Genomic DNA, 72,089 nt, shown 5'->3' with positions numbered 1-72,089 from the left:
CAGAGCCATACTCGTTAGTTGATGAGCGGTTTGATCTAAGTTCCATTGAGTCTTAATTTTAGTGAAATTTCGCTGTGTATCTATTTGATACATCTGAACCGAGAATTGTTGAAAGCAATTAATATGATAAGGCTGTTGTTAATTTAAAACCGCTTCGTCTCCGTTGCGTCCATCATGTTTTGCAAACCTCTTAACTAATGGGTTGTTTGCTTTTTCTTTTCATTTGGTTGGAAGAGATTAGATTGTTTGGGATTTCGGTAGATTATTCTTCCTTGTGATTTACATTCACTATAAATATAATGATTAATGACCATCAATTTTTGTTTTTTAACCATTTAATTAATTAATTAATTTTTTTTATACTGTTATAAAAGGGTTTCTCTAGCCCAAAATACAAGGCTTAACCATGGGACAAACCTTGAACCCGTTGTCTAGAATAGTGTATCAAAGGCTGTTGGTTGTCAATGGTACTTTTAGTATTGTAAGCATTCCATGCTTACTATTCCAATGGTTTTAAATTTGTACCCTTCGATCTCAGTGTTGTATATGGCCTTGAATTTGATTTTGTCAACCCCGTTCAACTAGACCTGACTACCTCTTTTTCCTTTATTGATTATCTGAATTCCTATGTGAACTCATATTGGTTTAAGTTGACAATTGTTTGTTGAGTGTTTTTCTTTTTTGAATTTGATGATGTTTTGTTCTTTTATAAATTTCCATGAGTATTTAAACCCAAAAATTGAAATACTATATGTTATATATTTTATTTATTTTGTTGGTTTTGAATTTTATTGCCTCCTTAAGTTTGAAATGAATTATTTGATGCATTTGTTCATATTGTATTTCTGTTTTATATGCTTAGAGGGAAGGTATACGTTTAGGCTGCATTATTGATTGAAACTTGGGGACATTTAGTAAATGGATGGTACCAAAGTGATTGAAGTTTATGACATGATAACCAAGCTTTCAATCCCTTATTTGTTATTTTAAGAACATTGAGATAGGTTGTGATTATCATTCTTTCTTTATTCTTGTTATGGTTAGCCCAAGGCAACACTTAACATTATGATAAAGATATAATGAGACAAGAGAGAAAAGTATATGGTGTGCAAGTGAACTTCTTAAGCTCAAAGAAGTAAGAGGATATCATATACATTCATATATGGAACTTGCTTTGTTTGAGCAATGTTTATTCATTGAAAATGATGATGTTGCTATTCATCTCAACCCAAAGGAGGGGTAGATAAGACATAAACATCTAGGTGATATACTGTCTCCATGTCAGTCATTAGACGTTCCCTGTTGTATGTGATTAGATGTGATGCATGATGTATGGACTTTAGATATAAATATACTCCCTTGACATCATGATTGCTTAGTTTTTTTTTTTTGAAATAATTGTTTGATGGTTTAAAATTGCAGTTGATATGAACACCTTTGTTGAACCTAATCAACCTTACCTTATTGAGCTTTTCACCAATAATAACTATAAGAGATGGAGAGGTCGATTGAAATCCTATTTAGGAATCCGAGAAATAGACTTTTGTCTCACCCAACTTGAGCCATATGAGCCTATTCCTAATGCTTTTGAGGCACTTAGAACCAGACACATCACTTGGCACAAAAGCAAGTAAGCTAGTACTCTTGATAGTTCAAAACACTATATCTGAACCTCTTAGACCCGGGATTCTCATTTTGAATACTGCTAATGATACACTTGACAACATAGAGGCACAATTTGTTGGATCAACCAAAGCCCTCACAATGAGTTTGTTCACACAATTCTTTACTATTAGTTTTCAGCCTGGATTGAATGTTAGAGAGTTCATCTCTAAGATGTCAGGAATTGTTTACCAATTTAGAAACTTGAAAATTAAATTAAGTGATGAATTTTTGGTATATGCTGTTATGGCAAAGTTACCAAAATCATCTGAGACCTTTGTGGTGAACTTTAATATCAGCGTAGGAAAATGGACTGTCAATGAGATGATAAATCAATGTGTTATAGAATAACAAAGGCAGAAAAAACAAAAAATAGAATCAGTTCATTTCACTTCCTTGGGTCCTAAAAGGAAACCCCTCAATAAAGGTCCAAAGAAGGACAATGAGGGAAATAATAAATATAAGAAGGGTAAAAAGGTGTCACCCACCAAACAACCTGAACCGAACCCGACTACCATTGAGCTAGCCACTAGTGTGGATAAGGTGATATGTTACTATTGCAAAATGCCTGGACATTTTATAAGCGATTGTCAAAATTTGAAACAGAAGAAAAAGAGACAATGTATTTCTTATGTAATATCTGAAGTAATTTTTTAGACACCCCATCTGATGTCTGGATTGTTGACTCTGGTTGTACGGTTCATGTTGCTAATTGTGTACAGGAGTTCCATAATCTAAGAATAATTGATGATGGAGAGGATATACTAATATATACAAGAGATGCACATAAAGTGAAAACAATTGGCATAGGAACCTTTAGATTAGTCTTGGATACTAGATATGTTCTAATTTATTGGATACTTTATTTGTACCTGCTATGAAGCACAATCTTCTTTCGATTTCTATATTGGATACAGTTGGATATTCCTTTCATTTTGCTTATGGTACTTTGTTAATCTTACATGATGCAAACATTATTGGTTCAGGTGTTCTTCATAATAGATTATATCTGTTAAATTTGAATAGGTCCAATGCATGTTTCCTTGCTATAAATGATGTTATATTGATAAATAAAAATGGTAGAAAAATGCAATGTAATAATTCTTCCCTATTATGCCATAGAAGGTTATGGCACATTTCTAATGAGAGATTGGAATGACTTGTCAAAGATAATATATTGCTTGTGCTAGATTTCAGTGACCTTAATGTTTGTATAGACTGCTTAAAAGGAAAAATGACAAGCAAACCCTTTCATAAGGGTACTAGGTCAAATTCTCTTTTATAACTTATTTACTCTGATGTATGTGCCCCTTTTAGGCATGTTGCACGAGGTGGACAAAAATATTTTGTGACTTTTATTGATGAATACTATAGATTTGAATACATATACTTGATGGAACACAAGTTTGATGCATTAGAAATGTTCAAAATTTATAATGTTGAAGTTGAAAAGCAACTAGGAAAGGAAATCAAAGCAATAAGATATGACAGGGGAGGAGAATATGATAGTTTTGATGCATTTCTTCAAGATCATGGGATTGTCCATCAAACCACAATATATGGGACTCTGCAACAAAATGGAGTTGCATAAAGGAGAAATAGGACATTGATGGACATGTTGCGTAGTATGATTGCTATATCAACCCTACCTGAATCCTTTTGGGCAGAAGCACTCAAAATGATTGCTTACATATTGAATCGAGTACCCACCAAAGCAACATTAAAAACTCCATTCGAACTTTGGACTGGCAGGAAACCTAGCTTAAATCATCTTCATGTTTGGGGCTATGAAGTAGTGGCTAAGATTAATAAATTTGGTCTACCTAAAACTGCTAGCAGGGCAATTAAATGTGTGTTCGTAGGGTACCCTAAAAGATCTAAGGGTTATCGATTGATTGAATCGTCTAACCTAAGCAGTACAATTTTTTAGTATAGAGATGTGGAATTTTTAGAAGAGACTTATACATCACAAGGGAGAGGGCAAGTAGAATTTGAAGAACTCTCAGAGTTCAAACCTTCATCTATTGAATTTATTAATCCTCTTGCGATTGCTAGAGAAGAACCTCAACGCTCCCAAAGAGTGAGAAGGTCATCCATATCAGATGATTTTCTTATGTATTTATCTAGCTCATCTATTGATGATGTCACAGATCCAAGTAATTTTTCTAAAGCCCTAACTCATAAAAACTCAAATGATTGGATGATGTCAATGCAAAAAGAAATGAGATCCATGGAACAAAATTTTGTATGGGAATTGGTTGACCTCCCTGTAGGTGCAAAGTCAATTGGTTGCAAATGGGTTTTTATGACTAAGCGAGGCTCAAGTGGTCAAATTGAGAAACATAAGCGAGACTCGTAGCCAATGGCTATATTCAAAAGGAGGGTATTGATTATGATAAGACTTTTTCTCCTGTTTGAAGAAATGACTCTCTTAGAATATTATTAGCTCTTATGGCACATTTTGATTATGAATTACATTAAATTGATGTAAAAACAACATTTTTAAATGGTGATTTAGATAAAATTATTTACATGGACCAACCTGAGGGATTCGTAGCCAAAGGACATGAAATGCAAGTTTGCAAATTGAACAAATCATTGTATAGACTCAAACAAGCTTCTAAACAATGGTATTGTAAATTTCATAGCATTATCACTGAGTTCGGATTTAAGGAGAACACTGCCAATAATTGCATTTACACCAAGACCAGTGGGAGTAACATTATATTTTTAATACTATACGTAGATGATATCCTCTTGGCTTCTAATGATATAGCATTGTTACTTGATACTAAAACCTTATTGTCTAAGTCTTTTGACATGAAGGATCTTGGAGAAGCCTCATATCATAAGAAGGGTATATAAAGAAAGTGCTATAGAGGTTTGGGCTGGCAAATTGTAAATCTGGTGAATCTCCTGTTGTAAAAGGAGACAGATTACATAAATGTCCGCATAATGATTTACAATGCAAATAAATGACAAACATTCCATATGCCTCTGTTGTTGATAGTATCATGTATATCATGAATTGCACCTGTCCGTATATTTGCTTTGCTACTGGTTTGGCTTTGTAGATTTCAACATAATCCTAGAGTGTGGAAGGCTGCTAAAAAGGTTTTAAGATACTTGCAAAGAACTAAACACTTCATGTTAGTTTCCAGCCAAGTAGACCAATTGGAGATTATGGGATATGCTGACTCAGATTTTAAAGGTGATATTGATACTCAAGTGTCCACTTTAGAGTACATTTTCGCTCTTGCCAGTGGTGCTATTTCTTGGAAAAGTCATAAGCAATAATCTACATCTCTCTCTACAATTGAAACTGGATATGTCTCATGTTGTGAAGCTGCAAGGCATTCTTATTGGCTTAAGACTTTCATAATTTCTTTGATTGTGGTGGATTCTATTCATAGAACTTTTCAAATTTATTATGATAAAACTACTGCCATACATTTAACTAAAGAAACACGTCATCATACAAGATCAAAGCACATAAAGGTCCAATATCATTATGTTAGAAAAAATGTTGCTGAAAATGAATTAATAGTCTCTTACATGACCACTAAACTCATGCAGGTTGACCCTTTGACTAAGGGTTTACCTATCAAACCCTTCCAACGTCATGTATCCAATATGGGTGTAATAAATGATAGTGAATCATTTTGATTAGTGGAAGTATCATGTTCATATTGTTTTGTTTTGACATTGATATCATTTAATATTCATTAATGATGATGACTCATTTGATATTTTATAATTTGTTCAGAAATATATATGTGCACATTTGATTTCCCACGTGGGAGTTTAACTATCCATGTAGATTTGATGGTTTGGGCATTCATAGTGACTGGACATCACCTTTTAAGCCCTCACCAGATGAAATGCTTGTTGAAAGTAGCATTTTTGACCACGTGGTTTGACATCCAAGTGACGTGTGTTTGATCAACTTATTGATAATGAAGTTTAGTGACCATATTTGGAGAATCCCTTGATGGCTTCCCAAACCACCATTCCCACATTTGTTTTGGCCTGTAGAAGGTATGCTTATAAATGCTTTGACCATGGAAATGAGTCACTATTGCATAATAGCGTAGGTCTCTCTTGCTTGGGCGTTTGCAAGGATATTGAAAATGATACTGATTTGATCTTGCACTCTCATAACACATATGTTGTTTTTTTTTTCTTAATGAGTGGCCACTCGATTTAAAAAAAAAATGTTTCAAATTTTTTTTTTAATTGTGACAAATAAAAGGAGATTGTTAGTATTTGTCAATTTTTAAAAAAATATATTTATTGGGTTGACAGTTGATACATATGGGTCTATGAGAATGTTTTGTAAGTTGGAGATAGACTCTTATTTGGAGTGGGATTTTAAGTGTGGTAGGACTTGTTAAAGTTCTACCATCAAACTAATCTCAATCAGTGATAAGAATTGTTAGAGTACTGGTCACCTCTGGATGGGGGTTATAAAAACTACATAATGGTTATGAAACCATCACTGTTGGCCTCAAAATCCAGAGAGACTGGTAACTCAAAGAGTTGATAAATAAATAAGCACAACACAAGCATTCAACAAAATGGTCGGAACATAGATCGAAATCCAAATGGGTACGAACTTTTGGAATTGATTTTTTATTTTGTTTCATTGTTCATCGATTGAATGAGTTTTAAAGCTTGCACCTATCATGTTTTGAAAAGTTGATGAAGAGAGCTAACGAGCTCAAAAGGTGAAAACCCAATGCTCGTCCGTTCACATTTGACAAGAAAAGTCTTATCGTCCCTCACAATCTCACAAAATCACTATTTCTCCTCATATTATTTCAATATTTCATCTTAAAGCTATCATCGGTAGATTGCCAATCAGCAAGTGTGGCAGATATGCCTATACATCTGCATCCATGCCAATTCACAAAATTCCACAAATACTAGTTCGTTTCTTACATGTGTCAATAACTCCCATAAAGGATAGAGCCGAGACATCATATGTTGGGTTTGATGAAGGAGACCAGATTTGCTCCTCACACCTGAGGCGCCTCACAGGCACATCCTATCATGCATTGGGAACATGCGTACTTATTTGTTATTATTTACAAGAGATGTTCCCAATGCACGGTGGATGTGCGTGTGAGGTGCCCATTTGTGAGGAGCAAATCCCGTCACTTGATGAAGGGGTTGGCTTTGTTTCTCAGGGAAACAAATACTGGTTTTGATGTTCGGTCTATCTATCGAATAACGGGTGAGCATTCGACTTATTCGGTTAAAATTAAGGTTATTAAAATCGACTTGGACAATGAATCGGTCAGGGGTCCGTTTTTTGGGCCGAATGGTTAGTTTTTTCTAACAAAAAAAAGGGTCAAAACCATTGAACAGTTCAAATGGTTCAACTGCCTAGGTCAACGATTTGTTGACCATATCATTTTTTTTGGCAAAAATCCGGTTATGGGGAAAACGAACCATTCACCTAACCGGTTTTTGGTTTTTCTGGTCTGACCGCCCAGTCTGATCAGATTTTGAAAACCACGGTTAAACCGAATTGAATAAATCAAATTTTTAAAACCCGGATTTATAAAACATAAAACCAAATTATTAGAAAACCAAAACCGAATTTTCTAGTTCGGTTTTCAATTTTTTGGTTAAAACCAATTTTTATTAATATTATACTACTACATATTATATATCATATATTAATATATTTATGTATATGTTAATGTATTTTATATATTTTAATATTTTATATAATATATATTATGTACATATTATAATATATTATGTTTTACATATTAATAATATATATTATATTATGTATATAATAAATTTCAGTTATTTCGTTTTTTTGGTTAAGCGAATTTCCAATCCTGAAATTTGAAACCAAAACCAAGATTTTTAAAACCGAATTAATCAAACCAAAACCGAAAATTTTGGTTCGGTTTTTTTGTTTTAACCAAACAATCCTTACCCCTAGTATTGATTATTGGCTTTGTTTCTCATGGCCACGAGAAACATAGCGTGTCTTGGTGCCTTGAATTTTCTATGACAAAAGGGGAGGGAGAGAGAATGAAGGAGAAGAAAGGAGGAAGAAGAAAATAAAGAAGGAGAGAGAGAGAGAGAGACCAGAGTCGGAGGTGGTTGCTGCCATCTGGAGGAAAGGGATGGGGTATTATTGGGTTCTAGAAGAAAAAAATTATACATCACATGGTGTCACATGTATACAAATTTTGATGAAATATTGAAGGATGCTAATGGTAGGGGTAAAGCTAGTGAATTGTTAGAAATAGCAGGGGTACTTTAAGACAATACTGAAATAATAGGGGTAGAGTTAGTCAATTTCCTATACATTAGGGGTAGTTTAAGAAATTTGCCCATATAATAATAACTAGTTTTATAATGATCAAATTGTTATGCATTAAATAAAAAATATTTTGTATGTGTATAATTTTTTTTATAAAACATTTGGCTCACGGTCAATCATGAAGTTGTGAGCTTTTCACTCAAATTGAATTTTAGCTCAATTCTCTAGTTCAAATTGAACTTGAGCTTATTGGCGATCCAATCTCGAATAGCTAGATATTTGAATTCACCTTTGAGGGTGATAAAAAAAATGAATTTTTTACCTACTTACTTTTTAATCAAGTATTTAATAGAAGTTATGTTAGTCTAATGATTATCAGTGGTTAATAGTCTAGTCAGATAACTTCTATTTACATGAGGGTATGTAAGTTTTAGATAACAACAATGGGGAGATATAGGGGTTTTGAAAATTCAAGGTAAGTTTAGAGAGAAATAAACTATTATAGAAAGATATTACAATGTTTGTAACCCTAGCTCTTATTAGCGTTTTGATGGTAAAATTCATGGCTAGTTGTAGCAAGGATTTGGCTGAATCTCCCAGTCACCCGGTTTAGGGATTGATAAGATATTGAAAGAACTAATTGGACAGTAAAGTGTTTATATGTATAGTAGAGAAATCGGAATTTCTATGTAGGAGTGAAACATGATGTTTGGTGGTTATAAATCATTATATTAAAGGACACGAATCTTTCATTTTCTCACCCCTTAAAGAATTCATGGTAGATAAGTCATGGATTCGAATCTCCACCTTCATTGTTTACCAAGAAAAAAAAAAGAAATGAATCTCCACCTTCATCATCAACAACACAATACCAAACAGTTGCAAAAACAACTACTAAGCACTGGTCTGATGTGAACCATGTGCTCAATATTCTTGTAACAATTCCAAAAGAGAACAACATAATTAAGCACCTATTTATGACTTTATTCATCTAAAGTTAAAAAAGGCTGATAGATGAATGTTGTTGAGTAGTTTTGGAGTTAAGAAAATTTATATAAATCATGTGACATAAAATGTAGATAATTTGTAACAATGTACTACCAACAAGGGGGGTTTTATCAATAAAAAAACTCAAGGGTACTTTAAGAGAATCTTCAAATAGTAGGGTATGTTTTAGTCAATTGTTAGATTTAATTATTTTACCCTTAAGAACTCTTCAACATTATATTCATCTCTTATTTTCTATCTAACCAAACTAATTTTATGTGTGTGTGTATGCATTATATGTATGTAGAGACACATATAATTTATTTATTTTTATTACATGCATATTTTCTAATATGAATCTTATGCTTTTTATTAATTATTTTTTTAATTTCCATGTTTATAACATTCTCTATTTACATTAAATAATGTATACACTGAAATTATTTGTGTTTAAATTACATTTTTTTTTATTTCATGTCAAATGTTTATATTTGTTTTAATATTAACCCTACATTTTTTATTTTTATCTTTATTTTACTTTGTTTCGTGCTTATAACATTATTCACACATACATACTATTAAGCGTGCATGTGCTTTACATGTGGCAATTCAAAATGATGATAATAATAGTAATAATGCATCAAATGTTTTATATAAAAATAATGTATTTATTTTTATATATTTGTTTATTATTATTATTTGAATGCGGATTGCAAAATCCAAATCCGATTACATAAACACCTCATATTGGGTTGTTTTTATCTTCTTAGTGTATATTTTTTTGTTCATCTATCAAAAAGAATGTAAGATTTAAAGATAGGGAATTGAAATGGGTGAAAAGTAGTGGCTCGTATTACATCTTAAACCTCACAATTAAATGTGGATTAAATTCTAAAGAAATGATATTTTAGTCAAAATAAAATTCCACAATATTATTCATATTTTTAGCAGTAGTATAAATATAGAATTATAGATGTGTTCAATTTATTCTATATATGTTGTGTGTGTATATATATATTATTTATATGTGTATAAGAATAATTCTATTATATACACTTACTTTTTTTAATATGATAGATATATAATATTATACATGTGTCCAAATGTTTTTTTTTTATAAATTTAGCGTATTTTTAATTTACGTGATATTCATTTTTATTAATTAATTATGACATTAAAAGTTGACACATTTGGCCCAAAAATTGAACTATTGATCTCCACTAAACAAGAAAATAATTTCATTTTATGATTAGTTTTGGATTATGTGTTTCATTTTCATCATTAATAAAAAATAATTATTGTTTATTACACTTATTTTTTATCTTTATTAATAAAAATATCATAAATGTGTAATTTTTTATACATTTTTGTAGTTTCATTTTTTATATAGGTTAACCAATTTGATTCAGATGGTTGATCTGCTTAGTCATCATTTAGATAAATAATGATTTTATTTTTTAGTAAGTTTTAAAGTATATGATTTTATATTGTTATAGTGTTGGATATAGACTTAATTAGTAGCATTTATTAGTTAAAAAATAACTTCAATATATGATTTAATAAGAGAGAGTGAGAGTTAATACCTTAAATATAAGACTTCATGAGAGAAGATTAAATGAGATGGAAAGCACTAATTAAAATTATATTTTTCAACCCCCGTTATTAGAGATGGACTAAATACACAAATATGGGCAATTTAGTCAATAAAAGTTCTACACCCTCATTCATACTTTTTTTATAATAGTGTCTATGTATGTATGTATGCGTTCTTTACAATTGTTTATTTTGTATTTAATTTATATATTCACTTTTATTAAATTAAAATCTTGTGTTTTTTAAATTTATTTTACATTTATACTTAAACAAAATAACATTTTTTACTTTATTTTAATATATTTTTCAATATAATCCAATTTATTTATTCTATCTATGCTATTAAAAATTAGATACTTGCACTAGCTTTTGTGCAAGTTATAATGTTATATAAGTGAAATCTTTAAGACCAAAGATACATTTACAGGCTTTGGTTTTTGCCCTTAGGTCAATAAATAGTTTTCCAAAAAAAGAATAAATAAGTGATATATTTCTTTCTTTCTTTAGGCAAAAAGGTTTGTGTCAAGTGGTGGTTTTTCTACCTTTAGTCATATTATGTCAAATTTCAAGCAAAAGAATGTTAAGTGTTTAGTTGTCTTCTAAAATCTAAATATGTATCTATTAATCAACATGTTATTGAGCTTTTTTTTTGTGAAAATATGATGAGCTGCACAATACGAGGGGTAGCTCGATCCCACAAATCATCATAGAAAAAATAAACTAATACCATTGAGAAATTATGTGTATGTTTGGTTCCGTGAGAGTTTCATGGGAGGTGTTTTTTTTAATAGATAAATGTTTATTTGAAAAGTGCTACTTTAAATGTTTTTTGCCTTTTCTATTTGGTTGGATGTTTTATGGGCATATAAATGGTGAAAACAAAAAGTGGTTTCATATGCAATGAACACCAATGTCTATGTGGCACTGATGTGATTGTGTTTTTTCAATAAACGCCCACAAAACCAAACATATACTAACATTACAAATTGAAAAATGATCATTCGAATGAGATAGAAACCCCTTGTCGTCCAATATGTAGCTTAATTGGCTTCCCTGAATACTTGAAAGTACTCCACTTCGCAATTCTTCTGCTTGCGAACCTTCTTGCATTCTTCCATAATTGTCCTTGGTTTCCATGGGGTATCAGTCTTCATATCGAGGAAATGAATGAATATAAGAGAGTATCCTTCAATTAAAATTGAATGGTTCCTATTGTTCAAAGCAAGTTATGGGCTTCCTAAGCAACCCAATCTTCCAACAACCTCTATACAAGCAATTGCACAAGACCCTTCAAGATGCATCAAAGTTAACTTCGATTTCATATTGTATTGGGCATAAAATATTATTCCAGCTCTTCCTACAATTCTTATCTATATCTATATCTAGATTGAGGCTATATTGACCATCTAGAAACATATTGAGAGCCAGATCAAGAATAATACATGGGTTTTCACTTTTATTATTGAAAATTTTATCATTTCAAAATTTCCATAAAAACAAGTGAATTAAGGCGCTTTTCTCCTTAATTTGACTACTATTTTTTGCACTCTTATCCAAAATTTCCCACCAAGTTTTAATATTGTTACTATCATCAATCAGTTCAGGTCCTAAAAATGTGATCCACATCCTCCACATTCCCGCAAAAAGATTGCAAGCAATATCAATTTGGAAGCCTCTGTCCCACATTTTTTTTTGTGAGGATCCTATAGTTAAGGAGAGAGTAATTTTTTTTTTTTTTGCGGGGATCATACTCATAAGCCTCCAAACATTATTGACCAAAGAACCAAACTTCACTTTTTTGTTGGTTTTCAAAAAAACAAAGCATTTGAATCACTTATAACTTTTATTTATATAAAAAGTATCACCTGTAACTCTTATTGTGTGCATTTTGCTACAAAGTTGCAATTTTTTGTTATTGGGAGTCATCTTACATGGTTGGATACACATAAATTACATGTGAGGAAGGCTATTTGGGGTTTTTGACTTGTATGGAATAAGAGAATAATTTAAGCAAAGATGAGTTGAGGAGGTGCTAAAGGGAATGGATTTGTTGACATGAAAGGGTTTTATGAAGACGATACCATTGATCATGGATCCCATTTAAAAGTGAAGTTTATATTATAGAACTCAAAGCTAAAGTATATTTGGGCTTTTAAAAGTTAAAATTGATAATACATTATTAATTTATATATTTAGTTTTACTTGTACACATGCATTCTTTATTTTCACATTGCATATTACTCGTAACCTTGTATTAATAAATGATAAATGAAAAAGAGTTAATACTAGGGTTATGTCTATTAGAGCAAGATTTATAATTCATCAATCCTCAGTAGCCCCGTTAGATGACTTTCATGTCCTTGGGGCAAGAAATCTTGCAATGTTGCATCAATTTAGGACCGTGGACCCGGATGTCACAATATTTCATATAGGAATCTTATTTTTGGGTTTGAGGTAATAAGAAATAGGTACCCTAAACTTTCAATTGCAACACCTATACCCTAAATTCTAAAAAAATAGCCACTTAAGTGTATCTATTAGTATTCCATCAATTAAACATTACATAATGAAAAAATATCCCTGTTATATATTTATGAGATCATTATCGTGCATAAACAACAAATAATATATTCAATTTTGATGAAGATGGCATTATTTGGTGATGATTTTGCTTTGTATAATAATATAAAAAATATACACAAGGGTGTGTAATGTTTAACTGTCAAAATATAAAGGGATAATAGCATATAAAAGCAACTCTTGGGGTTTAATATTAATAAAAATAATATTTAAAAAAAATAAAAATAGGTTAATTTTTTAAAAATAATATCAATAAAGAGCAAAATACTATTCATCTTCTTTTTGCCATTTGTTCACAAGTGTCGTCGCTCGTCGCCGTCTGTTGCTGCCTGCCACCACCTGCCACTGCCGCCCATCTCCGCCTTTGCCTTTGGCAACATTGTCAGAGGTGGGCGAAGGCAAAAGTGGGCGGAGGTGACGACATTGGGCAGAGAAATGACCATCAGCTCTGCTGCCGCTGCCACCCTTGCCTTTGGTCACATCCGACAATGTTGTCGAAGGCGGAAGCGAGAACAGACGGTAGTGGCGGGTGGTGGTGCTAGTGAACAAATGGTAAGCATAAGATGATGAACATTATTTTTGCCATTTATTGATATTATTTTTAAAAAGTTAATTTATTTTTATTTATTTTTAAATATTTTTATTGATATTAAACTTCAAAAATTGCCCTTATATGCTATTACCCCAAATATAAATGACCTAAAAGTTCTGATTACCCTTTCATATATATGTGGCTTGTGATGCACTTGTACTCGAGATAACTTTGACCATCAAGCATTCCAGTAATCCACTGTCGTTTTAATTTTGAGATTATCCGGCGATACGGCTATTGACTTGACTTACCTGATCCCCGGCAGCGTCGACGTCGTACGAACTATGGAATAAGGGATAACGTCTGATATGAATGATTAGCGGTATTGACGAAAATGCCCTTAAACAACATTTTCCATTATTGCTGACAGGGGATATTTATCGGTGGTATTATGGTCACCGTAAGAAGCCTAGCTCATCCCCTTCTTTTTCGTCCAAATTCAACAGCAACGGGAGGAAAACCCAGAGATAATCAAGGCAAATCAGATCATATAACTCAAACCAGCTACACCGGAATCTATTATCAAAACCCTAGTTATTGCATCATTCCTTCTCTTTCCATCTGATTGATCAAAGAGGGAGAGAAAAAAGAAAAAAAAAAAGAAAAAGGATAACGGAAAAAAAGAAGGAAAAGATCGTGGCCAACCGCCAAGAAACGACGATCCTACGGCCTCAACCCTGGGATGGAGAACGAGCCGCTAGAGAACCCACTTGATCATCACAGCAACAATGCATCTGCTGAAGAGCCGTTGCCGGAAAACCACCTCCCAGGCTCCTCCAAATTGCCGGAAAACCATGTTACTGACGCATACAGTGCACCGGAATACCACCTTCCAGATCCGCAAATCTCATCAGAAAACCATCTTCCTGCCCCGCGAACCTCATCAGAAGACCATCTTCCCGCCCCACAAATGACATCAGAAAAGCATCTTCCCACCCCGCAAATCTCATCGGAGAACCGCCTTCCTGCCCCGCAAATCACATCAGAAAACCATCTTCCTACCCCGCAAATTCCACCAGAAGCCAACCTAACGGATTCTCTGTTAGAAAAATGCAACAAAGATGCTTCGGAACCTCTTTCTGAAAATCATGCGGAGGCACCCCAAAAACATTCGCCGGTGGAAGAGGATGAAAATGCTCCTCCTGCGAAGAAACGTCGCCGCAGAAAGAAGCAGTTCCCAGAGATGATTCCCTCAGCTGCCGCCGTAAACGGCCTCCGTGTCCTCCGTCCTCATGCCAAGTCAAACGTATATAGTGAGAAGCTGATGGACGAGATCATTCAGATGCAGATCAACGACTACCCTTCCGCCTCCAAGAGTCGGCGCCGTAAAATTGCCGACCTTGCCAAGGAAGTTGACATCGAAGCCTTGATTGCTATCTCCGTTGGTTTCCCGGTGGATTCTCTTACCGAAGAGGAGATCGAGTGCAACGTCGTATCAACTCTCGGCGGAGTGGAGCAGGCCAACTACATCGTCGTTCGAAACCATATCCTTGCCCGGTGGCGGTCGAATGTCTCTGTTTGGATGACCAGAGACCATGCGCTCGAGTCCATTCGGTCGGAACATCGAGGGCTTGTTAATTCGGCCTACTCTTTTCTCCTTGAGCATGGCTACATTAATTTCGGACTCGCTCCAGCTATCAAAGAAGCCACCTTTAGACCTCCTGAAGGAGCCGAGAAGGCGAACGTTGTTATTGTTGGCGCAGGTTTGGCTGGACTTGCAGCGGCCCGTCATCTCCTCTCATTAGGTTTTAAAGTCGTGGTCTTGGAAGGTAGGAACCGACCAGGCGGACGCGTTCGGACTAGAAAGATGGAGGGTGATGGTGTAGTAGCTGCAGCGGACCTCGGGGGAAGCGTTCTCACTGGAATCAACGGGAATCCTCTAGGCGTCCTGGCCAGGCAGTTGGGATTTCCTCTTCACAAGGTACGCGATATATGCCCCCTCTATCTCCCAGATGGGAGGGCAGTAAATTCCGAAATGGATAAGAGGGTGGAGGTTTCTTTCAATCGGCTTTTAGATAAGGTATGCAAGCTTCGGCAAACAATGCTGGAGGATGTTCAATCTGTAGATGTTTCTTTAGGGACTGCACTTGAAGCTTTCAGGCATGTCTATAAGGTCGCTGAGGATCCACAAGAACGAATGCTCTTGGATTGGCATCTTGCAAACCTGGAATATGCAAATGCTTCGTTGTTATCTGACCTTTCAATGGCGTTCTGGGACCAAGATGATCCATATGAGATGGGCGGAGACCACTGCTTCATTCCTGGAGGAAATGGAAGGTTCATCCGTGCGCTTGCTGAGGATCTTCCTATCTTTTATGAACGAAATGTGGAAAGCATACGGTATGGAGTTGATGGGGTTATGGTATATGCAGGTGGGCAGGTGTTCCGAGGGGACATGGTTCTGTGTACAGTGCCACTTGGTGTATTGAAGAGAGGGTCTATTGAGTTCGTCCCTGAGCTTCCGCAGCCAAAGAAAGAAGCAATTCAAAGGTTAGGTTTTGGATTGCTAAATAAGGTTGCAATGTTGTTCCCTTACGATTTTTGGGGTGGTGGAATTGATACGTTCGGACATTTATCAGAAGACTCCAGTATGCGGGGTGAGTTCTTTTTGTTCTATAGCTATTCGTCTGTTGCTGGGGGTCCACTTCTGATAGCTTTGGTGGCAGGGGAATCTGCAATAAAGTTTGAAACAAGATCTCCTGTGGATGCTGTAGGAAGAGTAATGGATATATTGAAAAGAATTTTCACTCCAAAAGGGATTGTTGTTCCAAATCCAGTTCAGGTTGTTTGTACACGATGGGGAAAAGATCGGTTCACATATGGCTCTTATTCTTATGTTGCAGTTGGGGCTTCTGGGGATGATTACGATGTTCTTGCTGAGAGTGTAGGAGATGGTAAGGTCTTCTTTGCTGGTGAGGCAACTAACCGACGGTATCCTGCAACAATGCATGGAGCTTTTCTTAGTGGCTTGAGAGAGGCTGCTAACATATTAAGAGTAGCCAACAGAAGGTCATTGGCTCCACTGGAGGCTAATGCAAAGTCTTTGACCCCACTAGAGAAAACCAATAGTGTTATACAGAATGGTCAGGAACTGGATGAGCTGTTTGAAACTCCAGATCTGTCATTTGGAAGCTTTTCAGTTCTGTTTGATCCAAGATCAGTTGATATTGACTCAACTTCACTGTTGCGAGTGGGGTTTGGAGGGGAGAAGCTGGAATCTGGATCTCTATTCCTTTATGGCTTGATTTCAAGAAAGCAGGCCATGGAGTTGAGTAAAGTTGATGGAGATGGAAATAGGGTGAGGGTGCTGAATCGCAACTATGGGGTAAGGCTGGTTGGAAGAAGTGCTTTAGGTAGTGTCGGAGAATCTCTTATTTCCTACATAAAATCAGCTAGAATTAGTTGCAAAGGGGGTGAGATAATGGAAGACAAATAGGACATTTCTTTACCAGTTTCATGCAGTGGGTACTAATAGCTAACTTGTAGTTTTACGATTTTGAAGAGTTTCCCAAACTCAAATTGATCAGATGGAGGGAGCTTTTAATTATTGGACCATCATACTCATTTAATTCTCTGATGATATGATTCTTGTTTTCAACAGGAGCAGCTTTATTGTGTAGATTACTGACACATTCTAGCAACTGAATTCTTCAGACCCAATTTCAACATGTAATTGGTTTGATCTCATGATTTATAGAATTTATAGTTGAAAAAGCCTCAAGGTATGCCGAAGTTTTAATGGCAGCTTCTGAGAATGACTTTGTACTTCTTTTGTTATTGTTAGTCATCTTTCATCATTGCTGTTGTTAGCATGACAAATTGATCTTCTTAGTACTCTGTGCATATTGTTTCTTTCCAGGGCCACTGACTTTGCTATCTTGCTATGTTTATATTTATAAATATAGAAGAAAGTTTTCTTATATAGTTGAAGATGACTGCTAGTTTGTAATTTTTTTATAACAAAGGAAAATTCATTTAAAAAAAATACAAGGATTTGTGACAGGAAATCACCATGGAAATAACCTTCCTAAAAATTCCAATTTCACATGCTTACCTCTAAAAACAGCAAAAAGGGCCTAAACCCACAATCTACAATTAAAACCCAACGTAACTTCAGCAAGAAAAGTCACTCAACTCCATTTCAACCCTTGATCATCCCTTCAATAAACAGCCTGCCATCCTTAGTACTGCTGAAAATTTTAACTTCTTATTCATTGATTAAAACCAAGTTAGAAACACACTAGTGTATTGACCCACGTTTGCAATTTCATTGGCACTAGTTGTGTATTTTTTTCCAATCCCATGAATACTTTTCTGGAAAAGTCATCAACCCCAAAGAAGAACAAACCAAACTCCTTACTAATTTGAACTTGTTTGCAGTCACATTTTCTAAATCCACCATCTTCTGAACCTGAACTGTTTCATCAAAAGGGATAAAATCTTCACATCTTCTAATTCCACTTCTACCTCAGGTTTACTCCCAAAGCATCATTATTGTCCATCTTAGAACCTTCTTAGAACTCAATAGATGGATAAGTTCTGTACTTGTCATTCTGGAGAATCCCTTCCGCAGCCAAATTATGCGTATTATTATGATCTTGTCAGGCCCACTACAAACACAACCCCCGATTCAGATTATTATTGGCTAGCTAACTGACCCTTCTCTGATTATTTTTGAGAATGAAAATATTCTTCACAAGGCATTATCCTTGGTTTCTGTACTAAACCCCTTTTTCTTTATTGACCTGAAGATCTGCTAATGTGACCATTGATTTGCTTACCAGATGGGCTGAGGAGAAATTCTTTTGTATTGAGTTACTTTGGTAGCATGGGGCTTGTACTTTGTATATGTTGTCTAGTTGCCCTTCGTTTCTGGAATCTTTGGTTGGATTCTCCATTGCGAAGCTTTTTGGTTTGCATCTCTCTTCTATCTCATTAATATCTATCTATCCATCCATCTATCTTTTGAGTTGCTTGCAAGGATTAAAATATCAATACGATTCCACATTGGTGCATCCAGATATGCATGTAAACACTGAAACAAAAGTGCTTTAAAATATTTAAAAGTTTGGAGGTCTCTTTCCCAATCCTCTAAAAATAAAAAAGTAAAAAAAAAGGACAGTATTGCTCATATCAATACATGCCAATGCGCACCGTTGGCTTTGGGTATCGGGTGTGCTGATATTTTTGTAAGGGAAGACCAGCTCTACATACACTCTATGCAACTTATGTAGAATTTCTGTCTAGAATTTTGGTTTTGAGGTTTATTTTCAGACTCTTTGAAATGGCCTTACGCCATCACCAGTATTGCTACTACTCTGTATGTGTTGAGAAGAAACTTTACTGTACAAGATTGCGTGATTCAAATGTACTTTTAGTTCCTTGTGAGACTATTTTTGCATACCTAATAAGCAATATGATATTGGTTTCTAATGTAGGAGTTGGGTAGATAGGTGGCAAGGTCAATGGGTAGCCTTGCTTCGAAATTCAACAAAGTATGCACTGAATCTAGGGGAAAATCCAAGGAATAATTGCTGATTTTCTTCTAGGAGCAGAGAACTACTAGAAAACAACAAATAGAAAAGAAGAAATCATGTGTGTCTCCAGAACTGATTTCAAGAGGAGGAAAAAGAACAAGTATAGAGAAGAATAAAGATATTCTTATATGCAAGGTTTTTAAAACCGGCCTGGACAACAAACCGGTCAGGGGTCTGGTTCCCTGACCAAATCAACGTTTTTGGCAAAAATCTGGTTTTGGGGAAAAACGGCCTGACCGGTTCCTGGATTGTATGAGCTGTTTGTTGGCTGGATTGTATCTTGTGCTCCAAGCCTAGGAGCAAGCCTTGTACTATTTTTGTTGATGCTTCTGTTTTGAGAATGCTGGGCTTCTTAATGAATTTATGTTGACTATCAAAAGAAAAGAATAAAAAATAATTTATTCAATTCTGCTGTTCTGGATAGATATACAAGTAAACATAGACTCCTCAAAGCTTAGAAGTTTGCCAAACTGCTAAAACTGCAGCTGACTCCTAATTAGAATCGTACGAACTCCTAAAAATAGAAGTTCTGAAAATAAAAATACAGCAAATTAGTGGTTAAGTGAAACTAATAATTTCCTAAACAGAAAAAGGAAAATACTAATTGCATATCTTCTAAAAAGTATAGGACACCCCTTGGAGATACAAACAGATGGTTTAAAAAAACGCAGGAGCTATAAATTTAGAAATTGCTTTCAGCTTCTAAATCTTGGGTGCAGCCATTTGATTCCTTCTTCCATCATATGTTTTAGTAACTTTGAGATGCCCAAATCTCTCCAGAAGTTGATGTGCTGCATCTTCTATTGCTTTAAATGGCTGAACTACATTGGTTTCTGGTGTATCAAAGAAGTTAATTGTACCTTGGCAAGTAGGTGTCATAGTATGGAAAGAAGGTGATGCCATTGAAAAAGAGTGACTGATGCTAAAAATGAAAATAATGGGGTGAACCATGTTATTGATCCTAGTTATGTTGTTGGATTATTGTGAGATTCTTTATGACTGTAAGAGGCATAGAATTTGAACTAAAACTGTTCTTAGACGTAATTCTTTGGTGATGCTTGTTGTTCTGCTGTACTTTGGATGATCTTCATGTCCTTGCGTAAAGCATGAATTCTCTCTTGGCAATTTTCTGTATGCTTGAGATTCGAGAAATCTTATATATATACCTAAAAGGAAATGGGGGTACAGAGGGGCACTCTGTGCTCAACGTTTGGAATCTAGGATTAGGGATTCTGGGGTGCGGTTTTATGTGGGTTTGGTTGAACTGGCATTGCAGTATTTTATCCGCTTCATCTTTTAATTGGTGTCTCTTCTAACTTTTGTCTGGTCTTACCATCTAAACCCCTTGTCTCTGTCTTCTCACGAAAGTAAAACCAAAGGCCTATGTATTTCTCTCTCTTCCCCACTCACTTTTTTTTTTTTTGATCAATAACAATTTCATTAATTCACCAAAGAGGTTACATAAGGAAGACAAACACACTTATCTTCCAAGTACAAACACACTTATCTTCCCCACTCACTTTCATCACCACCACTTCTCTCTCTCTCTCTCTCTCTCTTCCACTTTCTTGCTCAATCTCTTTTTCTTCTTGAGAATTCTAAACTTTTTACGGATTAGATAATCTAGGTTGAGAGGCCTAACTTTTGAAGGAAAAGGGTTTGAGAATGTTGAAGAGAGGGTAAGATCACCCTCATCTGAATGCTGGCAATGCGTTTGAGAGAATGGGAGACTGAGAGAGAGGGTGCGATCTACCTCATCTGAACGTCAACAAGGGCTTTTGGGGTGGAAGGAGGCAGTCTCTTTTCAACTTCAAAGTTGTTCAAGTACATGAGGTAGAGAAAGGCATAACTGGATACATAAATATAGGATTTGGCTTGGTTTCTACTTCAACCACATGTGATGAAACTCTTAACCTGTTTCCCAAGGGGAAAACTTTGGCGTTTATAGAAGTAAAATGAGAGGCATCAATGGGTCTCATTTGTATCATTTTAATATAAATATTTCTTTTATCTTTACATCATAATTATTTTTGGTTATTAAATTAACAACAATTTCCGGTTATCATATTGAATATTGGATTTTCCCATGGACTGCATGGGCCCCACTAATATTATATTATTGGGAGATTGAGCAGTCATTTAGCTTCTTTTGAGAATTGATATATGTGTCAGGGAGGACCGGAGGAGGATGACAGATTGGAAGCAGGGAAGAATACTCAGCCAATTTTTTTTTCTATACCGATCTTTCTTCTCTTTTATTTCTATGTTCCTAGATGGGTTGGTTGGATTAATATGGTCCCATATAGGATGAACTTCTTTTGGTTGCTGGTTGATGGGGTTGAGACTTGCTAATAATTGTAACTACCTCTTGCTCCACTGCTCTTGAAAAAGGTGCATTTTAATTTTTCCTTTGAGTTGATAGTAGGTTGGACCTCCCATTTAATTGTCTTGACTTAATGAGCCCTTGGATCTTTGATGCTTTTGGCTCTAGGGAAGAATTTTATGGAAGATGTTTTATCTGCTTTCTCTCAAATCTTTTTGAAAGAAGGGATTAGTTGCATCTTTGAAGAGACCTACTTCTTGGTTGAAAATTTGGCATAGTCACTATTGTTTTGTTATTTTTGTTGTCTGTGTTGAAAGAATCTTGACAATATTTTTTTTGTTCTCATCTTGACTCAAAAGAGTTGTGCTTATATTTGGTATATTGATCTTCACTCTAAATAGCTTGTAATTTCAAGAAAGTATTCCTTTTCTTGAGGACTGAGGCTTGAGTATGGGTGTTGATGGTTTTTCGAGTTTGTTGTATATGTGCTGATCTTTGAATTGTCTAGCAGAGAACATGTGCTAGTAAGAGTTGTACATTCTGTGTATTTTTGTTTGGCAAACATCTCATTGTATTATGTATGGTTCATGCAGTGGGAGGAGAGTTAAATTCTGAGGAGACTTGTGGTGAGGGAAGTCCTCTCTATGAAAGATTCATTCGACTTAAACACTTTCTCAATTTAAGAATTCACCTATTTTTCATTTTGAATATCTAACCTGTTTTGTTCATATCCTGGTAATTTGTTGTTTTGGGAGGTTTGCAAGATTTGGAAAGCCTTGATTGGTGGTAGTGTTTACAATCAAGGGGCTGAGGACATAAAAGATTATAGGCAAATCAGTTTGACTGGTAGTGTATACAAAATTATTGAAAAGATGCTTGCAAAGAGGATGAAGCCAGTTATGGGGCTCATCATTTCAGAATGCCAAGGGGCATTTATGGAAGGAAGGGTAATGCTTTATGGGGTCTTAGTAGCAAATGAGCTGATTGACTCGAGGTTGAGAAGCGGAAGGGATGGTTTACTATGCAAGGTGGATTTGGAAAAAGCATATGATGATGTGAATTGGAGCTTCCTGGACTATGTGTTTAGGAGGATGAATTTTGGTTCTAAATGGAGAAATTGGATGAAGGTACGTGTTAATACTCTTTCCTTTTTGGTATAAAAAATATGGGGATGTAGAGTGAGAAAGTTGCCCTTGAAATATCTGGGAATGCCATTGGGTGCAAGATGCAACTTCAAAACAATTTGGGAGCCAATTGTAGAAAGACTTGAGAAAGGATTGGCTTCTTGAAAAGCCAAAGGCTATTCCTATGGAGGCAAAATTACCTTTGTGAAAAGTGTGTTATCTTCTCTCCCCATGTACCTTCTCTCTCTGTATCCAATTCTGGCAGGATTGGCAGCTATTATTGAAAAGAAAAGGAGGGACTTTCTTTGGAGAGGCTGGAAAGAGGAGAAGAAATACCATTTAGTGAACTGGAAGAAAATTTGCAGGCCCAAATTCCAAGGGGGGCTAGGTGTTAAAAGGGTGAAGAATGTTAATGTTACCATGCTAGGGAAATGGTTTTGGAGGTTTGGGAGAATTAAGGAGGGCTGTGGAAAAGAGTGGTACAGGCCAAATATGTGGAAAGAATTTTGGTGGGACCTAGGAGCTCCAAATCAACCCTATGGGTGCTCAGTTTTGAAAGGAATTGAAAAGGCATATGATAATTTGTAAAAGGAGTGAAATTCAAGATTGGAAATGGGGAGTGGGTCAAATTTTGGAAGGATGTTTGGTGTGGAGAGAGGCCCCTGCCTAAAAGATTTTTTGAGAAATTTCAGAAATTACAACAGAACCCCCATGGGGAAATCAGAACCCCCCCCCGGAAGAAGATTATTACTCAAATAAATTCCTTGCCCTCAACAAAAGCCCCTAAGCCTGAGGTATGGAGCCCTTTCGCAGCTGCAACCCAAGAAACCAGCTTGCCAAAGGTGAAAGAAATTAAAACATCCAAATCTTTGGAGATTCCCTGCCTTATTTCAAGTGGCAGAGGACAAAGAAGTCAAAGTTGACTGTAATGTGGTTTGGGCACCACAGTTCAGGAGGAACTTAAATGATTTGGGAAGTGGCTGAAATCTTTAGAGCTATTTACAGATTACACAGTGGATGACATGTTAAGGAAGTGGGGTGAAATTGCAAACTGTACACAGGCCAGATCAGTATTGAGTGTGCCCTGGACCCCATCACCTGCTGGATAAATAAAGCTAAACTTTGGTGGGAGTAGTAGGGGGAATCCCGGACAGTCAGGGATTGGGGGTGTATTTAGGGATGAGAATGGGGTCATTTCTGCCTTGTTCTCAGGCCCAATTGGAGTGGGTGACTCCCTTAGAGTTGAGATCTATGCAGTTGTGGAAGGAATCCAAAAAGCAAAGGACATGAATATCAGAAATTTGATATTGAAGGGGACTCGGAGGTGGTGATAGGGTGGCTGAATAAAGATAGCAGTGGCTTATGGAATTACAGCAATGAGAGGAGAAAATTTAAGTGGCTGGTGCGGGAGATGGAAGTAAAGATGATTTGGGTTAAAAAATCAGCTAATTCTTTAGCTGATGGACTAGCCAAACAAGGAGTAGAAAGGGATTCAATGTTTTGGGATAAATTGTAATTTTATTGTTTCTTCCTTTCCTTTTCTTTTCTTTTGAAGGCTTAAGTTGTATTTGGAAGATAAGAGTGTTTGTCTTCCTCTTTGTAATTATTTAATGATGATTTAATGAATTTGTTATTGATAAAAAAAAAAGTGGATGAGGTGCTGGAAATGCTACAGATTTTGTTTAACACAGGTGGAGATTGCCTGGCCTGACAGAAGAATTTGGAAATGGGAGAAGACTGGAAGATTCACAGTCAGAGGGACAACCAGTCCCAGTTCATATAATCTGGCCTAAAAATGTGCTGTAAAAAATCTCTTTCTTTATATGGACTGCTTACCTTAACAGAATACTCACAAGGGACAACCTCTTATGGAAAGGCATATTACTAGATTTAGCTAACTGTTCACTACTATGTGAAGGATAGTTGAAAGCAGCGAGTCATCTCTTGTTGCACTGTAGTTTCTCTTATGGGATTTGGAATAGAATTTTATGTTTATTTGAAGTGCAAAGTTGCTGCCCAGGATCAATAGAGGGTAAGAGGTTGGAGGGTGAAAGGGCTGAGTAAAAGAGGAAAACGGATCTGGAATATAACCCCCTGGTGGCCTTTTGGTGTCTGGCAAGAGAGTAACGGACAGGTCTTCAAAAACAAGAATAGCTCTGCTGATTCTATTTATCAGAAAATTTTGTGAAATATTCTCTCATGGTTGGCTGGTTATAGGCTGTTGTGTAGGTTTTGAATCTTTTTTTTTTGTACTTGACAATCTTTTTGTAAAGCAGGGTGGGGAGTCAAGGTCAGAGGGGCAGTTTTATTTGGTCCCTGAGTACATCATCTTTCTGTACACTTTTTGTTCATATTAATACAGTTATACTTTACCTTTTCTCAATTTTTTTCCTTGTGTATTTCTATATGATGTTCTTGACCATTTTAATGGGATGGTTATTTTTGCCCTTTTGACTTTATCTTGTTCTTCCCTTTTGGAGGCCCTAATCCTCCACTTTGGATATCCCAGCTAAAGCAATCTGGCTTGATCCTACACCTCCAAAAAATTGGATCCTTTTGCTGGGAAGTAATGCACAAAAGTCAACACTTGTGAAATGCTTTGGCACTTAAAGGAAAATTATCCTTTATCCCCTTACATTTGTTTTATTAATGAGACAAACTGTCATCCTTTTGTTAAATGGTCTTATGTTTTGGGGATTTGGAGATATTTCCTAGTCCTCATTTATGTGTTCTGCTGAATAGCAGGTTCTAACCCTAGATTGTGCAGCCGATTTTTCCCCTAGGGAAAGGGGGGAGATTATGTGGATACATGCAAGATAAGCTAGTCTTTGGTCAACATGGGAGAGTTTTCTCCAACAAGAAACAACTCTTTGATGTAGTGGTTGGTTATATCTCCATTACGGTGGCATACTAACTGCATACCAGAGGAGAGTTTAGAGCTTCTCCTTTGATGACATGATTTTTTTTATCAGCTTTTTGATGAAATGATTTGAGGATGGTCTCATATTGCTAGTTCCATTTCTATGAAATAAGATGGTTCCCCCTGTCAAGTCGCATAAAACAGAATAACAAATCAAGAAGAAAATAAGAAGAAATAGAGAAAACACCAAGATTTCACACGGTTCGCCTCAGTAGCCTACATCCACGGGAAGAGAGGGAAAAATATCCACTATGAGAACTAGAGTTACATGGCTGATCTCTCTATAATCTCACAACAAAATATCCACTCTCAACCCTAGTCTCATAACCCAATGGCTTAAATAAGCAAAAGGGCAAATTATATCAGAATTTTACATAAACCCCTCTCTTCCTCCTATCAATACATAGAAGTCTCCAAAATTTATCAGCATTACAAATATACCTTATAACCTCCAAAAACCCAAATACAACCAAATACAATATATCTCTCTACACCCTCTCTCAAACTCAAGATGGGGAAATCTACTTGAGTTTGCAAATAAGGATGTTAAAGCAACCTCCATGAAAATAGGTTTACTGTTGAAGCAACAACAATAAAACTTGAGATGTTGAAGGGGCCTCTTTGAAACCAAAGTTAGATGTTAGAAAAACCAAGTGAACTTGTGTCTGAAAGACAGAGTAGAGCCACTTCAGGATCTAGTAATCACCAAACTAAAGTTGGTCAATGGAAAGTCAACACATATCATTGTCAAAGAAACAAAATTTGCCATCAACAGGCCAATCACAATCTCCGAACTGAAAAACCGACCATGTCAAACAACTAGATCATCAGAAATGCCAATAGAATTACCAAAACAGAGTTGGTGAGCAGAAAGCCAACCATGCTGAACTCCATAAACTAAAGCAAGGATTTAGAGTTGATCAATGGAAAGCCAACTATGAACTCTATAAACCAAATTGAGGAATCAGAGTTGGCCAATTGTAAAGCCAACTAGATAAAGTGAATCAAAATCCCATGTTCCTAAAGGAGATCAAAACTCCAAGGATTTCTTCAACAATAACTTGGAACTGATGAGCATAATAAAGGATCGTTGCTGAAGCATTTTGTCGGACATCTTCAATGCAAAACATTTATGAAGTAGACAAACCAGATATTGACCAATGATAATAGATCCATCATTCACCAAAATAGTCTACATATCAAACCAAGCCACAAATAAGATCAGATCAGAAATTATCATAACAATCCATTGTAGAAATTTTGCACCATCAAGACATTTTCTCAAACACCAAATAGTCACCTTGAGCTTCAGTATCACATTCTGATATTGATAATCATAAGCAAACCGGAGAAGTTGCAAAGCTTCTGTAATACTTCTTCAAAACATTAGAACTCCCAAAGAAAACACAAATCTTGGCTAAATGACCAACAACCAACCTTTCAGACAATAAATCAAACAGCTGATATGCATTATAGAAACCGGAATTTGCCTGAAGATATGAACTAGTTCAGATGCTAGAGAGCATAACCCACAAGACAAGGAGGGAAAATATAAATCCTTCCATAGAGGAATCCTTCTAGAGAGCCAACAAAAGAGAAAAATAAAAAAAGCTTTAATAGCATTAAAAATAAGGACCGGAAGATGCCTTAATATACCAACCATATCAAATTTCCTTGCCCAAATGACCTGAACTCTAAAAGCTACAGTCTAGGTTCCACCAGGCATGATAGAACCGAAAGAAAATCCAAATCTGATGTTACTTTTTCCTGGTTTCCGAAAGAAGCAACGAGAAGCAATATCACCCCTTTGGGGTCTGGTAAAATTCTAGAAAAATGATGAAAAATACTCACAAATATTCTTCATTGAATGGTAAAAGTCCCTAACAGATTGCTTCATAGCTTCAAGCACCACGTGCCTCGCGTGAACAGTTACTCGATTGCTAGTCTTCCTTAGTTTACCAAACTAATTCCCACACTAAACCTGCTCTAATATAATGTCAACTAACATAAAATAGAATAACAAATCAAGAAGAAAAAAAAGAAGAAGAAATAGAGAAAACACTAAGATTTAATGTGGTTCGGCTTGGTAGTCTACATCCACGGGAAGAGGGAAAATATCCACTATGAGAACAGGAGATACTTGGCTGACCTTTCTACAGTCTCATAGCAAAATATCCACTCTCACTCAACCCTAACCTCATAAACCAATGGCTTAAATAAGCAAAGGGCAAATTATATCAGAATTTCGCATAGGCCCCCCTTCCTCCCATCATAAATACACACAAGTTCCCAAAATTTATCAGCATTACAAATATACCCCTATAACCTCCAAAAGCCCAAATACAACCAATTGGAATATATCTTTCTACATCCCCCACAAGGAGTTATGGAACTTAGCTTTGATTGCCGCTCCTTGGCCTTTGGAAATCCTGGACATTTTGAAAGTAGGGATAACGTCTGGAATGCATCATAAAGGTCCTTTTGGCTTACACGTGTCCTATTGCATCTGGAGATTTGATAGGAATGAAGGTTAAGGCCTTGCTTGAGAGCCTCAGATTGAGGAGTTAGATGGGGTTAGAGTGTTATTCACAGGTTTCTATTGGCGGGTTAGGGCAGAAATGGGCCTTGAGTTTTTTTGGCTTTTTGTTAAGAGACAATATTTATAGCACATAGAGTAAACTTTTCATTCAGATGGCAACATTAGGTCTGTACTCTTTTAGCAACTGGAGGAGGTAGAAGAAGTGTCATTTGTGGATTGTCTGCCCTAGGGTAGATTTCTGTTTTTCTCACTTTTTATAATGTTCATGGCTTGTGTCCTTGGTAGGAATTGATATGCAGATCCTAACAATCCAGCAACCACAAAAGTTTGTAACTTCTGGGAAGAAGTCTTCTTGACTTCTTTAATTGGTCCCATCTAAGTTTCCCTTTGGTTTTTGAGAGTTGTGGTTGCCCTGGATCTGTTGTCTCTTGGTTATGACAACCATATAATAGGAGAATCTGAGTTCAAATCTGCCCCCCACAAGATAGTTTCCCACAACATCCCACAGCAAATCTCCGCTGTGTATTGGGAACATCTCCCGATGATAATACTAGAAATGATGAGGCATCATTGGGAGATATTCTCAATACACGGCGGGGATGTGCTGTGGGACGTTGTAGGAAACTATCTTGTGGGGGGCTGATTTCAACTCGGAGAATCTTGAATATTTTCTTCTGTTGGCTCAACCTTGTTAGCCATGTATCCTAGGTTTATTTAGGTCAACATCAGTTAACTAGTAATTATTATTATTATTATTTTGTTTGAGTCCCTGCATATGTTAGGGAGGTTCGCATGACTTTAAGAGTTACAATTTTCTGAGTGATCTTTACTTCTTTGTAAGTCTGATTTTATAAATAGATTGTTTTAATGAAAATTCTATTGAAAATTATCCAGCATATTTGCTTTCTTGTTTTCTTTGTGCTATGTATTCATTGAGCAGATATTGAGTCAATCCTGATCAACAAGTTCTTGAATCTCTGGTTTCCCACATTTGAATTCTTTTCTCAACTCTGATGGTTCTTGTAGGTTCTTGATTTTAAGGTTCTAAGGTTCTTTTTTAAATCTAATATTGGGTATTGTTTTCTTGAGACTATTTTCACTACATATTCAACTATATTCGGGGTTAGCTAGACAAATCTTGTCTCACCATTGTGCTCCATCAAGAGCTGTGTTTTCTGTCAACCTAGCATTTTTTTTCCTGTCATATTATCAAGAACCATGCTCACTGTTGTTTTTCTGAATACTAGTAAGTGTGCACGTGCTTTGCATGTGGCAATTTCAGACAAGACGACATTGATGATAGTAATAATATGTTTCCAAATTTCCAATAATTTTTCTATATTTATCTGTACAAAAATAATTCTTATTTATCACTTAATTTTATTTAATATGATGTGAGAGATGTGCCCAAACGATTTCTACAAAAGTTATTCATTTTTTGTATCTTTTTTGTGTTTTTATCTTTTTTTTTTTAATTTTTATTATTTACTTATGACATCAAGGGTTAACATATTTGACTTGAAACATTGAATTATTGACCTACCACCAAAGGTGAGAACAACTTCACTTTTGGGTTGCTTTTAAACAACCATGGGTTTTATATAGCTAAAAGTATTGATATAGATCTAACCGGCAGAATTTTTTGAAGCAAACAAAAAATGATAGAATTTACTAGTGAGAAAAAATAACTTAAATATAGGATTTAATGAGAGAGAATGGGAATACCTTCAATAAAAAACTTAATGAGAAGCAATTGAATGAGATAAAAAGTAGTTCAAGTTACATTTTCTGCCCTCACAATTTGGGAGGGGCCAAATTAAAAGATAAGGACATTTTAGTCCTAATGAAAGATGATGGTTTATACCATAAATATGAGACTTAATGAGAGAGAATTAAGTGAGGTGAAAAGTAGTAGTTCAAATTACATTTTTTTCCCTCACAAATAGAGAGGGATCGAATTCAAAAAATGGTGGTATTTTAATCAAACAAAAGTTCCACACTCTCATTTGTGCGTTTAATAGTAGTATAGATAGTCATTATATTGTGCTTTATGTAGTATTTTTTTCCTTCCCTTGATCCATTTTAACCTTAATTTTGGTGTCAAATGGTCTTTCCTTTGATTTGTTTTTGTTCTTTTTAATGAATCATTCAGTGTCTCTTCCTTTTCTTCTTCTCTGACAAATGGTTTGAGTTTTATTTCTTCTCAACTTTTTTGCTATTTTCTTCCAAAAAAGTCACCTTTCATTCCTACATGATACTAAACTCCTTGAGTTTCATTATTCATGAATAGAGGTTTTCCTTAGCTAGGGATGGCAATAGGGCAGATGAGAAGTTGATGACCCTGTTCCACCTTTACGGAGCTGGTTTGTATTGTCCTGATTGGGCTAAGGATGGGCTTGGGTTGTAGAAATTTTGAAACCTGCACAGGCTTAAATCTCTCTCTCTCTCTCTCTCTCTCACTCACTCTCTCACACACACACACACAAACACATTCTTTTACCTTGCGTGGTCCTATTCAGAGGGCACACTAGGTTGTGTTGGTGCTTGAATTGATTCCTGCCTGTGTCATGTGTTAACTCTTTTTTTTCTTTGATCAGAAACTGTTTGCATTGTTAATTAAGATAAGAACTGTATCACGTCTGACTATTACCATACCTTCTCATATTTCCCAATTCTTCTTTGAGCATAGATGTTGAATTCATGTTTTCTTCAGACAAGGTTTAGTTAGTTCCGTCTAGAGAGATGATGATGGTGGGCAGTGGAATATTCATCGTCAATCGTTACCATTATCATCATCCAAGCCTTATTCCAACTATATGAGGTCGGCTACATGGATCCTATTTTGCCATTCCGTTCTATTTAATGCCATATCCATTGTTAAATTATGGGCACTTAAGTCATTTCTAATTACTTTGAATCTAGCTCTTTTTGGTCTACCCCTAGCTCTTCTAGCCCCTTCAACTTGCAACGGATCACTTCTTCTTATGGGTGCTGTTGGTGGTCTTCTATTTATGTGATCAAACCATCTTAGTCTACTTTATCTCACTTTATCACCTATTGGAGAAGATTGGTGAAGATTGAAGCAAAGAACTTGTTGTTTGAAGAGCTAAGATGTTACAGGGAGATGTCCTTGAAGATTAGGGAGGCAAAGATGATGATGGTGCTGTTAGTAGGTATTGAAGTATTGAAATGGTTGTGAGCTTTCTGGAAGAGGCAAGATATTCCAGTGGGGAGAAAGGTTTAAAAAGTAAGATGATGGAGGAAGGAAGAAGGCATGTTCAAGAAACAAGGAAAAAATGTAAAGGGAAGATCCATGACACTTCAAGTTCTCGGAAGGAACAAAGGGCTGAGATTGGAAGGCAATATGCCATGTTTTGTAGGATTTCTTAGCACACATGGATGAAGAATGACAAAAGCCAAAAGGTGATAAAATAAACGTTAGAGAAGCTTCTGTGCCAGATTTCTTGACAACAACCAACATCATTGGTACCTTCAAATTGGTGTTATGTTGGGAAGGAGGATTGGGTCAACAAGCTGGTGGTTGAAGAAAAGGAATCTCCAAGTGATTGGAGGAAGGTAGTTGACGCTTTAATAAAGGGTTTGAAGTTGAAGGGTGCTATGATAATCACTCCAATTGAGAAATGAAAAGTTTTGCTTAATTTAGTGGCAGACAAAATAGAAGTTGCTTTGATTTCAATCTAAGGTGGGGGCTTTTATGATTTCCAGGTGCTGTCCTTAATCCAATTCAAAGCATTTTGATTTGGTTGATGGCATAGTGGTGAGAGTTGTAGGTCTGTCATTTCACCTCTGGAAGCTGGAGTGCTTATAGTCAAATTGCGTTGCTCTGTAATGGTCGCTTGGATGGTGTTTTTAAGGTGGATCTTTGCTTTGTTGCTGAGTGAGGTAAAGCCAGCTGATATTCCAAAGAGATTGTGATATCGGTAGATGGTATCATACATGCTTGGTTTGCAACCTCCATTGAAGTCAGTCTGGGATGAGCAAAAGGGTTGAGGTAGGAAGAACAAACATCATTCTTTGAAAGAGGAGTTGGGGTGACATGTGGCAGGTCCTCTATCCAAGTGATGACCAATAGCAATTGTGAGGTAGGAAGATGAAAAGTCAAGAGGGAAAGGTTGGTTCAGAGGGCGGGGAAGCAAGTTTAAATGAGGAAGGGATGTCAAATACTGAAGGATCACACCACTTTTTAAATGGTCATGTGAAAGGAACTATGGGCAATGCAACTGTTGGTGGGTTGCCTTCTTTTGGATGGATTTGAAGCCTATAGAGGATGGGCCTGCAACTAGGAACCTTAATGTTGGAAGAAAGAGTGGGTCGAGTAAGGTTGGGCCTTTTGAATTTGAGTCACATGAAAGAGTCATGTGGGGGAGGGGGGAGATGGTTTGGGTGCATTGATAGACCCAACTTTGTGTCTATTATTGTCCTTCCCTAATCACTACGGGAGGGGGATACAGAGACTAAAGGGTTTCAGGAAAAAAATTTGAAGGTTTTGTTGAGGTTCAAGTTATTGAGTGGATGACAAGAAGCATTACAGCAACAGTTCTATGAGAAAAAAGCAGGAAAGAGGGTGATAAATGGGAATGGGTGGTGACAAAGTTCGTTTGAGAAAGTAATTCGATTTTTTGGAACTATGGACAGAATATTGATGTGTCAAAGGATGGGTCGAGTCTAGAGAACAAAGCACCTGGGATTTTGGAAACAACATTGAATACAGAAATATTACAGTAGTTTTTGGGCAAGAAAAGAGTACAGGAACTTTGTTAACTTTGGAAGAGGCTAATGAGGGTTGCCTCCAGTCAGGATGTGGTGAAAGTGTCAGGTTTGTTTCGGTCCAATCTCATGTTGAAAACAGGTTGGTGTTGAACTTCCAAGATGCTGCTAGGTGTATTACTAGGAGGGAGATAGTTGTGGAGTTAGAGGTCAATTCTTGTAAGGGTGAGGCAGCAGAGCCAAGGGTGGATAAAATTGACGAGGCTGCTAGAAGTTTGCAAGTTAGAAAAGAGGATGGGGAAAAAGAAAAGTTTTTTACTGATTTAAATTCAAGAGGGATAGAAGCTTCGGAAGAAAGGGACAGTGCAAGAATAGAAGATGGGGGTAGCATTTTGGTTATAACAGATGAAGAAAAGAGGAAGGAGTGTGAAAACCTTGAGAAGGTGTTGGGGCATGGGGGAATGTCCGGGGAGATAATATTTTCAGAAGTAGTAGTTGGAAAACCAGGGAAAGATTTGGGTAGAATGAGTCCAGAAGTAGAAAAGGAATGCTTGGTAAAAGAGGACATTAATATCAAAGTTCCAATGATTCCAAAAATATTCAAGGGGTCTAACATTCTAAGGTCTTTATTAAGTCTTTTCCAGGCTGAAAGATGGCCTCATTGGAGCTGGTCCAAGTAGTAAGTTCAAGATGTATAAAAGAAAAAGAATGAAAGACAAGGCCTGTTTGGACAGAGTAGAGGTTGGAAAGGCACTTTCAAGTCAGAATCAAGAAAGTTTGAAGTTAGGCTCTAATCCTGAAGTTCATAAAGAAGGTGTTGGGGTAAGAGAGGAGACCTCGCCAGGGGAGAGGATGGTTTAGAGGAAGAATCTGAGGAGCGAGGAGGGGAAAGAGGAAAATGTGGAGGTGGTTCTTAGTTGAGTTAGAAAAATAGAAAAAAAAGATGGACTTGGGAAAGATAGTGGAAACTGAAGTCCAAGTGAGTAATTTGTTGGGGATTTCTGTTTTAGGAGGGGAAGATTTTGCAAGAAAAATGTTTTGGGATTTGACTTTTTCTATTTGAGCCAACTATCTTCCCTGCAATATGGTAAGCCTTATTGGAGCTGGTCCAAGTAGTAAGTTCACAGCAATTTGAGCTGTGACTTTCTTCTCCTGGCCTGTGGATTTAGTTAACTGCTTTGAGACCATATACTGTAGATGCATCCATTTTCTAATGCAAGAATTGTATTACAATCCAGAATTTCAAGGTTGACATTTTTGGCGAGTGAAGTGTAGCTCCATGTAAAGATCTTTTAACTTGGATTGTTCTTATCAACAATGAGTTTGGATCATGTTTAGATGTTTTAGGATGAGTATTTACTGATCTGTCATAGACAAGAGTGGTCAAAACATGAAACTACCTCTCCTTGCAAGCTTAAAATTCAGAAAATCCTGGACACACATGCTTGAATTGTTGCATGCTGGGTTGTTTTATAATAATTTTATGTTAAATTTGCAATTTTCTTGCATAACCACAAGAAGCAAATTTCCTGAATTTTCTCCCTTGCTTCTAGAAGTTATTTGGCATTAGGGAACTGAACAATTCTCTTCATTTGTATGAGATATGCATGTACTATAGGTTATGCATTTAATTATATGACTCGGCAATTTCTTTAGAATGGTAATGTTCATTTTCAGTACCTTGTTGATTGATTCTCCTTGCACCTTGCTTCTGTTTTTGCAATTCGTTTTGAAAGTCGGGCAGGAATCATTGGTTTTCTAGTTTCTGTTCAACATATAATATTGGAGAAGTTGGACACTTGTGCTTCATTGGCATGCAAATCCCTGTTGGCGGGGAGTTGGCTTTCTATAACTTGATCCAGATTTCATTAATGATCAGTCAACTTTTTGCTGAAATCAGGGGTTTGGAATTTTCTTCCACTTAATTTTTAGTTGCGTGTCTGATAATGCTTGTTGGCTTGATTTATATGCGCAAACGTATTGAGCCTAATTTTCTGTCATTAAATTTCAATTTAGCATTCAGTGTGTACTGATTAAAACTAATTCCCCAGAGATCTGGCTGGCTCTATGCATTCTCGTGTCCTCTTGAATTTATTCTTACATCGATCCCTTGTATCAACCGTTGCAATCGTAAATCGTCGTTGCAGACTTGCAGAAGAAAATTTCACCATTCTTAGATACGCGTATAATTATTACCTTGCACTTTTTTAATTTCTTGGAAACGTTTCTGGCACTGCTTTCAAGGTTCTGTCGTTCTGACGTTCTGTTCTTCCTGCCAGCTGAGCCAGCAGAACGCGTCCCACAGCCCACCCCTCCCATGAATTGGGAACATCTTCGAGACCGGATCTCTTCTCACAGAGCGTGCCTCACCGATCTCACAGCATGTCCTGTGTACACATCGGGAATATTTCCCGTAATTGAATTTATTATTTACGGGATGGGAGATGTTTCCAATACAGGGTGGGTTGTGGTCGTGAGGTTAGAGTGATGCGTGCCCTGTGAGCTGATCTGGACTCAACATCATCTTCCCTATGACAAGGATGGGAGATGTTCCCAACACACAAGGGGATGGGCTTTGGGGCGCTTGGTGGAGAGCCCATCTGAATTGACACTTCTTGTTTTTTTGGGGAAAATTCCTCTTTAGTATCCTGAACTTTGGGGGTAGTGTTAAGTTAGTACCTGAACTTTTAAATGTGTCATTGTAGTATCCAAACTTTTAAAAAGTGTCAAGTTGGTGCTGTTATTAATTGACCTTGGTTATTTGATTGTGATGACGTGTAACTTAAAATTTTCAAAAATGTCAAAACTATCATTTAAAAGAAGACATTGATCATTGTGTTTTACTTGAGACTGAACTGAACTGATTAAGGTGTTCGAGATTCTGAACTGATCGGTTCATACCTTCAAAATGCAGCCCCACCCATCACCAAATATTTCGATATGCCGTACCTTCTGCACCAAACGATTGGTTTCGAAGAATTACAGTTTATTCCTCCGTATTGTGCTCTATATGATGGGCTGCATGGGTTCTAAAATAACTCTTGAAAAGCTACAGAGCATGAATCAGATGCAATATTGAAGTATATTGCAATTCAGTTCTCATTAAAAAAGAAAGAATATGATGATGGAAACCAGGCCAAGTTGCAAGCTCATCCCTCGAGGTCATGAGTCGAGCCAACGCGTCGAATTAGGGATGATACATCATACATCCGCGTCAGAGGAACTACAAATATCAGAAGCAAAGACGGAGAAACAGACGATGACGGGTGTTGCAAAGAGGATGAGATCCAGTGGCACCATCCATAGCCGAGTGTTGGATTCATGGTACTCAGCTAACAATGTATCTGCTCTGAATTTCTCTCTCCATTTCCTGATCCGTCTTCTTCCAAGAATGGACAGAACCCACCAAACTCTAACTGTCTAACATGCTTACTCGGTCTTTTCCTGATATTGCCAGCCAGCTTTTCGCCCTCCCATAGCTGAAACGACTGTAACGGCAACTAGCAGAGACCAGATCGAGTACTAACTTGACATTTACTGTTGTGTCACTAGCAACGACTGTAATGCTATCCATATGTTTCTTTGGGTGCATTCGTCGATTGGACAGTGCCGTCGTTCAAGCATTTTGCATCTTTAACTGCAGAACAGCAGCTTTCACTAGCCATTACAATGGCCGGAGAGCCGTCGGAAAACGAAACTGCCTCTGCTATCATGTCGTTCGCTAGGGTTTCATCACGTTCTCTGATATTAGAGTTTCGGAACTCCTCTTTACCGGTGATCTAAGAGCGAGAATTGTTTGATTGACCTGAGAGAAAGATTTTGGGAGAAACTTTTGATTTGTTTTCGTTTCCGGCGGTGTTGGACGATGATTCTGAGCATCTGGAGAGAATTTGGAGAGGCATTCGGATATCAATCATAAGAAAATTAGATGAACATTTTTAAAAGTTTGAGTACTAATTTAACACTATCCCAAAGTTCGAACCTCATTATATTTGCTGCCAAGGTATGGCTACAATGGCTGTTGGAATATATTGTATTTCGCCTGAAATTGTAACAAGGGACCATACATGCACCGTGTCTTATTTTTCAGGCAATTGCCATGATGCGAGAAAGTCACTACCAAGTAGAACCTTCTGTGGAATTCGATAAATACCAGTTGATTGATTACGACTGTTATAATACCAATAACCAATCCGTTTGTTATCAATTTTTTTTTGGGTAAAATACCTTGTTACACATTTTATTCATTTGACAAATATATCCTTACAAAATGCTGGACAAATTTGTCTTTTAGATAATTACCCCCTTTCTGGATATGTTTATTATTTTAGAGTAACATTTAAATGTATTTTATTATTTTTTCAAGATTAATGAAAAATAATCTTTGGATAAATCGTTAGAATCCAGAAATTACCAATATTATATTGAGGTACTTCGTTCCATTGTTCAATGGTTTCAGCAGGAGATGACAGAACGCGCTGATTGAAGCTGAGCTCATTGATGACAGACTGTTCGAACCGGTATTGCACTGATTGAAGCTGAGCTCATTGATGAGTGGGTCACTGAGATGAGGGGAATAAGATTCTAATTGGGTATTCCTAAGGGGGGCGTGTGTGCCCTCTGATCTAGCAGCTGTGACGGAATGCCGGTGAGTCCAGTTACCTTGATGGTGGCGATGCCTGGTTTAACATACTTACTCAAGGTTCAAAGTATTGATACACTTCCGTTATCAGTACTAAAAACATTGAATTTTTCAATATTCTTTAGTTTTGTTTTCAAAAATTGGTTTTTTAAATATTTTTTAGGTGGAAGTTGTCAATACTTGAATGGGATAAAAATGACCCTTTTAATAATAGATTTTTATGGCTAAAATGATCATTACCTTATTTACATGAGAAATTAAAGAACATGGGTAAACGCACTTACCCGGGTAAGTGTTTCCTAGGACAAACTTACCCAAATAATTGCATTTACCCGGGTAAGGACAAACACTAGAGGAGGTATTGGTCTACCCTATTTTTTCCTGTTTTAGAACTATAACAGGAAAAGAATCTGGCCACCTTGTTGTTTCTATAAACACATCAGATTTTTGTTTTATTTTATTTTATTTTTTTGTTTAGGTCTGTGTTGCATGTGTGGGTGTGCCGGTGTAGGTCCTGTGGGGAGTGGGAGTAGACATGAAGGTTTTAGAGCGGGTGATAAGATTAATTAAGGGAACATGTTGGAAGTTGGAGTTTTGTAATTGTCCTAAAAGTCTGAAATTTTAATTTGTCGATCATTGGATGATCTAAAGATTCCAGACCCTCAACCGGGGATTTGGGGTTTAGGGGAGGCTCAACCAACCCCTCCCCTCCCCAAAGGGTTGTGTAGGACTGTAGGTAGCCCAAATGAAACTACAGGGTGTTTGTTAATAGAAGAGAGTTTAAGCAAAAAGATAATAATGCCCGGTTTGTTTTTTTATTTTTTTGTAAATTATTTATATATCCACATAAATGCATTTACCCGGGTAAGTGTTTCTCAGGAAAGACTAAGTAAGTGCAATTTACCCATGTTTCTTTATTTTGTAGGTAAATAAGACAATAATCATTTTAGTCATAAAAATTCATTATAAAAAAGGACATTTTTGTCCCATTCAAATGTTAGTGACTTTCCTCGAGGTGGGAAAGTTATTCATCTACCCCTCAACGGGGTAAGTGATACCCAGAAAAATAAATTTTCTTTGGCCCTCACAAAAATTTGAAAAAAAAAAAACATGAGTTTCTTGGTTAATAGAAATCAAAATCTCATTGACCAAATTTTTCCATCTCAAAATCCAAAAAAATAATGTCCCCAAACTAATATTGAAATAGATGTTTTATCAAAATGCCCTTTATAATTAATTGGTAGTCCTTATGGACGCATAAACACTGAAAAACACAAACAACCCACACAGAGGCAACACCCGAGAAAACTAAACAACCTAGCAGAAGTACAGAACGAAGAAAAGAAGAAAAACAAATATTAGACACCCCAACACGTTCGACCTAACAAAGAAAACTAACTTGGTTCTTCTGTATATATACGAATCCTGAACTGTTGGAGCAAAATCCGATACTAGCAGCAGCAGGTGGGGGGGAGAGGATCCAGAGAGTTCCCCGGATTCCATTCCACAAAGCCTCTCACAGTAATAGCATGGGCAACCCTGTTACCTTTCCAACTAAACAGAGGTAAAATGAACTTTTGAAAAGATTTATATGTCACATGACCACTTTCTGTCATTAGTGAATAGGACATTAAGTAACTTGATTTTGGGTGGAGCAGAAATTCTGAGATCACTCACTCTTGTGTGGATTGTATCCTAAAAAAGTTACATATTTTCTATGGAAGGATATTATTGTTGCTTTTACAGCTAGCATCAGTTGGATGCAAAGGCTTACATATAGGATGGATATAAATGTGATGAAGAAAATAAATGATATATAATAAATTGACCTACCCAGAAAATTGTGTATGGACGGACAGTCTGGATTTGATTTGCCCATTTTGGTAACATCATCCCTTCAACTTCAAACTCCAAATTGGCACTGCACAAGCACAATCCGCAGGATCATGCATAGAAACAAACAGTTTGCAAATATCAGTAAATGAAAATAAATGAGCTTTAATTTCCTTTGTAAAGAAGCTGCAAATATATAATTATGGCTACAAGAAATGTGGATCCTGATCTGGAGCAGATACTGTAACCGTTTGATCATTGCCCATAAAAGATATGGGCTCAACATGTACTTGCACAGTGTAAAGCTTAGCTGGTGGTCTTTGTGATTTTCCCATTTCTTCGTTTCTATTCTCGATCCTTTGATATACGATGCTGTATTTATTCATCATTTTTTTTTTTCATTGTTTTCGGGTCGGGGTCACAGTTTCGTTTCGTCAGTCTATATTTATATTTGTTCTTTTATTGCAGTAGTAAAGGTATGGTGAATAATGAATGAATTGAAGCTTTTTTCTATCCAACAGAAAAATCCATAAATCTTGCACTCCATACTTGCCTCACTTGATTCCTCATTCCTTGATGCGGTTTTAATTATTATAGAGTGGTGCTGGAGGGGGGGGTCTGATTTATTACCATTTACCAGGTCTCGGGGCACTGTCGGTACATCGACTCACAGCATGGGAGGGACTACAGGAGGACCAATATTACTCGCACTCACTCTCACATGCATGAATGATTAACGATTATATGATGAGAATAAAATTGTGACTACTGACTAGTGAGGGGACTGAGGAAGTGAAGAGTGAGTCACAGGAAGGTGGTGGTCTGCTTCCCAGTCACCACGGAAAGCAACTTCCAACGGAACACACCAACTTGTCTTCGCCTTTGGCGTTGGGTTGAAGTTGAGGTCTCATCGTCATCTCTCTCATAGTCATGATCAGTCGGGTCATTAGTCATGTTGATATTGATATCGTCGTCATACATAGGGCATGTGATGGGCCCCTCATTTCAACCCATTTTATACCAAAATTGCACATCATGCAATCGAAAAGATACATGGTTTGTATCTCCAAACTCCAAAGACGTCGCCTCGCCTCTTAATTTTGAGTTTTCAGTCAGTAGCATATTACATCCAGTTAGTTATAACACCACATATGGTCATCATGTGCCACTAGACGCGACGCCCAACCCAACCCAAACTGGTAACCGTGCTTAATTATTGTGTGGAACTGGGGTCCTCCCATCCGATGGGTGATCTGCTTTTGCGGCCAATTCGGATGGCTCGAACACATCTCATGTACCCGGACAGGAACAGGATGGATGGACAGTGTTTCTAAATTCTAATTCAAAGTTCATGTGGGCTGGGCCTGGGGGTACTCTTCAAAGTTCAAATTCAATACTACAGCTCACTATCTCTGTGACTGTCTCAGCTCGGCCGTTACATGTTTTTGACTCGGACTCATCACTCATCCACATGCTGCCGGTGCCCGGTGGTTGTGTCGCTGTAATCAAAACTCAAAAGCAATCCCGCGGTTCATCATGCTCTGCAAATCCAAACACGTAAAATCACAACGCAATCAGGGAGTACTGGGGATATTATTTTTATAGATTATACAAGCCAAGGTGCATTCCAGCTTGGTTGCCTCAGGAAAAGGATCGTAAATTATTATTATTATAAAAAAAAGTGGAAACAGAAACGCGTCGAGACCATTTATAATACCCCTTTGATATTTGGAATAAGTTGGATCCATCATCATCCATTGGTTTTGGTTCACTGTGAGGCCCACTACCATAATTTCTACTTGAAAGAGACAAAGCTTTCATTTTTCATTCATTTGTTGTTTTTGCGTGAGGAGGATAGGTGCGTTATCACGCCATGCGTACGTTATATTCTTCGTCATTTTTTCTTTTTCAGGAATTACTATACTACCTTATATACACTCTGGACTGGAGTGGACTCTTATTAAGGAGATGTAGTAGATGCTTTGCAGTTTGCAAAGAGATAGCAGGCCCATTCCATTATTAGGGAGATTCATTTCATTAGTCAATATGAAGTCCCTTAATATGGCAATCATAATCCTCTCTCACTGTTTGTTTTGGTGTGGTGAGTCTGGTGACCGGTGGTGGTACTTTCACGTGCTCTGTTTTAATTTCAGTGCTACACGTGGCAGCTTGCATAACTCCCACGTGGTGTTGTTGGTCTCTCCGTCTATTTGGACGGTTCCAATATTTTAACTTCGAATTGCTATTTGTCTCGTGATATGGAAGAAACATGGTTTGCTTTGTCAGGCAAGTGGGCTGATGAAGACAACAGCCTTGCATTATACAGTGTCAGTCATTAAAATCCTTCAATACTAAGAAGTTGCCATGTCATCACTACAAAGCTTTCAAGCCTCCACGTAGACTAGTAGCCTAGGCAAACAGTTTCTGAGTTCTGAGTTCCTATCCAGTTCTTTTGAGAGAGAGAGAGATGAAGAAGGTTGAGAACATTGTCGTCTGGCAAGTGGGTCATTGTAGGAATAATAAGTTCAGCAAGGATAAAAAGGAAGGGAATTTTTGTTACATTGTCTTCAACTTCTTGGTTGAGAGAGGGGCCAATTTATAGCTACAAATTGGTACTGTAAATCCCAATATAATCAATTGGGCCTTTTTTTGGGATAATTGTACAACCAATTCAAAGTGCAGGGTTTCAATTGAGTTTACGGTGATACAAAGATCTGAATAAAAATTAATCAATATACAGTCATACACAGATGCAAATTCCTTCTCTCTCTCTCTCTTACCAACTACCTTATCCAAATTTTCACAACACTACACTACTACACTCTACTTTTGTTTTGTAGCTTAGTCATTGGATGGGGTTCCCACCACACCAGTACTCCCAATTCCCGAAAATTTGACGTAGACACAACCACCCCACTTCACATGTGGGCTTCTCCATAGACGCTATTTTGTCCTCTGACACAGTGACACCTACCAATTTGCATTGGATGGTTAGGAGGGTTCCAATCAAGTCAAACCTTTACTCAACAAATCCACTCTGTAAATAAAGCCCACTATGTGTACGGTCCAAATCCAAATACCCAACTACGGGAATGGGAGAAGCAAGAACTAATGACAGCTTTGCAATCTAACATAATAACCAATAAACTAATCGATAATTAATAGGTTTTACTTGTACAGTATGACACTATAACTAGTAGTGCTGCTATCAACGATCAAATTACAGAAAACATACCAGCGTAAAAAAAGTAATAGCTTATAATTTTATATAATTAAACAGGATCCAGAATTCTTGATTGAGCCGTTGACAAAAGCTAAAAGCTACACCAGACTGATGTTATCATTATGTGCCCGTCTGGGAAGTTTTTCGTCTTACATTGTGGGCTCCACCTAAACAGTATGTAGAAATTTGGCACCGGCAAACCCAGATTAGATGTCCTACAGCCTTAACGTCGAAGCTTCTTTTAGTGGCTTTTCCAAAGGATCAAACATCAAAGCAGCTCAACCAACAGCTTCAATCCTCCAAAACGATTCCCGTTCCGTGCGAAACCGGATCTGCTCCTCACACTTAGCGTTTCACATTCACATCCTACCATGCATCGGGAATATCTTCTGTAGTTATCAATTATTATTCATAGTAGATGTTTTCAATGCATAGAGGATGTGTATGTGAAGCGCCCTTTTGTGAGGAGCAGGTCCCGTCTCTCTATAGGCGTTCAGATCATTTACATTCTGCACGGATTCGTAGATTTACGCCTCCATGTTAACATTTCGAAGTTCGAAATTCAGAATTTACATCTGTGCCCTACAAACCCCTCAACATATTGTAACATAATGGGATTTGTTCCTCACAAATGAGTGCCTCACATGCACATCCATGCATTCCGAACATGATAGGATGTGTGTGAAACACTCGTGAGGCGTCACATGTGAGGAGTATATTCGGTCTTTATCGTAACCGTATATTGAGAACATTTCTCGTATTTTCCATAATGTCATTGAAAAATACTCTCAATACATGGTTGAAATGTACTGTGGGAGCATTTGTGGGCCTTGCACTGACTGAATTCGGTTTCCCCTCTGTGGGGACGCAGATGTAAATTCCGAAATTCACCGTCAGTCTGTCGCCACCAATTATACCGAATCCAATCCAATAGAAATGTGGCAAATCTCGGACCGGACGTTTCCGCATATCGATGGTCCACCGACACAGAAATGCGGGCGCAGTGGACCCCACAACTCCCTATCTTACATGTGAACTCACATACACCGATAAATAATTTTATTTCATATTTCCCTGCCTTTCGCCGATTTTACATCTGCCCCCATAGAACGCGCCCCTAAAACGCCCCATATATACATCTCATCGTACATTAAGAATATCTTTCGTATTCTTTTTTTTCTTCAATAGGGGTAATTCATCCCCTTTCTCTTAACCCCCTAACCCCGGTGCCAGCGAAATTTGATCTCAGGTCTCTAGTCTGTCGAATTGAGAGATGCTCCCAATGCACGGTGAATGTGCATGTGAGGCGCCCATTTGTGAATGACGAGCAGATCCCGTCACCATCTACACCCGTGACACCTATTCTTATTCGTGAGAACGGCATAAAAATACAAGTATCTCCTTCCCGTGCTTCAGCTCTACTCTCCTCACCCCTCACTTCCTCAGTCCTCGCGTTCTCCTGCTCTCTAGTCTCTACTTCTACTGTCACTACGAGACGTTGTCGCAAAGGGAGAACGAGGGGATGAGTCGATGACTGAATAAAGGGGTAAAAGATTTATAAAATTTTTGTCTTTGGATCTTTGTCGATTACTTGTGTCAGTGTTCTCCTAATTAAATTTGATTAAAAAACTGTAGAAGGTAAAAACGAGAGTGAAGACAAAGGGGAGAAAATTGCTTCCGTCCTTGGAATGAAGGATTAGTTGATTACCTTCGGTAATTACATTTCAAAATCTGTGTTCAATTATATGTTTATCTTCACGCTTCACAACTGAAAAGTGTTTTTTTTTCGCAATCAACCACCAATCGATTTTTAGCTTTTTTAACTTTGAAACCTTTTCGTCGATTCTCACCGCCATTAATCTGTAATTATAACGACTTGATTTGTGTTAGTGCTTTAATTTAGGGTTTAGGTCGAACTGTCGAAGTAAATGTCGGGTTCAAGTTAGCAAAAAAGTGATCTTCATCTTCGCTCAAGCCCGTCCGGTGAATTTCGGCTTCCGTGCCAGATCTAGCTAATAGCTAGGGCTTCTGACAAGGATTCGGATTTGGCGATTAATTTATTAGAGGTAGATCTGCTATTAATGTAGGTAGAAATCTCCATTGAGAGAGCTAATCCCGAGTCGTTGAAACTTGAAATATTCTATTGGAAAAGAGTTGATGGTAAGAAATCGTAACTGCTCGGAAATAGGGTAAAATTTATCATCGTGGGAACACCGTTTGTTAATTGGCGTCTCTTATCGGATGGTTATTTATCAAAGCAACTGAGAATTACTGTTGGGATAGATTTCTACAGCTCGGCTCGGGATGGGATGGTCAATGGTGGAGTGTCTATTAGGAAACTCGAACTCCTGAGTCTTGAGGGGTGAAGTGATTTTCGCACATTCCAGTCATTCATTTATTATCGGGTGGCATGAAAGTATGGTAATCACGAGCGCGATCTTCTCTTTTCCGTCCATCCGTCAATAAAAGAAAGCAAGCAGGAGTGCGATAGGAGAAGTTTTTAAGAGAACAAACCGGAGTCGCATAGTCTCAATACAGTCGTCAAGTGATGGCGTAAGATTGCATGAAAACCGCAACTTAAGAGGCAGGAATTCAGGCTCTTTCTCCCTTTCTCGCTCGAGAAGGTAGGTTTGGATGTGTTTGAAATCTAAGCAAGGCTCTTACTAGGTCTGCTGTCGGTTGGTTGGTTTAGGATACCCACGTCGTTCCCTTAATGTTTATTGCTTCTTTTCAAAAACAATTTTTTTTTTTTTTGGTGCGCGTTTTGCACTTTTTAATAGTCAAAAGTCCGGCTTTCTGTTAGTCGGTTGATCTGGATGAGTTCCTCCTACCGTACTGGTTTTCATTTTTTAGTTTCTCAGTCCTAGGTACTCAGTACTCACAGCTCAGCTGAGCTTTAACTGAACTGAACTCACCCATTCGCGGACCTGTTCATTGGGGTGGTGGTAATCCCCTGGGACCTATTAAATGGCCTGTAATCCGTGTGTGCTTTCTTACTTCTTGGTTTTCTGAATCTGGGTTTCTTCGTTCTCTTCCCATTTCTTTGTTGTGGTTGACGAGCGGTGACGCTTAGTAAGTCTCTTAATTTTCTGGTAGAAGTATGATTTTCCAATTCCAATGTAATTTTTTAGTTGGTTTTTGATCTAGTTCGCAAATTCTGCTTATAGATCTTGCCCCGGAGGCTCCTTTTTCATTCTTCCCTGTTGAGCGTGAAGAAAATGTTCTTGATTCGATTTTATTTTGTTTGCGGTTCTTATTTTCAGGCGTCGAGAATGTCGCGACCGCTTCAGCGTAGTAGTATATCAGGTGGTGGACGGATCGTGGAGAGCAGCCGTGACTCCTGGGACTCTCAGATGAAATCCAGAAGTCCCAGAACAGAGAAGGAGGACGTGGATAGGAATCGCTCTTCTCCTGATCACACTTCTCTATCACTTCGTTTCCTTGTAAATTTGTTTTTTCCGGACAACTCTTCCTTCAAATCAGGTCTTACCGATAATGGTTTTGGATCTGACCCCTTCAACATGGGAAGTTCAAGAAGTCGGCAGAACCTAACATTGCTTTTCCTCAGAATCAGTTTAGTTTTGATTGTGATTCTTGCTCTTTCTGGATCTCTTTGGTGGACAATCTCCATCTCGACGTCCTCGAGAGGCGATATCTTCAGGGGTTATAGGCGGCTACAGGAGCAACTCATTTCGGACCTTTCAGACATTGGGGAGCTCTCTCTGGGTGCTGCAAGGTTGACAGAGCTAGATTACTGTTCCGAGGAGTCTGAGAACCATGTGCCGTGCTTCAACATTTCTCAGAATCTTGAATTGGGTTACTCTGATGGCAATGAGTATGACCGTCAATGTGGACATGGATCGAGGCAGAGTTGCCTAGTTGTTCCTCCCAGAAACTATAGAGTTCCTCTAAGGTGGCCTACTGGAAGAGATGTCATCTGGATTGCGAATGTGAAAATTACTGCCCAAGAGGTCCTTTCTTCTGGCAGCTTGACCAAGAGGTATGGGAATTTTCTTCCTCAAGCAATTTTGTTTCACGCAGTCCTCTATACCCTGTGATTTATACGACCTATCTGTATGGTTGCAGGATGATGATGTTGGAGGAAGATCAGATATCCTTTCGTTCAGACTCTCTTATGTTTGACGGGGTTGAAGATTACTCTCATCAAATAGCTGAAATGATTGGGCTGAGAAATGAATCTAATTTCATTCAGGCTGGGGTAAGTGAAACCTTGTTTTTTGTTAGAGACTACCGTTTTCTTAATCATTGTCATTGCCTTCTCTCAGTTCTGCAGCCTTACGTTTGATTCTTGTAACTGCTATTCATTAATCTTCCATTATTTGTTTCTTTTGGAGCATCAAAATTGAATGGAATTTACTAATTAAACTTTGCCATGCCAACTGTCTCTTTGGGCTAAATTTAAGACTTTTCTTCCTTAATAGATTTTGCTGTTCCTATCCTTGGGCATTGTCTTCAAGTTCAGTATAACACAAGGTTGTTTAGGGGTAAGAAAATAGTGGGCTCAATGTGTGACATGGTTACAACTCTATTGTGACTGAAAGGTTCTCTGTTTAAGCTTACAGGCCTTTAGATTGGTGCAGAAGGAGAACCAGGTTAAGAAAGAAAAGGATTCCCATCACAAATTGATAATGACTTAGCACATCTTGGTACAAAGATTAAATGAGACCAACCCGGTGCTGGTCTTGGCTATCTGGGATATTCTGAAGGGTGAGCCGGATATGGACTAATGGACCTAGCCTTAGTTTTTTTCCCTGGGGGCGGGGAGCACAGAGTGGCTGTGAGACAAAAAAAAAAAAAGAAAAAGAATGTATAAGGGAAGTTGGATTTAGAAAACCACGAAATTCCATATGAAATAGCCTCAATGTTTTCTTTACTACAGGATCTTGTTATCTTTTAACTTTAAACAGTTTCATTAGTTATAAATTTTGTGGTAACTCAATTCAATTTAACTTAAAAACTTGTAATTATTTAAATCTATGAACCCAATGAGTTCCTTTATTAAAAACATGCTGTTATATGGTTCATCAGGCATAGCAGATTGTCACAAAATTCTAAATTATTTTCTTGTGTAATCCGATCTGAGTTGAAGTCTATTTGAATTTGAATCTGGTCTTATCATTGGCTTGATCACCATATTGCCTTGTCCAAAATATCATTTTGGGCTTGACTAGATTCAGCCATTTTTTTAACCGAAGGACATATACATGATAATGATACATATTTAATCTTCCTCAGCAATTGATGATCCTTGATTTCAGAAATAAGACTAGTTATAAGTTCCTTTTCAGTAATAGAAGGGAATCAATATTAATTTCCACATAAACCTTTTCAGGTTAGAACTGTCTTGGATATTGGATGTGGCTATGGCAGCTTTGGAGCCCATCTCTTTTCAAAGCAACTATTGACCATGTGCATTGCAAACTATGAAGCTTCAGGGAGTCAAGTTCAACTAACTCTAGAAAGAGGTCTTCCTGCTATGATTGGTTCTTTTACTTTAAAGCAATTGCCATATCCTTCTCTTTCCTTTGACATGGTGCATTGTGCAAGATGTGGCATTGACTGGGATCAGAAAGGTATTATTAAGCATTATCTATGCTTATGGCAGCACAAAGCCACAAACACTAAGCATATGCTTGTACTTGTATAAGTATTATTTTGCACATTATGGCTGTTACTTTGTTTCTACATGATAATTTGATTATAATGACAGTATGAATAACAAATAAATCATTGATGTACTAATTTACTACTCTGGACTTACCCAAAAAGAAAAGGAAGAACAAAAAACATTTCATTTAGTTTATCAATATAATGATCTTACTCCAGTGAAGTATTCCATTAAACTGCTATTGTCATATTTCTTTCTCCTCTAAGCCAATAGCTGAATTATGGTAATGTGCTTTAATCATTCAAGTTGAAGAACTTGCTGAGATAGGAGATTCAATATGTACCCTCTATCACCATACAAGAAACAATGGCTAAAACAATTGAAGATGCTTGACTGGCTGTGCTACCTTGCCTTTCTTTTTTATATATATATTGATATACGTGGAGCTTATTTCTCCTCTTCAGATGATTAAATCTGTAGCAAAGTCATATTGGTAGATGAGTGTACTCGTCTAACATTCTACTAGGTAATTGTAAACTCTCAGATGTGGGAGAGTCATAACAACATGTTGTGCTTGCTATTTGTATTGGTGGAGCTCTGGTATTATGAAATTGATCTTAGGTCATTGATTATGTTGAAGGAAATTAGTCTCCACATTTTGTATTTTGTTCAGATGTGATTATATTGATAGTGGAATTTTGGACTAATTCAGACTCATAATAGTAATCATCGTAATAAATTAACATGTAATATGTGGTAGAAACGAAAAGAGAACGCATATATTATGTAAAAAACTGAAGGAGGGTGCTGAATCTAGTATTTAAAGAACTAGTGCTTTGATAAACAAGATAAAACATCACTTTTAGATACAACAATCCAATAGGCTCCATCTCCTCAAAATTTTCTTTCACGCCCTATAAATTTTGAGTAGTTGTTGCAGTATTCATGGACATGGACACAGGAATCAGAACCCAACATATGTCCAGGAGTCTGACTTGGCATGACAAAGAAACAAGTACTCATGGAAACGTCTGTATTCAAGTATATATACTATTAAATGTTGAACTTCAACATTACAAACCCATAGAAAAAGGTCTAATAGATCATCTTTGTTACTTAATAACGTGTTATAGGAAAAATGACATTCATTTTTTATATTACCTGTTTGTTTATGTTGAATAATCAAGGAGAAAAAGAAAAAATATCACATAGAAGTGACCTTCAAGAGTTCCATGAAATGTCAGAGCCCTATGCATGTCTGACATTGAAATTTAATCGATTTAGGAGAGTTCATCCAACAATGGTTGGCTCTAAATATGAAAAATGTAGAAATAGCGATTTCCGCTGTATGTTACTGATCTAAAAATTTAAGCTGGTGTCGCCTTAATTGAGGCCTGAGCAGTATGATTAGTAACATACAAGCAAATATTTTCGCCACGAGTTAGTAGATTATTTTTATTACTTTGCCTAACCATGATGAAGAATCTTGGAAATATGTTATTTTTGCATACTAATGCTCTGTTGAGGGCCCGGAAATAGGATCTCGTCACGGGGAAAACCTCCTGTTTTCCCTTGTTCCTTCCTGCTCGTGATGAACCTATCTTGGCGCCTTCGGTGATTTGTCCAAGAGATCACCAACTCTCCTAACTCACTCTTGACTGAATAATTTGATATCTCATTCAATAATGGGGTCTCCTTAAATAGGAGATTACAAGAGTCCTAATCAAAGAGAATCTCCTTGCTGAATAGGGAGACTTCCAGTTCTATCTTGCTAAGGATAAGATAAGCTAATCCTAATCTGATAAGCTACTAACAAGATAAGATAAGCTAAGCTAATCCTAATCTGATAAGCTATTAACAAGATAAGATAAGAGATAAGAACAATAAGATAAGAACAAGCAAAATGAGCTAATCTAATCTAGATAAGGCTGTTGTTGCTGAACTGGGTAGGATGAGCATCACTGAATCCTTGCTGCTGCTGGCGGTGGGCCCGGGGCCTGTTGCTACCGGTGGCGATGGTACGTCTTTTCGAGGAAGGCGTCCATAACATTACTCCCCTCCTGGACTACGAGCTTGTCCTCAAGCTCGAAAGCTGGATATGTTGCTTGGAACTCTGCCAATTGGATCCATGTGGCTTTTGTTGGTGGTAGATCACACCATTCCACCAAGACTTCAAGGATTCCACGATTGAAACGAGAGCGGGTGACAGTTTTAGGCTTGGGGACCAGTTTGCCATCTTTCAAGGGTGGCAGGGAGGGAACTTGGTCCGGGGGAACACCCGTAAATGGTTTCAACAAGGAGATGTGGAAGACATCATGAATTCGGCTAGTCTCTGGCAATTCCAGCTGGTAGGCCACACTGCCAATCCGTCGTAGAACCTTGTAGGGCCCATAGAACTTAGGGGCCAGCTTCGAGGCAGCCTTGTGGCGCAAGGAGTGCTGCCGGTAGGGCTGGAGCTTCAACCAAACAAATTGTCCTGGATCGAACGACAGTTCCCGGTGGTGCTTATCATAGTGGAGCTTCATGCGGAGCTGGGCTTGCTGTAAGCGAATGCGGACGTCGGCGAGGAGGGCGTCACGGTCCTGTAAGGAGTGATCGATTGCGTCCAAGCGAGTAGATCCGGGCTCGTAGGACAGCAAGCGGGGAGGATCCCTGCCGTAAACGACGCGAAAGGGAGTCATGCCGAGGGAGGAATGGTAGACTGTGTTGTAGCAGTACTCGGCCCAAGGAAGCCATTCCAACCACCGTCGAGGTTGATCGCCTATGAAACAGCGGAGATACATCTCGATAGTGCGGTTAACCACTTCTGTCTAACCGTCGGTTTGTGGCCGGTAAACTGATGAGTAGGCCAGGGTAGTGCCGTGTAGTCGAAATAACTCTTTCCAGAAGGCACTAGTGAAGACCAGGTCTCTATCGCTGACGATGGATTCCGGCAACCCATGTAAGCGAAAGATATGTGTAAAGAAGGCGAGGGCAACCGAAGTGGCACTGTACGGGTGTGATAGAGGAATGAAGTGTGTGTATTTAGAGAAGCGGTTGACTACCACAAAGAGAACTGATTTGCCCCCTACCTTGGGAAGTCCCTCAATGAAGTCCATGGAGATGTCGGCCCAGATCTGCGATGGGATGGAAAGGGGCTGAAGGAGGCCTGTTGGGTGTAGGTTTTCCCATTTGTGTTGTTGGCATGTGGAGCAATTCTGGACAAAATCTCGAATAGAAGTCTTCATACCTCGCCAATGGAAATCAGTCCGGACGCGGTGTAGTGTTTTTTGAATGCCCTCATGGGTGGAGTTATGGATGCTGGTGATGATGGTGGGAATCAACGGGCAGTCTGCTGGAAGATGGACTTGTCCCTTATACAGTACCAACCCGTCGTGAAGTGACCAATCGGGGTCGGCCGTGCCGGTCTGGATCTGCTGCAGTAAGAGCGACCATTCCGGGGACTGTGGTGCTGCATTCTTAATGTCATCAAATAGAGAGATCCGAGGTTGGGAAATGCTACATAGAACCATCGCATCTTCTTCTTGCCTAGACAAGGCATCAGCTGTGCGATTAGAGGATCCCGCCTTATATTCCACTCAGAAGTCAAACCCGAGCAGTTTGCTAACCCAATGCTGCTGAGGGGAAGTGGTGAGACGCTGATTTAACAGGTATTTGAGGCTGTAATGATCAGTTTTGACGATGAACGACCGCCCCCACAAATACGGCCTCCAGTGCTGGATGGCTCGGGCAAGGCCGATTAGTTCGCGCTCATAGGCTGGAAGCTTCAGATGCCGGTCGGCCAATCTGCGGCTGAAGAAAGCGATCGGGTGCCCTTGCTGCTGTAGTACGGCCCCGATACCCACTCCGGAAGCATCGCACTCGACTGTAAATTCGAGGGCGAAATTAGGTAATTGCAGGACAGGGGTTGAAGACAGTGCATTTCGCAGTGACAGAAAAGCTTCATCAGCTGCGTCGTCCCACCGGAAGGAGTTTCTCTTCATCAGGTTGGTTAACGGGGCTGCCAACACTCCATAGTTCTGTACAAATTTGCGGTAGTAACCCGTTAAACCGAGGAACCTGTGTAGGGCCTTGGCGGATTGAGGTTTGGGCCATTCTGTTATAGCCTGAATCTTGGAACTATCAACTGTTACACCCTCCCCATGGATGATGTGGCCGAGGTAAAGAACCTGTCGTTCCCCGAAGTAGCACTTGGACCGTTTCAGGAATAAGCTGTGTTGGTGTAGGAGTACGAAAACGGTCCTCAAATGGTGGACTTGCTCTACCCATGATTTGCTGTAAATGAGGATATCATCAAAGAAAACTAAAACAAATTTGCGCAGATGGGGCTGGAATACCTCGTTCATTAGTGCCTGAAATGTAGATGGTGCATTGGAGAGTCCGAATGGCATGACTAAAAATTCGAAGTGGCCACGGTGGGTGCGAAAAGCAATCTTCTTCACGTCACCGGGAGCCATGCGAACTTGGAAATATCCGGACCTGAGGTCCAACTTAGAGAAATACTGGGCACCATGCTACTCGTCCAGCAGTTCGTCCACAACGGGAATAGGGAACTTATCTTTGATCGTTCGGTCATTGAGTTCTCTACAGTCAACACAGAACCTCCATGTTCCATCCTGCTTCGCCACCAACAGAACCGGCGAAGAGAAGGGGGAGTGACTTTTGCGTATGATCCCTTGGTTCAGCATCGCTGTACATTGTTTTTCTATCTCATCCTTCTATAAGTGAGGATAGCGATAAGGCCTGACAACGACTGGTGCTGAACCCGCCACCAAAGGGATACGATGGTCGCAAGCTCGGGAAGGGGGAAGGCCCTTCGGTTCCTGGAACAGATCTGAAAACTCGGTGAGAAGTTTTTCCATGGCTGCCAGTTCTGTCTGGAGTGCATGAACCTGCAGTGTCTTTTCTTTAACCCTGCAACCGTGCCATGAAACTTGCTTGCCATTCAGGTGGAAGGTCATGGTGAGTGCGCTGAAGTCCCACAAAATCGGGCCTAGGGTAATTAACCATTTGACCCCGAGAACAATATCGAACCCATCCAATATACAAATAAATCAACAAGAATTAGTTCAGAATTGACCTGTATTGGGACGTCCTTACAAATCCCTGGACTGTGAACTTTTTCACCATTTGCGACGGCTACCTGTAGTCGCGGCCGGAGTTCCATTGGTAGTTTTAACTGTAGGGCTGCATGTTCACTTATGAAGTTGTGTGTGCTCCCTGAATCGACGAGAATGCGCACCGGCTGACCTGCGATCTGTGCCTGTAACTGCATGGTCTGAGAGGTTTTAATACCGGTGATTGCATGGAGAGAGATCTCTGGTTCGAATGTGACGGGTTCCCCTTCCTCCTCCTCTTGCTCATCTATGAGAAGGCAAAAAAGCCTCTTGCATCTATGTCTTGCCGAGTAGAGGTCATCACAGTTGAAACATTGACCTCTCGCTCGGCGCTCTGCCATTTCTGCCCTGGTCAAGCGCTTGATGGGAGGAGTGACCATGTTACTGCCTGTACTTGTCACTGCTCTAGAGGTGGTGGTTGTGGGAGGCTTCATTTCCCGGCTGGTAGCAGAAGAGGGGGTCGTTGCTGCTGGTCTTGGGGGCACCCACGAGTTCGGTGGACGACCCACATTAAAAATTCCGCGGCTGAGCTGCAGCTTGCACTCAAATGCGCGGGCTAAGTTCATGGCTGTGACCAAATTTGGGGGATTTTGCATCTCGACATCCACTCGCAGGGGTTCTGCTAACCCTACTGTGAACATATCCACTTGCTGGTCTGGTCGCACGGAGGATGCCCTCGCGAGGAGGGTTTGGAACTGTCGCTGGTATTCAGCAACTGTTCTGGTCTGTTTAAGGTTAATTAGCTCGTCCAGTGGGTTGCTGGTCAATGGGGGTCCGAACCGAAGAAGGCAATAGGATTTTAACTGGGGTCAACTGAGCCCGGGTTCTTCTTGCTCTAACCGATAAAACCAAAGTTGTGCTTCTTCTGTTAAATGAAAGGCGCTAGGCTTACCTTGTCCTGGTCATTTGTCCGTTGATTCCGGATGAACTGCTCGCAGCGATACAGCCAGCTTAGGGGGTCTCCGTTGCCGTTGTACGATGGGAACTCCAGCCTGCTGTACTTGGGGATGATGGCTGCTCCATGGCCGACGGACTGCTGTTCGCCAGAAGACTCCGGCAGATCTGGTCGGCGGTCGTTAGCTGCTGTCCCTCCATCAGAGTTCCTTTCCCTGCTGGAGAGAAACATCTCCATTAGTCGTCGTAGTTCTCGCACTTCACCTTTGATCTCACGAACTTCGGAGGTGGTCTCCACGAGTTGGTGCTCGAGGTCGTGGACCCTGGAAGGTAGCTGCTCCAGATCTCCCATGACGCCTTGCTCTGATACCAAGTTGTTGAGGGCCCGGGAATAGGATCTCGTCACGGGTCGGTCCACGGGGAAAACCTCCTGTTTTCCCTTGTTCCTTCCTGCTCGTGATGAACCTATCTTGGCGCCTTCGGTGATTTGTCCAAGAGATTACCAACTCTCCTAACTCCCTCTTGACTGAATAATTTGATATCTCATTCAATAATGGGTCTCCTTAAATAGGAGATTACAAGAGTCATAATCAAAGGGAGTCTCCTTGCTGAATAGGGAGACTTCCAGTTCTATCTTGCTAAGGATAAGATAAGCTAATCCTAATCTGATAAGCTACTAACAAGATAAGATAAGCTAAGCTAATCCTAATCTGATAAGCTATTAACAAGATAAGATAAGAGATAAGAACAATAAGATAAGAACAAGCAAAATGAGCTAATCTAATCTAGATAAGGCTGCTGTTGCCGAACTGGGTAGGATGAGCATCACTGAATCCTTGTTGCTGCTGGCGGTGGGCCCGGGGCCTGTTGCTGCCGGCGGTGATGGTACGTCTTCCCGAGTAAGGCGTCCATAACATGCTCCAGTATGGCAAATAAACTTTCTTTCTCCATTAATATCGAAGGAATGAAGCTCCACACTGAAACATATCCAGAAAGTATAGTCAATTGGAACTGACTTAGATGGGCTCTTTAATAGATCCTTCATACTACACCTCAAGAGTGAAACTAACCAAACTTGCTATCAACAGTCAAGATCCTAAACCTCACTTTGGCATGCACTGTTCTTTTAAATTTTAGTGGCACTGGTTCTAACATTGTGGATCTTTTTATATCAAAATATACAGAATAGTATAAATCCCTCTAAGTGCCTTCGGAAAGAAAAACAATTCTATCTACTGGACTACACAGGAGGTCTTTCTGAGGTGCATTTTGCCTGGTCATTTTAGTTTGTTTTTTTGGACTGTGTATGCAGTTTCTGTTGTCATTTGTTATATTAGCGCTTTATAATTCTATCATCTGTTCCTTGTTCCAAATCATTGTGATATTCCTGGTGCTATCTTGTCCTTATTGTGAATTCCTTTTGTCAAGCTTAATGAGTAAAGGGAAAAGTTACAATATGACACCATGTCTTATGCTGTATTTTGGGGAGGGAAAAAGAAGGCCATGTCATCCACTGTAACACTTAAAAAAGCTCCCAATTAGAAGACACAATTTATTCCACAGGGAAAGTAAGTTTCCTGGTACAACTGCCTTTAGAGAACCTGTCTTTTGCTAGCCCATCAGCAGTCAAACTGGATAATCTAAGAATTCCCTCAATCTTGTCTTTTATTTTAAAATTAACTATCATGAAATCACTGGCCTTTGTTTGAATCACATCCCCTTTCTTTTAGGCAAGATTGTACCGACCATCTCCATCTTTGTTTTTTTATCAACAACTTTTTTTGATAAATGAAGAATTTATTAACGGAATAAACCACTGTTACAGAATACACTTGGAGAGGTACGAGCCGCAACCTCTCCAACCCATCAATATGAAACAACACCAATATATTAAGAAGCATATGACAAACTAAAATATCATAAGCTTTCATTCTTTTTAACCTATCAAACAAGATCAATTTTGGTCCTTGGAGTTGAGTAAGCGACTTTGCTTTTAGTGAAGTCAAATCCCATCTCCAACAGGTGTTGAGAAACTAAACAGTATGGTTTACTCATGTTTCTGATCAAATCTCTAATGCCTGACAGTCCTGTGTTTCTGAAAGAGCGCATGTGAAGTTTGAGTTTTATTATCCCCCTTTTTAGGAGCAATTCAATGATTGGAAATATGACATCTTTGAGGAGCATAAAAAACACGGTTCCCTCATGATTTCTGATCAGGTTCCCATTGCCATACAGTCCAGTATTTCCGAAGGAACAATAGCAAAGTTGAATTTTATTATCCTGCTTTTAGGAACAATCCAATCATTGGATATAGGGCATCCTTGAGGAGCATAAATAACAGCAAAAGAATTCCTACCCCTGACGATAGCATCCATTGAAGTACCCTTGAATCCTCCAAAGTGGATATCCATTGGGCTACTTAAACAGCAGTAATATCATGCACAATGCTCACCTCTTGACTTTTGTTATTGAAAATAGAGAATGTGAACTTTAATGATGGTAATCCTACCACCAAGAGAGCTGTAATTCTTCTTCCTTGTAGACAGTTTCTTAGAGAATTTCCCCACTATTAAGTCATAAATGAGATTGACCTAAGGTTCCCTAAGGGTAAGCTAAGACATTTTTAGGGCAACAAAGCAGCTCTAAAACCTATGGCAGAAACTGCTTCCTTCTCAGCACTCAAACTGATTCTTGAAACACTACACCATAATAAATTCTCCTTTAGAACAGATAACCTTTCAAAAATCTCAAATACAGCTTTGAAGTTCAGGAAATGTCCTGCCCCCTTGAACTCACAAAAGATGATGGTATCATCAGAAAACTGAATGACCTCTACCACCAAAATGAAGAGGGGAAAGTGGATCTTCCTATTTTAATCCCCTCAGGACCTTGGAAATACCATTTTGGGAACCATGTATGAGGACAAAATAGTGATTAGAGGACACACAACCAATCACCCACCTAATCCATTTGGGCCAAAATCCGTTGGGGAGAGAATCCATTCCCCACTTAATATGATCATAGGTCTTTTCAAGGTCTAGCTCGCACATCATTTCTGTCCTTGTGCCATTACATAGGATATCATTTTTCCACTTAGGTTTTTATTCTATTCATTTACCGTGTTTAGATTGGAGATACATTATTCATGGTGGGATGCCAAACCCATAGGTTCTCAACTGAGTTAAAACAAACAAAATACAAAAAGGTTGAATAATTTTTTCTTCTAACCAGTAGGTATTCTGGATGATAATGGTACCTTGGACCTCATGTTACTGAAAGTTTTCGCTTCAGCTTTAATGGTCCCATAGAGACAAAAAAAATGTTCCTTTCAATAATATCTGTTGGGCATTTATGTGCTTCAGTTTTCTGCTGAACTTCAAATGAGCATATTAAGGTATGCAGAGTTTTTCATATGGTTGCAGCTCCACAGATAACCAATGATTGACTTACATGTTGTCTACCTTTTCTCCAACATATTCGTTTTGCCTTTATGTTTTGGTTAAAAAATTTGGCAATTCGATATAACATTTTTCTTCTCTAATTGTGTGATGCAGATGGTATTTTCTTGGTTGAGGTCGATAGAGTTCTGAAACCAGGTGGATACTTTGTTTGGACTTCACCTATAACTAATGCTCAATCCCTTCGTAACAAACAGGATCAAAAGAAATGGACAATTGTTCACAATTTTGCAGAAAACCTCTGCTGGGACATGTTGTCGCAACAAGAGGAAACTGTTGTTTGGAAGAAGACAAGCAAAAAAGATTGTTATGCTTCTCGGTGAGGCATTTAATAATTCCCTCAAACATATTATTTTATTAATTGGAATGTAATTTATTTAGTTGCTTAAAAATTCATTTATGATCAAGGTGAGGACCTTGAATCTAGTTACCTACTGCTTGATGGATTTCTAGGAAGTCAGGTTCCGGACCTCCTATCTGCAGTAAAGGTCAAGATGTTGAAACTCCATATTATCGACCTCTCCAGCTTTGCATCGGAGGAACTCACAGTCGCCGATGGGTTCCTATTGAAAGAAGAACAACCTGGCCATCTAGGTCTAAGTTGAACTCAAGTGAACTTGAAATTCATGGTAATTTCATTGTACTTTAGCTTGTTGAGCAGTTCCTTTGGAGCAATAGATGATCATAAGCAATGAATCCCTTTACATTTCCTCTGCTTTGATATTCATTAATGGTTTTCATGTTTCTCAGGTGTACATCCAGAAGAGATTGCTGAGGATGCTATAAACTGGAACTCAGCAGTTCGTAATTACTGGTCCCTTCTCTCACCTTTGATTTTCTCAGATCATCCTAAGAGACCTGGTGATGAGGATCCTTCTCCGCCTTTTAATATGCTGAGAAATGTACTGGACATGAATGCTCGGTTTGGTGGTTTAAATTCTGCGTTGCTAGATGCTGGGAAAACTGTTTGGGTAATGAATGTAGTCCCTACAAGTGGACCAAACTACCTTCCTCTGATCCTTGATAGGGGATTTGTTGGTGTCTTACATGACTGGTATGTAAATTCTTTTTTTTTTATGTTCTTCTTACTATAAATTCCAATTTCTTATTTGGTCCTTTCTGGTTGTCCTTCCAACTTAACATTTAGGAGTTATGGCCAACTGCGATTTGAATTAAACTGGCTCCATGTAACGTTACAACAAGATATGGGTGTCAAGAGTGGTCTAAACTTTCTCTTCTTCTTTGATGGTGGAGACTGAATGCTAACATTCGAGTTTTATCTTGCTTCCTAGCAGAAGTTATCTGACTGATGAACTATCTATTATCTCTTGCTGTGTAATTACAAACTTCCATCATAACCTCATCCCATTTCTACACTATGCAGTGCCAAAATTTCTGTCTAGAAGGTTTGACCTTGTTAGCTACTGATAAAGAACACATATGAATGTGAATCTTATTATCTTCAATGGACCGTGGTTCCATATCATTGAAAGTTTCAAAGTATTGTATTGCTAAGATTTTTTTTTTTTTTTGATAAATGAGTGTGTATTGCTAAGAATTTTACAAAGGCAATTTTAAGAGACATACCATGGTATGTGTGGAAAACATTGACAAACAACAGAAGAATTGAGATACACATAGATATGCTGGGGAAACTGACATAAATCTCACAAATACGTTAACAACACTAATTCTAAGATCCACATGGATATAGATAGGTAATAAAAAATTAAAAATATAACAAACATATAATAGATATTTTATATGAAGCCATGAATGGATGTAAGCATACCTGGCATATAGAGATTACATGATAACTTCAATAATGCTTCATTTTACTAGAAGTTCGTTTGAGTTGCAGTCATACATTACATCAATGTGCGTTGCCGTGAGTTGATGTGTATTGTCTGATACATGATCGATCCAGACTGTTCACTAAATGGGTCTTCTCATAGATGAATCCCAGATGTCAGTATGAGAGATCTTAACATTCTGATATAGAAACTGGACATAAATAGGAATAACAAGATTACTTTAGAATGGGAAACTGCACATAGTGAGTGTTTAGAAAGTATCCTATTTTGATCAAGTTCTTGGGCTCTTATGCACAGATTATATGGGACAACTGATAAGTCCACAATTCAATTCATTGAGAACAAAAGGCCTTCAGCCACAATAAAATTTCTCCTACATTATGTGCTTTTTTTGGAGATCCTTGTAAAAATGCTTTCGTTATGATTGTCTTTTAAACTCAATGATATCTTTATTCCAGGTGTGAAGCATTTCCAACATACCCTAGAACTTATGATATGGTGCATGCTGAAGGGCTTCTATCACTTCAAACTAGTAAACAGCATAGGTGCACCATGCTTGATTTATTTGCTGAGATAGACAGGCTTCTTCGTCCAGAGGTATCTTTCCTCATTTATGCCTCTAGTATTCTATATTTGATAATCATCTCTTTCTTTTTGGAGGCAATGTTCTACTCTGAAGGTTAGTAATTAGATGTGTGCGAACTATTCCATACCTTTCTTCATAATATCCTCTCTATATAACTAAGAGCAATGTTGCAGAGCCTTTGCAAACAAACTCATCTGCATAAGAGCTTTCAACCTCTAATTTGGTCAGCTTTGGGATTCAGCTTTGCAAAACTGACAAAGGCAGAGTGTATTGGTTTCATTACACTTTATGCCTGGAAAATATCAGTGGTCCTCAGTTAAATCATGAATACTTAATGTTCTATCATGATGTAATTTCACCATTTGATTTTATCTTATATGCGATCTATCTTTTTCATCCATGATCCATGGTACAGTACCATGGAGCAAGTGATTTGTTTTGAAAATTTGCAACATGCTGCAATGATTATTGTTCTGTTTGCTTTAGAGTTGGAACATGAACATGTATATTAAAGAATTCTCATATATACCAAAGAACTAAAAATAAAAAGAAAGAAAAGAATAATAAAAACTCTTGTGTGTACCTGTAAGTTTTCAGTTGCATGTCTCTGAGCATTTTTTTTTTTTTTTGAAAGAGCATGTCTGTGAGCATGAGATGCTTGAAATGCTTATATAGAAAAGTACAGGAAAAGGAAAAAAAGTAGCACATCTCATCGGTAAAAAATGACATCAGATTGGTTTTCTGGTTTTTTTACTGGCACAGTAGGGTTCTGTCACTATGTACTTTTATTATATGGTTCATAGTTAATATCTTATTTTCAGAAACAATTTGAGATACTTCTCATGGATTCAAAATATAAGAAATCTGACTATCTTTGAATCACAAGGGTGTCTTTGGATTGTTGGAATTGAGGTTGGGAATTGGAATAATAGGTTGGTATTTTTGGGTGTTTGGATGTGCCCAAATCATATGAATCAGAATATCCATGTAATCCCAGTTCATTCATTTATGAGAATTCAAACCGCCACTCCCTTTTTTTAATCCCCCTATCCATAGGAATTGGGTAATTGACCAACCAAACAATGACGCAGATCCTGGTGTCTCAAAAGATTGACTTGTAACATCATGTAATATCATAAATATAAATATCATAGTGATGGTGATAGTGATTAAAAATAACTATAAGATAAATTATTAAAATATCAATAAGGCAATATTAATACTTAAAAATTAAACAATGATGATGATGATAATGACAATAAATAACTCAAAGTATATATGTATATCAATATCCAATAAGAATTAACTATTTTTAGGTTATATATAATGGTTTAGCTCCATTTTATGACCTAACAATTTTTAATAATGAGAAAGTAGTCAAATGTCTTTTTTTTTATCTTTAAACAATCTAAAAGAAGAGAATATAAAAAACCAAAAGTAAGTCATATGAAGTTATTTGGCTTTTTACATAATAACAATAACAGTAATAAATGGTAAAGAAGGGCAACATTAAATAAGAACCATAAAGAAATATAAAGAAAAAAAATTGTATAGAGCACTTAAAAATCATTGTCTAACAAAAAGTAATTCATTTATGCTTATTATAGAAATCATTTTCGCTATCATCCAAACCTTATCCCAACTATATGGGGTTGGCTACGTGAATATTGTTTTGCCATTCCGTTTTGTTATAAAGCCAATTATACTTTTTTATAGAAAACATATCATAAAAATATGACGGTTTTAAAAACGCATTTCCTTGCTAAAATGAACAAAATGTGATTTGTGAAAAAATTATATTTATTAAGGCTATGTTTGGTTTGAAGGAAAAGGTAGGGAAAGACAGGGAAACCTATACAAGGTTTGTAAAGGTTTCCTTACCTTTCCCTACCTTTTCCTTCAAACCAAACATGGTCTAAAGGAATGGTAAACCATTATTTAGTTAGAGTAGTTTAAGAGACATTTTGAATTATTCTTGGCCAATTTGATGGATTTCCGTGCGTGTGTGTGTGTGTTAAGTAGATAAATTCCCATGTATTGCCCAACCAATGAACTTTTTAAGTTATGTTCAAATACACATTGCTAATTCATATACATCTATCAAAAAAAAAAAAAAAATCAATATACATTAGAGTTTCCATGTGAAATCCAAATTTAGGGGTGCAACTTGGGCGGGCTGTAAAATGCTAACCCGGGCTAATCTGAGTTGCACCCCAATCCAAAATCACACAACACAAACACACCAAAAGGAAACTGTGAAATCATGCATATGGTGCATTAATAAGTTGTAGGACGTTACTGTCTTCTGGTTGCTCTCTCAGTTGGGAGATCCATATCGCAAGCAGCCAACCTGATCAGTTGATCATAGCTTTGGTTTATCTGGCATTGAAGGGTGTATTAGTATAATTTGTGTCGTGCTGGTGGCATGCCAATATACAATCACTTGTGTATTACATCAACCGTTATTAGTAAAAAGAATCAAGGATCTAACAATTAAGTGAACTTCTACTATTTAAAATGATCATGTTTTTTGGTTATTCCTACGTGCTTGAAATGCCTAACAATGTGCGGCTCATGCAGGGATGGGTGATACTTCACGACACAGCCTCTCTTATTGAATCAGGAAGAGCCCTTGCAACACGATTAAAATGGGATGCACGGGTGGTAGAACTGGAGAGTAACAGTGATGAGAAACTTCTTGTCTGCCAAAAACCTTTCTTTAAGAGACAACAAAAGTAAATACGAATTTTTTACAAGCAAAGCCTTCAGAGATTCATATCATAAGATAAATTATTTTTCTGGATGTTAGTTAATCATCATTAAGGTACAACCGTGGACGGAAGAGTTGGGAATGATTGTTGAACAGAGGTAAACCAACAAGCAGAGAAAGGAGAGGCAACAATGAGACTGGTGGTGGCGACCTACCACAAACTTCTATGGAACCGCAAGGCGTCCATAGGACCATGTAATTAGGGGGAGATCAGGAGAGGGGATACAATGATAGAGTTTTAACTTCTCTGTTATAGCCCATTATAACAATACAACCCCGATGAATGATATATATATAGATTGTTAAGAAGATGTCAGAATAAACAAGCATTGCTTTACTGTAGTATATATTAAAGGCTGTCCAATGCATTTATGTAAGGAATTCTTTTATTCTATTTTTTTCTTGTTTATCTTTTTTTCTTTAGTACAACTCTTATAAATTGTTAGTAAGTTGGCGGCATAAAAAAGTGATGCTCGCTGTATTATCTTGAACTCTGGCCAATGCAATTACATATTTACATTAAGAAATTCTCTTTTTTTTTTTTACCATGTTGTAAAACTTCATTGATGTTTGGGGCTTCATTTTTAGTGCTTTACACTATTCATGATGTTTCAGCCAAACTCTTTATATACTTTTTATCCGGTCTGAATGTACAGCCCACTCCGATAGAAAAAATAAAAAATTTAAAAAACCAAAAAAAACAAACAGCCAAAAACCGTTTTAGGGTCGAACGGTTTGACGGTCCGACTGTTTGGGTCAGCAGTTTGCCTGACCAAATCAATGATTTTTGGCCAAAAGGCAATTTTAGGGTTAAACGGAACCGGTAAGGTGACTGATTCCTGGTTTTTCTGGTCCAACCATCTGGTTAGGCCCGGTTTTGAAAACATTGTTAAAAAGTATTAACATGTCTTTGAATTTCTGGAATTTTTGAGACCAAAATATCTCTGTTTGTTAATTCCAAGGTCAAATTGTAAGGAGGCATAATGATTAATATAAGAAATAGGGGTACAAGTCGGGCAGGTTGAGCCGGGTTTACGGTCAACCTGGGTCCGACACTAAAATTTGGGCTTAAGGCCCAAGCCCGAACCGAGTCCGTGGTCAAGCCCGGTCTTTTCAACCCAAGCCTAGCCTGTTGATGCACTCGGGTATATGTATGCAAAATTTACATATATCTATACGTATATGTGTATGAATATGTATAGTTGGACTGGGCTCTGGCTACTTAAGGGCTAAGCCCAGGCTCAGCTCAAAAAATAAATAAAATAAAATAAAATAAAACTTGACTTCTTGAATTCAAACCCAATCCGAGGACTGAAAATCCAAACCCAGCTGGCCAGCTCATATAAAATTTTGGGCCGATCCGGTTCGGGCTCAATCTGGGCCCGCCCAAGTTGTACCCCTAATAAGAAGTGCCGCTAATGTTTTTAGTTGTTTTCATAATTGAAGTTTCCCTGTTTGGTAATTTATAATTCTGCCATTCTCAGCAGATCTCCAGTGGTTGCATTTTCATTTTGACTCAAAATTATTGAATTTTTCACATATTATTCAAAACAAGTTATTAAATAGGTTGTTTGACCTATTAGCCTCTCAAACTTCTATTTAGTAGTATTAGACCACTGAAGTTCAAGGGTATAAGAATAAAACTGGTAAGTCCACTAATTAAACAGTTGAGAATGGTTATATGTAATTATCCAAGAGAGAGAGTGTGTGGTTAGATGCCAGTTTTTTTCACTTTTTTGAGAAATATCCAATGCAATCACACCAAGTTGGAATACTCTACAGTCTAGAGGTCTTTCACCGCCTCACATCCACTTTCCTCCTTTTTAAAGTAATACTAGTGGAGAATTAAAATTATAATTAAATTCATTAATTCAAATCTATTATAATAAAGAAAATACAATTTGAGATGAAAATATCGACTTGATCGCAAGTTGGAAAGAATTTGGATTTAGGCAATTAGAAAGTGGTTCGATTGATTTTTGATAACTTATGATTATTTCTTTGTTATTATTTTTTCATCTATTTGTATGTGTGTTATCTACTATCGTTTGCGTCTTTTTTTTTTGTATTGTCTAATATGCACTTTTCACTATTTCATCAAAAAATATAAAGTGGGTTGTGTCATACCGGCACAACATGATTTTGCGGGTTGTCTATGCTTTGTAGGCCATGCCATGCCGACACATGGTCTTGGGTGGGTCATCCCTACCGGCCTGAAACTCTTCAAAGGTTAGGCCTACAACTCAAGCCTTGGGTTGGGTTGATGCTCGGGTTAGGGTTAGGGTTGAAATTTATTATCCCAACTTTACTTTGGATTGGGTTAGGATTGATCCCTCAGGCAACCCGACCCAACTCTATAGTATATATCATGTATAAATATATGCTATATGTGTGATATATCATACATTAGTTTGTTTAGATGCATGATAGTTGTATAGCCCCCACCACATACTATCATTTATTTCTTTTAAGATAATCACTTCACTTAACCCTAATTGAAAATACTAAAACCTTAATAACATATTTTCTGTTTTTTAAATATTTTATTCTTTATCTCCTCTCTATTATTTGCCACCCATAGCTTGCTGCCCATAAAAGATCTATTATAAGTCATGATTCATAATAAAATATAGTCATTTCAAACACTTTTTTTCTAAATTTTGTACTTAAAAAACCAAGAAAAACATCAACAAACAAATACTAATAAAACATAGGATTGATATATGTAGTGAAAGTTGAGTTAAGATCTGAGATTAAGAAGTTTGTATGAGATTTTAAGGGATGGGAAGAAGGTTGGGTTGGGCCCAACTTGAGCCCAACCCAACCCGAAGTTGACCTTGGGTTGGGTTGGATTGGATTGGGTTGAAGGAATTTAGTTAGGGTTAGGGTTGGGTTGGTTGGTTAAGGTTGGGGGTTTAGAACTTAGGGTTGGGCTAGGGTTGGCCTCAACCCAATCTAACCTAGCACGACTTGTAGCCCTAAGCCCAAATAGGCTCAACCATAGGCCAAGGGTGTGAGAGGCATGATTTTTTATTAAAAATTTGAAAAATAATGAAAAGTTAAATAAAGTAACAAAATAAACAAGAAATTGAAAAAAAAATCTTAAAATTTTATTCTATATAAATTTTGATGTATACAATTGTTTATATATGAAATAATAAAATGAAATTAAAAAATTACAATATAATTTGAATAAAATAGTACAATAAAATTATATATATATATATATATAATTCATATCTTTAAAACATTAATGAATCAAAACATATCTTCAAACTCATAACTTTCCTACTTTGCTCTTGTCTATTTTTTACATTTAATCTTTCAATGTTTCTTAATCTATCAAATTCTTACCGAAAGTTGGTCAATTAGTATCTCTTTCCCAATGACAAACTTTACAATGTCTTTTTGCAATAAGTATTGGGTTGCATGGTAAAGATAACTTCATTTATTTGGGTGAAACATATCCATCTCCTAAGTGGATAAATAATTTTCCCATCAGGGAAAGTTTATAAAATATGATTAGATAAGCTTGTCTTTTTCAACATTAGCTTTTTATGGATAAAAAAATCATCATATTAGTCACATGAGAATCAAAAGAACATGAATAAACGAATAAATATTACCCTAAAAACATTTACCTAAATAAATACATGTACCAAAGTAAATAAGAAATTTGTAAATGAATAAGACCTTAATATCGTGAAAATAACGTCCGAAGTCATTTCTTTCATCTCCCCCATCTGGCTTCACAGCTTCATAATTCCAATGTATGTTAACAGTTAAAATGCATATGTCAATTTCTCTTCCACGTCCTCATTCTGCACTGCTCTTTTATATTTTCTTCCCATTCTTTGATCTTCATTTTCACAGAAAATTTTCTCTCATCCTATTGTTAGGTTAAAGTTAAACTGGATATCAGCGCCTGCTGTGACTAGAGCCCACCAACTGATCAACTGGTCGCATTTACGTGATCCATACCGGCTCGTAGCTGGAGGTGTATGCATGATCATCAGATCAGTTTCATCATTGGGGCAATCCTCGCCAAGGACCACTACAACAATTTGGTGCAATAGCATGCTGATCAGCTGATGTAATTGCTTTTTAAAGCATGTTCCATATGAGGATTCTGTAAGACCTGTAACGAAAAAATAAATAAATAAAAGAAAATAATTTGTTAGTTGATCTTATTGAAAAGAGTAATAATGGATTTTATCAGGGAAAATTAAGACCTAAGAGGGTTTCATTGTGATTTCTTATATTTTAATAATTAAATTAAAAAAATGGCAACATATATGAGAAATAAGAAGATATTACAGTACTTATTGTTTAAATTTAAATTATAATAATAAAATTCATCATTGTCCTATGATAAAAAACATTCTTAAAACTTTCTCTCTCTCCAATGGTCAATATTTCTAATGTACCCTTTAAATATCCCATTTCTTCTCAAATCTTTTTGAATCCATTTTAACTCTCCCTAATAAATTAAATGGGTTTGGTTGTTTCAAGGATCAACCCTAACCCTAGACATGGACCTTGACCTGAACCCAAATTGATGTTAAAATTCAAATTGATCAATCAAATTATATAGGGCATTGTAATAATTTTTTCTTATAATAATCATTAATTATGATAATAAATAATAATTATTAAAATTAATAATTTCTATTTTATATTTATTCATTGATTTCACTTCCTATTTTGATGTTATGACTCCATACAAAATGTCATAAGGTTTGACTAAGATACCGGACATACATGATACTAGAAATGCTTACAGCGATTCAATTGGTATCATAGAAAAAGTTACCAATCTGATGGTGTTCATCAAAATTTATAGGGTTCTTTGATCGATCAAGTCACTTCCCATATCATGTCTTTCCGGTATCATAAATTTTTCCTTCATTTGATCTTTTTGTTTTTTTTTTTTTTGTTTAGGCTCAGTTTGGAAGGAGTACAAATGCAAATTTGTATAGTGTAAAGCAAATGAAAGATTGAAAACCAAATTTCACTCTAGATCCCATGTTGCTAACATTTTGCGGATTTCATGCATGCATTGGACCTGCTTCACAAAATGAGAACGAATCCATGTTGAAGAATACCGATGATTTCTCTGATTCTTGAGAATCGCTGAAATCAGAATCACTGTGGGAGTAAATGTGAGAATCGCGCACAGGAATATGTTCAAAATTTCAAATTAGGAAACGCCCCATTAGTCTTCTTCTGGATCTACCACACAACTTATTTCATTGTCCAGCTACATTACCAATTAAGTTGGGTACTTGGATTATCTTCCAACACTACTCTGGTTGGAGTAATTTCGTATTTTCGTGGTGCTACTTTTGATTCCGTTAAATGGTGCCAGAATGGAGGTTGCTAGGGGTGATCCCTCGTAGGGAGTCACCCCTGTCCCTTTTTTCTTTCTCTCTCTGTTTTAAGGGAGTCTCTCTTTCGAGATCTTTCGAGGTTCTTCCCTTTTCTGTCCTGTTTAGTTTTTCTTGTCGATCTGTTCGTTTTTTCTCTGTTTAGTTTCTCTTTTTGATTTGTCCGTTTGCTCTCTGTTTAGTTTCTCTTTTAGATCTCTCGAGATCTCTCTTTTTCGTTTGATGTCTGCTTGTTCTCTTTTCGATCTGTTTCGTATGTCAAAGAGAGGCTCTCTCTCGGCTCTCCGTTCGATCTGTTCGTTCATCCTCTCGAGGTTCGATCTATTCGTTTGTTCTCTGTTCAATCTGTTCGTTTGTTCGATCTATTCTCTGTTCTCTGTTCGTTTGTTCTCCCCTGTTCCCTTCTGTTCTCCCTTGTTTCCCATCTGTTAGTCCGTTTGATCTCTTTTGATTGGGAGTTTCTTCTCTAGAATCATTTCTGTGTTAACCACCGGTGGAAGTTGCCATTTGCATTGCCGTCTCCAGCGTTTTGGAAGACAGTTATAGTTCTTCGGCATCCGAGATGGCAGTTACAGTTTTCCGGCACTGTAGATGGATGTTTCGGTTCTTCGCCATTTTTGGAAACCTCCCTTGTCAGTTATGCTCGCCAGTTATGATGGTCTGGAGATGAGTTTATCCACTTCTGTGGTGATTTTAAGTCACTCTGCTTTAGTTGCATAAGTTCTTTCGATTTTCCTACATCTTTATTTTGTTCTTATTGAGATTTGTATTTGAACTTTAATTGGCATCTCTTGAATGAATGAAAAAATGGTGTCAGATATCTGGGAAAACTTTCGCTGCCCATTATGGGTAGGATTTCCTACCCATAACGCACAGCGTGTTGACACGTTGTCAGGCTAACGGTGGCCCATTATAAAGTAACTTTCATATGTCAAGTTAGTCCCTATTTGGATAGACTTTTATAAAGTACTAGTGGAGATAGCACGGGCTTTGTTAAAAGAACTTGAAACAAAAGGAGTTAGGGGCCGATGCATCCTGAGAAAGCTTAATCTGATCCCGACCCAATTCAACCAAAGATTTTTCATAAGTTTAGTTTGAGTTTTCAACTTCAAGTTGGGCTTAGGCCAAAAAACTCAAGCCTAACCACAATTCAGGTTGGGCTTGGGTAGCTTGAGCCCGATTTGACTAATTTGAGTCTGCCCAACATTTTGTGATATAAATATCTACATATTATCAATATATTCTACTTAGAAATTGGGCTACAAAGCTCAAGTGTCCAACCCCAAGTCCAGCTCAAGATGTTAGGTTAAAGCTCGGATTAAGCTTAAGTTGGTAAGAGAAAATTATTGGTAAATTTTAATAATTATTGATAATTTACTAATATATAACAAAAATAGAATAAAAAGAATTATTGATAATTTACTAACCTAGGCCCGAATTTACCAACTTAGGCCCAACCCGAACTTAACCTAACATCTTGGGATGGAATTGGGATTGGGTGTATTGAACTTTATAGCCCAATTTCTAGTTAGAACATATTAATAAAATTGGGTTTGGTCAAGTTTAAACTACCCAAGGCCTCAACCCAAATCCAATCTAAGTTAAGTTAGCCTTAAATTGTTTGGCCTAAACCTAGCTTGAAGTTTGAAAACTCAAGCTCAACTTGTGCAAAAGCTTGGGTTGAACTTGGTCGGGCTCGAGTTAGGACCACCCAACCCAAGGTACACCCCTAACTTCTATTGCCTCATATTCTTTTAACAAAACTCGTGCATTGTAGAGTCCCCCTAGTAATTAATAGCACTAAGTTTAATTTGTAGTTACTAATAGTAATATTAACTACTAGGAATAGTAATATTTTATGGTATTTTTTAATTATTCACAAAATAGTTAATAAATATTTTAAATTTTATAATTAATATCTTAAAAAATATAAATAAATTTATAATTATAGTTAATAATTCTCAATTATGAATTAATAAATTTTATAATTCTTAATCTATAAAACTATTGCTATATATATAGATAGATTACTATTATTAACAATAATAATAGTTAAATTAATAATTAATCTAATTATTCATAAAACAACTATTAATTTCTAAATTTTGATATTAATAAAACAATTAATTATTCTTGGTAATTAATTAATTTGTTAGTAATATATCACTAATTAATTAATCATGAATTACTAATATATCACTAATATTAATTACTAAAAACGGTAATATATTTGGTATTAAATTTTGGAAATTTCTAATAAATCATGGATATAAATAATAGATTTTAAGTACATTTTGGTATTTTTTAATTAATCATAAAGAATAATTAATTAATTTTTAATAATTGGTAAACTATTAAAAATAGTAATATTGTTTGGGAAATTTTAATTAATCACAAAATTAATTAATTTATTTTGAATGTGTTATAATAAAATAAAATGAAAATTTTAATTATAAACAATAGGTAATATATCACTCAAAGTAAATGGGTTGTAAATGAAAACCAAACCATAACCAATCCAATAAACCACATCACATTAGTTAAATGGAGTAGAGAGAGAGAGAGAGAGACGTGTTTTAGTTAGAAGTAGGGACTAGTTAAGAGTATAAAAACTAAAAAGAGTTTGTTATGAGCAATATTTTAGGAATGAGTAGAGGTTTCTTAGGAATTAGAACTTTAGGAGAATTTTAAGAACAATAAATTAGGAGTGTGGAGAGGTTTTTATTAAAGAGAGGTTTTAATAGGGTAGGAATGCTCTTAGGAGAGAGAGAGAGAGACGAGTTGAACCAATTAAGGAGAGTAGTTAGGTAAAATATAATGAGATAGCTAATTAGGAAATGAAGATAAAGGGTGCTGAGTTGGCTTAATATGAGTGGTGGGAAGGGGAGAGGAAAGGGAGTCAAGGAGAATGCAAGATGGGGGTAATGGAGTGAGGAGAGGCATAGTGACGTGAACCATCTTGCTATATATATATATATATATACACACTAGTGGGGACCCGTGTGATGCATGGGAAAATATGAAAGATTTAATAATTTTATTTACTATTAATTAATATTAAATTAATAATCAAAATTTGTCATTAATTAACTAGAAGTATTCAAAGTTATTGTTAATATCTAAAATTTTAATAATTGTATTTTTCATTTAATGTTGATTTACAGAAAATAATTATTGTTAATTTAATATGAATAAATATTTTTTAATAAATTTAATTTTATTAATAGATTTTATTATTTTTAAATGAAAATTGGATTAACTTTAAATAAATAAAAATAATTACAAAAGCTAGCATTTTTATTAATTTCACAAATAATTAACAATTATATAGGAATGGCAACAGGATGGGTTCAGGGCGGGGCACCCCATCCTTGTCCCTGCCCCATAGTCAAGACACTCTAACCCATCCCCGCCCCACCCCAGTGTTAGGTGGATTCAAGGCAAGGCAACTACTCCTCAATGTTGGGCGAATTTAGGGGCAATGCACCCCACTCCTCATCAAGGATGGGGAATCCTCGAATTTCCCCACCCCATCCCAAGTATTTGGCGGGTTCAAGTAGAGGTGTAAATTGGGTCATGTTGGACCGACATGACATGTCATACTAGCCCACAAGTAGGGGTGTAAATGGTATTCGAAAATCCGATTTCGAATTCAAGCTCGGTATAATCAAATTGGATTTGGATAATTCAAATATCTAATCGGTCAAATTCGGATATGACCTAATTCGATTAATTATTTAATTCTTATATATAATATATAAATTTTTAAATGTTTTGTATAATTTATATATATAATAATTAATTTATATACTTTATATAAATAAAATATTTATTTTATATGTTTATTAATTACCTAAAATAA

At 37.2% G+C, this 72,089-nt stretch overlaps 3 protein-coding genes across 6 annotated transcripts; all 3 read left to right on the top strand.

The window, feature by feature from the left end:
- The first annotated feature begins 13,946 nt into the window (after positions 1 to 13,946).
- Positions 13,947 to 37,081, top strand: LDL1 (LSD1-like 1). 2 transcript variants are annotated; one of them, XM_088888458.1, is made up of 3 exons: positions 13,947 to 17,372; positions 35,789 to 36,198; positions 36,332 to 37,081. In XM_088888458.1, the coding sequence occupies exon 1, from the start codon at positions 14,386 to 14,388 to the stop codon at positions 17,137 to 17,139; it is 2,754 nt and encodes a 917-aa protein (XP_088744584.1). In that variant the 5' UTR covers positions 13,947 to 14,385; the 3' UTR covers positions 17,140 to 17,372; positions 35,789 to 36,198; positions 36,332 to 37,081. The 2 variants fall into 2 exon arrangements, with proteins under 2 accessions (XP_088744584.1, XP_010267457.1); XM_010269155.3 differs by having other exon boundaries at positions 35,789 to 37,081.
- LOC148791246 (uncharacterized) lies at positions 22,436 to 22,833 on the top strand. Its single transcript, XM_088887552.1, has 2 exons — positions 22,436 to 22,690; positions 22,741 to 22,833. Exons 1-2 carry the CDS (start codon positions 22,436 to 22,438, stop codon positions 22,831 to 22,833), a joined length of 348 nt encoding a protein of 115 aa, XP_088743678.1.
- A 7,455-nt stretch (positions 37,082 to 44,536) lies between the features above and the next one.
- Positions 44,537 to 63,367, top strand: LOC104604696 (putative pectin methyltransferase QUA2). 3 transcript variants are annotated; one of them, XM_010269167.3, is made up of 9 exons: positions 44,537 to 45,196; positions 45,836 to 46,572; positions 46,659 to 46,791; positions 47,926 to 48,166; positions 57,767 to 57,989; positions 58,124 to 58,299; positions 58,421 to 58,724; positions 59,943 to 60,081; positions 62,651 to 63,367. In XM_010269167.3, exons 2-9 carry the CDS (start codon positions 45,845 to 45,847, stop codon positions 62,807 to 62,809), a joined length of 2,103 nt encoding a protein of 700 aa, XP_010267469.2. In that variant the 5' UTR covers positions 44,537 to 45,196; positions 45,836 to 45,844; the 3' UTR covers positions 62,810 to 63,367. The 3 variants fall into 3 exon arrangements, with proteins under 3 accessions (XP_010267469.2, XP_088744549.1, XP_010267476.2); XM_088888423.1 differs by lacking the exon at positions 62,651 to 63,367 and adding an exon at positions 60,244 to 60,640; XM_010269174.3 differs by lacking the exon at positions 44,537 to 45,196 and adding an exon at positions 45,263 to 45,644.
- Positions 63,368 to 72,089: the final 8,722 nt, after the last annotated feature.

The sequence above is a fragment of the Nelumbo nucifera genome, chromosome 5 (genome assembly GCF_055504915.1).
Source record: "Nelumbo nucifera cultivar China Antique chromosome 5, China Antique-T2T, whole genome shotgun sequence".
NCBI classification, from domain to species: Eukaryota; Viridiplantae; Streptophyta; class Magnoliopsida; order Proteales; family Nelumbonaceae; genus Nelumbo; species Nelumbo nucifera.
Note: the sequence above shows the minus strand (reverse complement) of the source record. Positions and strands in the feature narration are given on the sequence as shown.

What these genes read in the sequence shown, in the direction of transcription:
- LDL1 (XM_088888458.1), top strand. Translation starts at nt 14,386, where the DNA reads ATGGAGAACGAGCCGCTAGAGAACCCACTTGATCATCACAGCAACAAT.
- LOC148791246 (XM_088887552.1), top strand. Translation starts at nt 22,436, where the DNA reads ATGCTTGCAAAGAGGATGAAGCCAGTTATGGGGCTCATCATTTCAGAA. An exon ending in AATGGAGAAATTGGATGAAG is followed by an intron (nt 22,691 to 22,740) that starts GTACGTGTTAAT and finishes ATGGGGATGTAG; the next exon opens with AGTGAGAAAGTTGCCCTTGA.
- LOC104604696 (XM_010269167.3), top strand. Translation starts at nt 45,845, where the DNA reads ATGTCGCGACCGCTTCAGCGTAGTAGTATATCAGGTGGTGGACGGATC. An exon ending in AAAGATTGTTATGCTTCTCG is followed by an intron (nt 57,990 to 58,123) that starts GTGAGGCATTTA and finishes ATGGATTTCTAG; the next exon opens with GAAGTCAGGTTCCGGACCTC. An exon ending in ACAGGCTTCTTCGTCCAGAG is followed by an intron (nt 60,082 to 62,650) that starts GTATCTTTCCTC and finishes CGGCTCATGCAG; the next exon opens with GGATGGGTGATACTTCACGA.